The sequence below is a fragment of the Camarhynchus parvulus genome, chromosome 3, assembly GCF_901933205.1.
Source record: "Camarhynchus parvulus chromosome 3, STF_HiC, whole genome shotgun sequence".
Taxonomy (NCBI): domain Eukaryota; kingdom Metazoa; phylum Chordata; class Aves; order Passeriformes; family Thraupidae; genus Camarhynchus; species Camarhynchus parvulus.
Window position 1 is genome coordinate 7,179,423 of NC_044573.1, and position 60,948 is coordinate 7,240,370.

At 42.3% G+C, this 60,948-nt stretch overlaps 2 protein-coding genes across 2 annotated transcripts; one reads left to right on the forward strand and one right to left on the reverse strand.

The window, feature by feature from the left end:
• Positions 1 to 5,256: 5,256 nt before the first annotated feature.
• Positions 5,257 to 8,908, reverse strand: LEFTY1 (left-right determination factor 1). The gene is made up of 4 exons (XM_030946173.1): positions 8,653 to 8,908; positions 7,538 to 7,775; positions 6,540 to 6,779; positions 5,257 to 5,575 (listed from the first exon to the last, which is right to left on the reverse strand). The coding sequence occupies exons 1-4, from the start codon at positions 8,906 to 8,908 to the stop codon at positions 5,257 to 5,259; spliced, it is 1,053 nt and encodes a 350-aa protein (XP_030802033.1).
• Positions 8,909 to 22,820: 13,912 nt separating this feature from the next.
• TMEM63A (transmembrane protein 63A) lies at positions 22,821 to 53,634 on the forward strand. The gene is made up of 24 exons (XM_030945199.1): positions 22,821 to 22,873; positions 23,783 to 24,107; positions 24,797 to 24,993; positions 26,807 to 26,886; positions 28,360 to 28,423; positions 29,602 to 29,639; positions 30,761 to 30,903; positions 33,277 to 33,328; positions 34,471 to 34,579; positions 34,982 to 35,052; positions 35,762 to 35,842; positions 36,496 to 36,619; positions 36,968 to 37,101; positions 39,333 to 39,470; positions 40,581 to 40,734; positions 41,493 to 41,599; positions 43,180 to 43,266; positions 43,705 to 43,767; positions 44,612 to 44,774; positions 45,650 to 45,755; positions 46,716 to 46,883; positions 50,693 to 50,808; positions 51,701 to 51,763; positions 52,522 to 53,634. The coding sequence occupies exons 3-24, from the start codon at positions 24,808 to 24,810 to the stop codon at positions 52,690 to 52,692; spliced, it is 2,418 nt and encodes an 805-aa protein (XP_030801059.1). The 5' UTR covers positions 22,821 to 22,873; positions 23,783 to 24,107; positions 24,797 to 24,807; the 3' UTR covers positions 52,693 to 53,634.
• Positions 53,635 to 60,948: the final 7,314 nt, after the last annotated feature.

Below are 60,948 nucleotides of genomic sequence, written 5' to 3' on the forward strand. Positions count from 1 at the left end.
CTCTGCGCTTTCGGCAGTGCAGCAGTGTGAAAAATGCCTATTTTGTGATTGGTGTTTTGCAAATATTCGAACGAATATTATCTGTGTTGTGTTAGAAAGTTATGCTGTGTTAATTTTCTTAAGTAGGGTGTTAAATATAGTTTTAGGCTATAACATAATGTTAAAATAGAAACTGCTATATAAGATACTTTTTTAAAAGAGAAGAATGAGGTACTCCCATTGAGATAGCAGCCACAGGACACCTAAATCTTTCAGAGAAAAAGAATTTATTGCTTCTTTATCAGAAGAAACGAACTGCTTCCTGCCTTGCTCAGATATAAAGATGCCGTCAGGATTCAGAGGAAGAAGCTGACACTGACCAGACAGAATCCTGTGTTTGAATGGAATTTATGCATCATGGATGAGGTGTATGAATATGCAACGGGCTGTTGCTTTTAAGGGTTAATCCTCTGTTAACGTGTGTCCTTTTATTGTTTATTTTGCCCAGGAAGAGGTACCCAGACTGTCCTTGACTCTTTGTTTTTATTGTCTCATATTGTCCTAATCCAAATTGTCCAAATATTTATTAGTCTAATTACATTACTATTTTTATAACCATTTTACTACTATTAAACTGTTAAAATTTTAAAACAAGTAATTGGCATTTTCACAAGGAGGATGCCTGATGGTTTAACACTGGCTTTGCCTTAAACAACCTTTCAATTTTTTAAAATTATTTCTGACTATATGGGGCTTATTACTCCCCTGCACTGCTCTTCATTTTTATTGTATTACGGCACAGCGTCAATGGCAGTGCTGAGACATGCTGCTGCCAGGGATGTGTGAGATGTTCTGCCTTTCCTCAGAGACTGTGCTGCTGCTCAGACGGAAAGGAGAACATGACAGCTTGGCATCCTCCGTGTGCATTACAAGTTGTACCCATGCAAGTAGCACACAGAAGGTGTCGCCGCAAATGCAGCCTGCATTGAGGCTGACAGGCTGGGAGACAATTACCTGTAGCACGGGCTGATGTCTGAAAAAGTCCCAGGTGTGGCAGTATTTCATCCACAGCCTTCTGCTCAGGAGTTTGCTGCGTAGAAGTCTCTGGAGCCTTCTCCACATCAGCCCAGCCTCCAAGTCTGCAACATTTTCATGGCAAAGCCATCTGTGTTGCTAAAAATAGGTAAGAAACTGTTGTAAAATAGTTGATAGATAGTTAAGCATGTACTGTTAGTTTGTGTATTATATTGTCAAAGTGGTTAAAAGGGTAGTTGTAAGAAATAGGGTATTCAATGTACCATAACACCTCAGTAAAGTGTGCCACCCCCCAAGGGAAACGAGCCAGCCTGGACAGAGCTGTAATGGCCAGTCAAGTGCCTTAAACCTTCATGCAAATGAAGGATCCGAAAAGAAACCAATTCAAAGAGACAAAAAACACGTTAAAAAGGGGCTTCTGACCCACTGAATTGTGCTGCTCCATCAGGGACATCGGGGTGCTGGCGCTGCAGCATCCCTGATGGGAGCGCTCCTGCTCGGCCCTTGGCCCCCTTGCTTTAGGCCTTTCTTTTTCTTACAATAAATGCTGAAATCATTTTAGTACCGTGAGCCTGCTCTCATTTTCCTCAGTGTCCTGTCTCCCCAAAAGTGGGGAGCTTCAATCCCAGTGTAAGTTCTAAACCAGCCCCAGCAGAGGTGCTGTGACATCCGTGCAGCTGCCCTAGAGGTAAATCCAAGTGTCCGTGCAGGCAGCAGGGCAGGCAGGGCTTTATCTCTCACAGATATGCACCCTGCAATACCCACAGCTCTCCCTGTTAAAAACGAGAGCAGGCTCCCGGTACTAAAGTGATTTCAGCATTTATTATAAGGAAAGAAAGGCCTAAAGCGAGGGGCGAGCAGGAACGCTCCCATCGAGGATGCTGCAGCACCGGCCCTGGGGCTTCTGCTGAGCAGCGGTGGCCCCGATGTCCCAGATGGAGAGGCACAATTCAGTGGGTCAGAAGCCCCTTTTTATCCTGTTTTTGTCCCTTTCAACCCTTTGGATTGGTTTCTGTTTGGATCCTTCATTTGCATGAAGGTTTAAGGCGCTTGATTGGCCCATTACAGCTCTGTCCAGGCTGGCTCGTTTCGCTGGGGGGTGGTGCACTTTACTGAGGTGGTTATGGTACGTTGAATACTCTATTTCTTATAACTACACTTTTATCTGCTTTTACAGTATAATAATTGTGAAAAACGCCAATCACTTGTTTTTAAAATTTTAAAAGTTTAATAGTAATAAAATGGTTATAAAAATAGTAATATAATTAGAGGAATAAAAATTTGGACAATTAGGATTAGGACAATATGAGACAATAAAAACAAAGAGTTACAGACAGTCCGGGTACCTCTTTCTGGGCAAAATAAGCCCGAAAAAGGACCCACGTTAACAGAGGATTAACCCTTAAAAGCAACAGCCTGTTGCATATTCATACATCTCACACATGATGCATAAATTCCATTCAAACACAGGATTCTGTCTGGTCAGTGTCAGCTTCTTCCTCTGAATCCTGACGGCGCCTTCAAGACTGAGCGAGGCGGGAAGAAGTTCGTTTCTCCTGATAATGGAGCAATAAATTCTTTTTCTCTGAAAGATTTAGGTGTCCTGTGGCTGCTATCTTGGTGCCCGTCCTTTCTTAAAAAAAAAAATTATCTTACATAGCATAGTTTCTATTTTAACATTATGTTATAACCTAAAACTATATTTAACACACTACTTACGAGAATTAACACAGCATAACTTTCTAACATAGCATATATAATATTCATTTGAATATTTGCAAAAAGCCAATCATACAATACGCATTTTTCACAATAACCAAATTAACAGTACACGCCTAACGATCTAGCAACTATTTTACAACAGTTTCTAACCTATTTTTTAACACTCCCCACAGTAACACCGGGTCTCCTTGGCCACCACCTCCCCCTCCCCGCCCTCCGGGTGTCACAGACATGCTCACAGACCCACCGCTCGCTTCTGTGTCCTCCTGTCCGCAGGACACCCAGCAAAGGCAGCCAGACTCAGAGCAAGGAGCGCCGGACACAGCTCAGGATCCTGGCGGAGCGAGGAGCCTCGTCCACGCCGCTGCTCCTGGGATACTCTGCTCCCCATTTCCCTCAACAGCCTGCCCCAAATTGCACTGCACGGAATTTCCCCTGGGATGGAGGATGAATGATGGCTGAAGTCCAGGCGCTGGAGGTTGGAGGAAAGCCGGAGTTGGTGCTCTTCATTCTCAGGCAGCAGCCAGCTCAAACACTTTGTTCCCCAGCTCGAACACTTTGTTCCCCAGGCTCAGTGTGTGGCTGGATCATCGGCTTTGTTCCTTCTGGCGATGGCTGAGCTCCTGGCCTTCAGGCTACGCCCTGCCCCATGTGGGTGAAGAGGACTGGGGCTGAATGCCGATGCCATTAGGTAGATACATAGTCATGAGAAGGGAATGCCAGAGATCGTTCTGGCTCTTCCAATTCTCACTGTATGCCCAGTGCTGGTGAATGGTGAGTCTGTGCTTTTGCCTTTTTTCCTCCCCTTAAAGCTCTTTTGCCACAGATGTTTGCACAAGGGAGAGGTGCCAGCCTACCCATGAGGCGATGGCAGAGATGCCTGGGTGACCTCAGAGCTGGAGTCCTGCAGGGCAGCAGGGACACTCACATTTCCTGATGGATAGCACATAGCCACTGCAGAGTCAAACAGGTCCCTCTTTCCCCTCATCCATGGTCACCCTGTCTAGCCAGACAAACACTTTTCAGAGTCCTTGCACCAGCAGCATGTTCAACCAGAGCCTCAGGGACCACATCCCACCATCCAACAGAGATGGTCAGCAGCAAATGCTTCATCCCCAGAGCCATCTCAGTGGGTTATGAACCCAGGAGAGGAGTCTGACACAAAGGTGGAAATAATTAGCACGGGTGACACCGTGGCCAGCAGCTCAGAGCAGTCCATAAAGGGATTAAACCACATGGTCACAGCGTTTCTCCAGGGTATGTCCAGCAGGAAGGGTCAGGGTTAAAATGCTTTTCACGGGCAGGAAGGGAATGGGAGGCAGCTCGTCCTTCCTGCACTGCAGCTCCAGCTGAGCCCTGCAGGCTCTGTCACCCTGCGGCTCCCGAGGAGAGCATCACCTCCTGCTGGCAGAAAAGATTCTGGGTTTTCTCTTTAGGGAAGTGTTGGCTTAAACTGCCCAGCAGCTCAGGATGAAGCGCTGACAGTGCAGGCTCTGGTCTGCTTGCCGATTCAACCCAGCCCCTGGGGGAGCAGATAAAATCACACAGGCAGCTGAGAAGAGCTATCACTGTGTGCATGTTTATAGGAGCTGGGCACTGGATACTCACAGAAACGTGACAGACCTTTTCCCCTCCCTTTTAGATCTAAGAATAAATACAAGCACACACATGGTGACTTTAATACTTGTATTTTATTGTTTCCTTGATTTTGAAATTACACACAACTTGAAAAATATCCCTAAATTGAAATAACTGTAATACAGAATCAGAAAAACAAACTGTTACTCACACAAGCAAGTCCTAATGTTCCTGTTGATTCCAGGGCTCTAAATTCTGCCTTAAACTGTGTGAAGCCCGTGGTGCAGGGACCAAAAATATAAGCCTTTGAGTTTCAGATAATATTTTATGTACATGTAGATATGTGCATGCAATACATATGCACATAAATATGCTCCTTTGAGCTCTAGGCAATATTTTATGTACATATATATATATATATATGTAAGTAATCAGTATGTAGACAATACACACATTTATTCATACACTCTGTACACGTGTACATGTGTGTGTGTACAGTTTATATACATGTAAGTGCTTCTGCTCCCCAGCTCGCCGAAAACACAGCTTGGGCAGACAAGGCCCAAACCCAGCAGCCTAAGAATGAAAAGCTGAGCCCACGAATTTGTTCTTCACCTGTTGATGATGAAGGAATGGAATTTTGTTCTTTTGCCTGGAGCTGTTTGCATTACTTCAGGGTGGGGGCTGAAATAAATTCAGTGAAGTTTAGCTGGCACCAAGGAGGCCCCGAGAAGCACTGGGCAGGCTCCTGAGGTACCCCTCACTTTTGTGAAATGCACATTCCTCTGAGCCTATCTACACGGACAAGTGCACTCTCTCTGCAGGGCAGCAGGGCCCCAGGGCAGGCAGAACCCCCAGGACCTTCATCTCTGGCTCGGGACTGGGGTGGCTCTTGGCGTGGCTGCAGGGAATGGGTGACACCCCAAGCCACCCCCTCACTCCTCACACCAGCGCCACACCGTCCGTGACACAGCTGCACCTCTCCACGATCATGTTGGGGAACTCGGCCGCCTCGATCTCGGTGTGGTTGCCCCTCTTGACGAGGTAGATGATGGGCAGCGCCGAGCTGGCGGCCACGGCGCAGGAGCGCTGCCCGGAGCCGGGGCGGCGGGGCGGCTGCAGGCAGCCCCCGGAGCAGCGGAACGCCTGGAACCCCGCCGGCTCCAGGACCCAGGGCAGGTCCCGCAGGCTGATGTAGTGCTTCTGCCGGCAGCAGGTGGATTTCCCCAGCGCCGCCTCCTCCCTGCAGTCCCCGGAGCTCCTGGATACCAAAAAAAAAAGAAACAGGAATGGGTGCTGCGACTGGAAAGTGGGGAGTGGGAGAAATCATCCCTGCTGCTGATAGCACAGGTGGGCTCTGGGACATGGAACCTGCTCAGAGTTTGTTTGGGTATTCAGACAGCGGATACGGGAAGAGGAGAGCTGAGATTCAGCAGTAGCTTTCTAACTACTCCATTCACAGCTGGTGGACACTGGTGATGGTAAGAGCTGCCTACCCTCTCCCCCACACCCTAATAATTTGGGGTTTGCCCTCTCCTCCCCCCCCCAGTAATTCAAGGACAAAATTACACCAGAGGCAGTGTGAAAAATGTGTATTTTATGACAGGCTTTTCACAAATATTCAAATGAATATTATATGTGCTGTGTTAGAAAGTAATGCTGTATTAATTCTCTTAAGAAGTGTGTTAAATATAGTTTTAGGGTATAAAAAATGTTAAAATAGAGACAATGCTATGTAGGATATCTTTTTTTAAAGAAAGGACTCGCAATGAGATAGCAGCCCCAGGACACCTGAATCTTTCAGAGAAAAAGAATTTATTGCTCTCTTATCAGAAGAAACCAACTTCTTCCCGCTTCGAAGGCGCTGTTAGGATTCAGAGGAAGAAGTTGATGATGACCAGACAGAATCCTGTATTTGAATGGAATTTATGCATCATGTATGAGATGTATGAATATGCAACAGGTTATTTTGTTTTTAAGGGTTAATCCTTTGTTAACGTGGGTCCTTTTTCAGGCTTATTTTGCCCAGAAAGAGGTACCCGGACTGTCCTTAACTCTTTGTATTTATTGTCTCATATTGTCCTAATTCAATTTGTCCAAATTATTATTAGTCTAATTGCATTACTATTTTTTATAACCATTTTACTACTATTAAACTTTTAAAATTTTAAAACCAAGCCATTGGCGTTTTTCACAGGCAGTACAGATTTAGGTTTCCTACGTACCCGTAGTCGTCCAAGTTGAGGGTGTAAAGCACCAGCTCAGGCTTGCCCAGGGCTTTGTCCCTGGGCTCCTGCGAGGTGAAGCGCACGGCTTTGGCCATTTCCGAGGCGTGGCTGCCCAGCCTCTCCCCTTCGATCCGCACCTCCAGGAGCATCGGCTCCCGCCCCTTGCTTCGCAGCCAGTAATGCACGGCCTGGGTCACATCAAAGCTCTTCCAGCCCGACTCACGGATAGGAACCAGCCTGCAAGAGAAGGGCTTGGCATTAGAAAAGCCCATCAGATAAATCCCGGGCTCGCAGCGCTGTTATTGCAGCAGGATAATTTACTTCCCGTAGATTGTCACATGCCTTGATTACATGATCATTTTTGCTCTGGGCAAGCACCCACAGCAGTTAATTGCCACCTCAAAAAGACAAATGCAGATCTAACAGACACTGAAGGTCCAGAAAAAACCCTCTCTACATGCTCATGCAAAAAATTAGGTGGTGCAGGGTTATGTGCAGGCTCGATATTGGTGCCAACAGCCTGGTAAACACCAGGCTCCCACCTGCTCCTGTCTGAGCTGCACTAGGGCCATAAGTTTCCACTCCAGTCTAGTTCTGCCTTCAAGGGTTGCAAAACTTCCACAGGGCTCACCACTATAGAATCAGATGATTTTTGCATCATTAACTTGTTTAAACCAGCTAATAAAATGGCCAGTGGAAAGATTACCAGCAGCCAGTAACCCACTTGAATTAGTGGCACAGAATTGAACCAGGTGGGGGATTTTAGAGAGGAAGATGTAGCAGTACACGACATAATTTCATAGATTATTTCAAAGAATCATCATATATTGCCATCTCAGCATAATATCTGCTCTTAAAAGCTCATTGTGGGTTTAGAGACCATATAACATGGTTGTACAAACCCCATCAGACTGAGCTGAGGCACAACCACATGATGCCCAAATGCACCCCAGAGGACCCAAACTCTGTAACTCCAGCAGAAGCCCCTTTCTTACCTGGAATCTACCAGGGAGGTGCTGTTGGTGCCGTCGTGCTGCTGCTGCACCCAGTACACGCTGACTCTGGCGTTGGAGACGGGCCTGTGGGACTGCCTGGCAGGAAGGTTTGCCCTGTCCACAGGCTTTTTGAATAGTTTCAGTTCAGCCATCGTGACTTCGCTGTTTTTGGGTATTCTGCCTTCCATGTCGAACACCAGCTTCTGGCGCGTGGTTGTGTCGGAGTAGAGGACTTCCCCTGTCATACCTGTGCAGTTGGGGACAGAAAGGATGGCCTGTCACTGCCACCCTGCTGGGAAAAGCTACCACATTTCGTGCACAATTATCATCACAACACACTCCTCCCATGCTCCCAGTCGCAGAGACAGCCACTAAACACACCTTTTCTCATGCGTACTTGAGTCAATGTCTTGCAAATGCCCTAATTATTCTCCTGTGTCTGAGCCTCTGCAGCCTGGAAGAACTAAATCTCTGGCATAATATGACCCCAAATTGAGCAGACCTCAAAAAGTGTGCACCTCTGTGCCAGTGCTGGGCATGAAAGCAGGAAACTGCACCACTTGGAATGAAAAAGTATTTTCATTTGCTGCCCAGGGGGCTGTGTGTGTCCTTTCAAAGCACAATAAGCTCTAAGTGCCCTTGTACAGCCACTATTGTGTCTGTATTTTCTTCCTTGGTAATTTTTCCTGTAAAAAAAAACCCTAAACAAAAAAAGAGATGAGCAGGAGTGAAACATTCTCCAAGAAGTGTGATTCCTATTAGAGGACTTGCTGTAGATTTCACCCAAAACCTGCATGGCTCGCACTTTTTTATTCCCCTCACCTGCCCAGACTGTTCCCAGGGTACCAAGGTTTCCATCAAGCTCCAGCAGCATCCTGTCCTTTGCAAGGACTGCGGGACTCCCTCGCCAGGTGCAAAGGGTGCTTTGTTAATCTTTTCGATGCTGTTGCACGCTCCTCCTCTGCCCAGCTGAGCTCTTGAGCCAAACCCGACCCTCATTCCCCTTTCCCCTCGGGGCTTTGCCTCTGCCCATCCTGCCAGAGCCCTGGCAGATTCCTCTGGCGGCAGCAGGATGCTTGGGATGTTTGGGATGCTGCCAGCAGCAGAAACCTTACCTGTGTATCCCGGGATGCCCCTGAGGATGCTCGGCAGGGCTCGGCGCTTCACCCTCTGCCGCTTCAGCATGGACATGTACTTGCTCTTGACGTGCTCTGGGATAACCACATCCACCAAGTCTCTCGAATGAAGTTTAGGGACCTCGGACAGCCCCAGCTGCTTCAGCACCGCCTCCTTGAAGCGTTCCTGGGTAAAGGCTCGGACGGTGAGGACGAGGCAGAGCACGCAGAGCATCCAGGCACACCTCAGGTCCATCCTCCTCCGTCAGAGAAGCAGCTCCCGGCCCGGCAGAGATGAAGGGGGGGATCTCCCCGGGGCTGCTCTCGGCAGAGATGTGCTGGCAGCCTGCCCGAGCTGGGTGGAGGTCCCCGGGGCTGGGGTTTTATAGCCAGCCTCGTCCCACTGGCACAACAAATTTCACAAGTGGGGACGAAGCAAAGGACTTAAAAGGATCACTCCCCTGTTGGTAGACACATGCCAGTTTAACACCTTCATCCACTGCAAAGTTAATACAAGAGGGTTTAGGGGGCTCCTGGGTTCCATCACGGGGAAGAAATTTCCTTTTTTCTGTTTTAATTCCCTGTAAATATTTGGCCAGAAGCCCCCTGAGCAATGTCCCCTGCTCAGCCCTGCTAGGGAGGAAGCACCACTGCAGAATACATTGCTTTATGTACTACACCATATGATTCCTAAAGGCAACATCAATCTTTGCTGCAGAGAACTTGCCAATAACAATCAGGAGAAGCTTTAGCTTTAGCTGGAAGTCCATTTTTATGGCAAGCACTGAAAAATCATTTTAATCTTTGGGGTGGGGGGGGCTAAGGTTCCACTTTGAATATTTGTATCAAGTGTATGAATCAGGGCAGTGAGTCACAGCAGTTGAATGATTTATGGGATTTTGTGCTGCTTCTGAATCACAGAAGGTGGAAGATGTACGGGTGTGACATTTTAGAAAAACGCCCCATCACTCTTTATGGATTCCTGGGGGTTTCATAATACCCATGCCTAGAAGAAGAGGGCTTTATATAAAAGCAAATCACTTCTCAGTGAACATGAGGAACCACTGCACTATTCCCCAGCATGGATGAAGAATATCAGTATTTTGAATGCTGCTTACAGCTACAACAGAGCACTGGCTCTGGAGAGTGAAGCTGATCTGAAGGTTGGTGTGAGGAGGTTGGATGTTTACCTTGTAACATTTAAACTGGAAACTTACACTCTTTTCTTTCCCAGCCTTTGCTGGCATAAGGTGTGGAAATCTAATTTTGGCACCAATCCCAGGAGACTTGAATTGAAGAAATATAATGTGATTGACAAAAGCATGAAGGAGCGTGGCACCTGGGGCAGACTCTCATGCTCTCCAGCAGCCACATACCTGAGCCTACAGACAAATGTCTTCAGCATCAAAGGCCCTTTGGATTTTAGATGCCTCTGTAAATGATTTTAGATTGGTCCAGTTTCACCCAGTGCCCAGGCTGAATGGTGTGCCCTGAGGACAGTCTGGCTGGAGGATGGATGTAATGAACTTGTACAAAATCACCCCTTTGTGGCTCATCCCTCATTAAAACCAGTGTCAGCTGAGGGAGGCAGCCTGGTTTGTACTCAGGGGAAGGCAATAAAGCCGTCTGAAAGAGCCCCACTCAACACTTCTGTTACTGCTCACTTTGTCTTTACAACCTTTTAAGAAACTTGTCTTCTTAAGCATGATAAAGCCTCTGTTAGATGTTAAAAGGGCACCTCATTTAGCTAAATTGAGTTTTAAGAGGAAAATGGGACAGACTACAAAGTAACAGCCTGTGCATGGCCCAAGGCAGTGCATTCTTTAATCCTGCACTTTGCGTAGCATCTTTCTCCGGAGATGAATTTTAGACATGCATTTGTATATTACTTCAAAATACATCCATTCCCAAGACACAAACAGCAGTGAAAAATATCCACTTCATTTGTCAGCTTCAAGTTCAGCTCATGTCAAACACTCCTGTGAATAAAAGGGAAGGTTTTTTTGCTGAAATCTTTGTGACTTCCCTCATCCCTCTAGGAAAGCTCCATACACCCAGCTCTTCCCTCAGGACTGTCTCTCCAGCCAAATGACGATTCCTAGAGGCTGGGGCAGAAGAGCTGGTCACACAATGGGCTGTGTCAGAGGCTTGGAAACCACCTGAGCAATGTTCAGATGGCTGACAAAGCCTTCTGCACACGGGCTCTCAAAATGTTGGCCAGCTCAGTTCCAGCAGGGAATTTGTTAGGTTTCTATGGTCACCTGGATAAAACTGCAGTCCATGGATTTGCAATGGTCTCTCTCTTATGTCAGAAGACACAATCTCATAATTATTTATCCATCCAATTAGTCTTTGCCCCAGAGTGGTCCTACTCTGCAGTGAGTGTTCTTCAAAAGACCATGACAACATGAAATGAAAATGTCTGATTGCTCCAGCAGCACCCAGCTTTCCTGTATCCGGATGTGATTTCTCCTGTGGCTGATGCCAAATCCATCAGGACTCTCCACTGTCCAATGTGTATTGGAAGGTGATTTATGGGCTTCACACCCAAAATAAAATTATTGACCAAACACTCTTGAAGCTCAGCTAAGAAGAAAACAGAGGATGTATATTGGAGGCTTTTCACAGGAGAGTGATTATCTGGTCCAATTGGAGGATTTGCCATTCCCCCTTTGTCATGCAAACAAGAAAAAGTCAGGAATTTTATAATAGCTCTTTCTGTGTAATGTGTATTAGAACCTGTGTGGCACTTTTGAAATGTCAAACAGAGGATTCAAAGAGGCTGCAAGGGGTGAAGTATGAGCAACTCCCAGTTCTAATAAAACCCAGTACTTAGTGGAGAGACAATCTCTATATTTAAGCTTTTAATTTTGTTACAAGCACTTCTGCAAGACATTTGCTGGGCACATCTGTGCAATGACTTTTGGTAAATAAATCCAGTGGGATCAAAGAGAAAGTGTGAAAGGCTTGCCTTAATTATGCAGTTATTATCCTGGGAAACAAGAATGTTTGAAATGTATTTGCAGTATTGAGGGTCCGAATATTAAACTTTAGAAGACTTCAATTGCCATGGACATAACCCTTTTGTATTACAGCTGGCCCCACATTAAAACAGCCCTTGCTTGAGTGATGTGAAAGGCAACTTCTGTGGGCCAGGACAGTTTCCTGGAGTTTCTCCCTATGGCCTCAGCTTGCTCTGCAAGTATCTGGCATGGAAAAGTTTCCAGAAGGTAAGGCCTGATAACACAAGACATCTGGGTGTCTCCCAGGGCTAGACTGAAAACAGCAGAACCACTCAATGCAGTTGTGTTGATCTTTCTGATGGCTGGGATTTGTTGCAAAAATTTGTCCTTGTTATTTTTGTGCCAAAAGGCTTGGTGCTCAATCAGGTATCACCTGACTTACCTGCCTCATGCATTCCCTTTCTCCTTCCAGTGGGTGCAAAGTCATAGAAGGGACTTTGGATCAGTGTTGTGAGCTCTGGCTAACTTGACTCTGGGAAACAGAACTTCCTGCCCCATGTCTGAGACGAATTGTGGTTGCACTGCATGCACAGATCTCATTGCAAAGATGCTGCAACCTCAGCCTCAGTCCTTAGTGCTTAATCTCTTGCCAAGGAGCCAGTTGCAGTAACAACTTTTGTGCTCCAAACTATCACCTGCTTGAGTTACACAGAAATTGTCCAGCTCATTTAATTTAGGCAAGGACATGAGACTGTTTTTCCTCATCACCAGTACAGGCCAGACTGAACTGGCCATCTCCAGTGGAAATATCTGAAAGATCACATCCTGTTGGGTCCTTCCCTCCTGGTGCTGTGTATCCCTGATTGCACTGACATAAGCAATCTTCCATAGGCAGCTTCTGCTTTTACTCATGAGCTTGTTTTGGTCAGATGGCCAGGACAAAAGGCAGTCTGTCTGAGGAGGAGGAATGGATAAAATGTCCAAAGTCCCCCCATGTCCTGGGTCAGCTGATGTCAGCTGGCTCGCTCGCAGGGGTTTGTGTTGGCAGCGTTTGCAAAGTGCCTGCGTTCTGGCAGAAAGGAGATCTTCACGATGTTTTTTTTTAAACAGAAAAGCAAACACAACTGTTTAAATACAGCATTTTCTATGCCTTCAGCAGTGTCCTCCCCACTGCCCCAGCCTGTTCCTTGTTTGTTAGCTGGGGAAGCAGGACTCGTCACGGCTCTGATGGCTGCAGCATAGGCTGCTGGCAAAAACACTGACATTTAGCTAATGCACTTGAATCAGATAAATAAGCACACAGCCCCGAATTGCTTGCTTTACACCACAGTCCACTTCATTAAGGAATGTCCTAATTACTGAGAAGTAGCTGAATTCCATAGAAGCACCACTTAATTTCTAATCAGAGCCCATTTATCAGCCTAGTTAAAATGCTGCTTTTCCCTTGCAACTGTATTTATAGTGTAGAAGTTTATCTTTTTTTCCTTTTTTAAGTTTCTTCTGCCTTATTGTGCAGATTCAATGTCCCATAGCCTTTACTGATTCTGGGCCAAGTTTGTGTGGCAATTGGCATTCCAAAACCTGTGATGTCCCCATTTTCCTGTCATGCTAATACAGTTGGAATACTCCTCATACTGCATCTGTGGCACTAAGTAACCTGGCTTAATTATGGATTGTATTTCCTCCAGTTAATTTTAGCTCTAATAAGTTTTGCTTCACTGAACAGAGTGTCCTCTTTTGCTAAGAAAGAGAGAAAATGAATCACTTTTCCCCAACTCAGATAGAGAAAGAATAACACTATATTCTAGCAGCTGTAATTTATTTCTATTGCCAGGAGAAGCTGTAAAGACAGAAAGATTATGAAGTATGTGTTAATGCAAGTTGAATATTTTGCATTACTAACTTTGCTGGAAAATATTTTTCTTCTGCAGGCCAAAAATAAAGATGAAAGGCCAAGATGAGTGAGACCTAAAAAGCAACTTCTGAGCTGCTGTGCAAAACAGCAATTTGTTAGTGGAGTGCAAGAAAACTCTAAGAAGGCCTGTTACTTGCACAGAAAATTACAAAACCCAATGAAAGGTTGTAGAAGGCAAAATTAAGTGATAACATACACACAGATGACAAGACAGAATTGACAGTTTAGACTTCTCTGATCTGGTACATCAGATAAGAGTGAGGAGCAGCTGCCCAAAGGCTTCTGCTAGTCCTCACTGAGCTATTCAAAATTAGCTTGGGCAGTGCCTTAACAAATCTACTGATTGGCAAAAAGATACCTGCAACAATAGGAAAATGAGCTAAACTACTCACATGGTTGTTTTCCATCTGTAACATCTGCTGCTGAAGTGACTCTGGGGCTATTGCATGTCAGTGGGTTTTACACCATGGAACCTAGATTGTACTGATTGATGTATTCAGTTTCAAAAATAATTACCTGCACATGGCTTTTGTCCCTGATGTTCACAGCACACTGGGGCTGTGATCAAAAGTATGGTGAGGTGGAATTCTGAATGGGCCCAGCAACAGCTCCAGGCCTCTTATCTGGGTTTTGGGTGAGCTGGGCTCATACAGGAAGAACATGTCTGGAAGCTGGAAGTTTCAAGAGGTACAAAACCATCTTGGAAATGATGATCTGGATCAGAATATACTCCCTTATCCTGATGCTTGATGTTCATTCTCTTGAAACAGAAAGAGGCTGTAAGCATGGCACTGAACTTTTGCAGGAAACTTTTCTTTGTCTTCAGAGTGTTGATGCCTGTTCAGAGAATGGTCTTAAAGGCCTGTAGATTATTTGAAATGCACTTTAAAAAAGATTTTAGATCTTTTAATGAAATTTCAAATCATTAACTCATTTTTAAAATCTATTGAGCTGGTTACTGTTAGTGGTGATTTATTATTTATCCTTTTCATTCCATTCCCCTTCTGTCTAGATTGAGTAGTTTGTTACACCTTTGAGAATGGCACAGTAACAAATACTAAAATAGCCCCCTAATTTTTTTTGTTTTCAAATAATGCTACAATGTTCAGAAAGGAGGGTGTGTGGATAGACTGCTCCTACTCAAGAAGTTACTACAAAGCTGTTTTCACTTAAATATTTATATTGTCATGGCACTGATTTCTAACATTTTTGAATGATATTACTATTTAATTTAAAAGAATTCAGAAAAAAAGAACTGAAAAAAATGACTGTGTTTTTTGTGTATTTGACTCCAAAACAGAAGAGTAAAGGGTATTTTACTTCATGGCACAGGAAATTATGTAATTTCCTGCCATGCACTCATATCTATGTAAAGAAGGAATATAAGGCCTCGGATATAACATGGCCCTTAAAAGAGCAAAAAATAAAGCTCTGTGACCTGACCAGTTTTAATCCTTTTAGCATTCATACTGCAGCACCATGGGAGATGCATCATGGCCATTTGATTTTAAAAGGGAATTTAGCCACACTTGGTCAGGTCACTTGAAGCGTGAAACACAAGCTTCAGTTGTTTGGGGTTTTTCTTTTTTTTTCCTTTTCTTACCTTACCATTTGCTTATTCAAAACCATTAATCCAGGAATGGCCAACATTTCCACAGAGCAACCAAATGCATTTCTGAACCTTAATTTTGGCTTTGACATGTGATTCTGGAGGAAATGCCATGCATTTGAAGCTGGCATCTGTCAGATTTCCAGGCTGAATAACTAAAGATATGGTGACTAACATTTATTTTATCTATAGAGCATGGCTCTTAGCTTTAGCAGTTGCCAGCGCAGAATTCAGCATCTTTTGACAAATCATACCTGTGGAGAAGATTTTTCAAAGGTACAAGAAGGAATTTAGAGTCTATTTCTCATTGAGCAAAACTTGGGTGCTTAGTCCCTTTTCTCTGCTTTGATTATAAAATAGAGCAAGGAATGTTTTACCTTGTGGCAGCAAAACTAGAAATAATTACTGCAATTTAAGCAGAGACATAGATGACCTGAGAATTAATTTGAAATGCTTGATCATTTTGACCAGATCTGTTGGAAAACTTCTAAGGCAGACTACAGGAAAACAATGTTCTCAAGAAAGTTCAATTTCTGCAAATCCAATGGGAAGAATCTGAAAATCATTTTGTGAAGCAGACTTGGAAAATCGGCTCTTTAAACTCTTTGAAAGCTTAACTGTTTGATTTGTTTTCAGCCCCTTGTGGTAGCAGAGCTTACCTCTGGCCTTCACTGTGTTCCCAGGCTGGTAAACTGTTGAACACTTGCTGTCCTAAATGAGAAAATACTGTGATTCATAATAGGACATGAAAATATACTGTTGCTTGGGTTGCCTTGAAACTGATCTAGAAACCACAGCAATAACAGAACACAGTGGTCTTGTTTCCTGAGTGAATGGGAACTGGTCCCTTAACACAATTTCATGTCCACTGAGAAATGCTCTCACTATGATCATTTGAATAATAAGTTCAAGTTCTTACACTGATGTATGAAACTCTTCTCATTTTCACAGGAACTGTGGTTCCAAAGGAATCCCAATCACCCTGGCTCACTGTTGCCCAGGGCAGTTGGCAATTTGGGGCCCTAAACCTTAGGTCTGCTCATGCCAGGGCTCTGCATGCAGCACCTGCTCTCTGAGCTGTGCCTGTACAGCCCCAGGAACTGACCCAGACAGGGTGTAAAAGAAAAGGTGCACCATGTTGTGAAGGCAGGAATAGTTTGCCTAGGTGTTCCCATGTAACACTGATCCTTTCTTCCATCCTGGAGTTCATCTCATTCCAGAAAGCATGCCACTTTACAGGACCTGCTCTTAACTTCTCCCAGATTAATTCTGACCACTCACTCTATCATTAACTGATATGTAACCTGGATATATAAACATCTACTTCAGTGAATCTAAATATAAACATCTGCTTTACTGAAACTGTACATAACATCAGTAGGAAAGGAGAGCTGAAAACATCTGGGCTCTTTTCCCAGTTCTGTCCCTGAGTCAGGATTATGACCTTGAGCAAATTGCTTTGGCCACAATTTTCAAGTCCATATTTAGACACCAAAATAAATAATCTGATTTTCAAAGGCACCACAGCTTCTACCAACAAAACTCTAATCAGCTATAAACTCTAATGATTACTGTACTTAAAGTATCTTAGTAAAACTAGCCATCTGTTACAGGGAAGAAAGTTCTCCATTGATCCATAGATCACCTGTGTGTCTAAGGTGCTCAGCTTGCAGGGACTACATTACTTTCCCTTTTCAAACAGCTTAGGCCACACTCCCACTCATGAGGCAATGTCAAACATGCCAAGTCCAGCTGGAAGAGATGTGAGGAAATACCTTTATACCCCTTGCATACATTTGAAAGGAGAAAGATGAAGCAGAAAGAAAGTGATTTAGAGAAAGTAAAAGAATCACAGGAAAGGAAATATAAGAAAGGATGAATGGAGGTAAGAAATAAAATACCACATAAAGAGAAAGGAAAGAGTGGACAGGCAGGGACAAGAACGGGAAAATCAGAAAGTAGGGTGATAATACGTCCAATAGGAAATCACACACTGAGGAATGGACAGATTTAGGCAAGTCTGCTTCCCTAAAGTGGAGGTGCAGAAAGCACACAGCGAGGATCCACGTGCCTGTGATGTGCCTCAGGCAGCAGCCATGCACTCGGAACTGGCTGGATGCTGCTGCTCCCCACCACTTCCAGTCACACTCTACTAAAGCCATGCTCCCCTGGATTCAGGAGCTTCCTTGCTGGAAAAGCCTCACTGCCCTCGGTCGTGGCTGTTTGCCATGGCCACAGCTCTTCACATCTTCCTGCTTAAGCCACTTTGCATCCTGACACCAAGTCACCCCAGCCACTTGCCCCTTGCATCCCTGGCACCTGACCCCCTGCTTGGGCTCACCAGGATCATCCTGCTGTCATTAGTGGCCCCCTGTCTGCAAAGGAGCCAAGCTGCTGCTGCTGCTGCGGTGGAAATTGTAACTCAGACCTTGCCAGCTCTTTGAAATCCTCACAGTTTGGACACTGAATTCTTTTCATCTGTAAATCCAGAAGCGGGAAGGGGGAATTCTTGCCTAACAGAAAAAAAAAAAAAAGACTGCTCATTATAGAAGTCCTTTAAAAAACTATTTAATCTATAAATTTATAAAGATTATTTTAATCTATAAATTTATCAAGCAGCATGTTTGATGCTGACATTTTAAGGGAAATCAAGCCAGTAAACCAGGAAGTGCTGTGCCAAGGCCTTGGAACAGGGTTCTTATGTCTAAAAGCTGGAAATCTCACTGATCTCTCTGCAGATAGAGAGTGTGGATACAGCAGATCAACCATGAGTAGTTTCTTCAAAGCTGTCAAACTGAGTGGTGTTTGGAAAGAAAAAAATAAAAAGGGAAAAACTAGTGTTCCTCTTCTGACCTATTTGGATTAAAACCAGGATTTCAGAGCTTGCTTCACAAAAGTTTACTTTCAATCCAAGGCTGCAGCAAACCCAGCTGAATTGACTCACCAATGGTTTAGACTGCAAGATCTCCTAGAGCATTTTGTGGCTCCTGCACAAACAACCCGTGCAGGATCATCTCTGTGCTCCAGGGAAAGCAGAACCTGAGGCAAGGATGCTGAAATCTGTCCAGGGCTGGTCTCAGTACTGCTGTAACAGGAGTCACTGTGTACAATGAAGACACCTGTGGAGCACAAAGCCTCTTAAGGACGCTGGAGTTGTTCAGGAAAACTAATGTGTGCTGTACCTGGGAATGGGAAAACTTAACAAGCTCAGAGGGGTTTGATATTTCATACTGGTAACAAGCACACCTGGTGCCTGACAAATCCAATGGCTCACATGGCCAGGTGATCTCCTTTTCAATGGGACAGACCAGATTGTGCCAGATGGTTTCTCCATCTCCCCCTCTCTCTCAGGGAGCTGCCTAATTACAGTTAGTGCTGTGCCACCTATGCATTAAGTCCCTTCAGGCTCCATCCACATGGAGTTAATACCTGGATAAGCATTAAGATAATGTGTACATTCAGGAAACAATGAAGTCACCCACGTTGCAGGCCACCCTGCCCTAGTTTTGTACCAAGGTGTGTCACACCAGCAGTGGTTGCATTGTGACAGGCTAACAATAAAGCTAACAATATCAGCAAGGGATTCTCCACACCTGCAACTACTCCAAAGAAACCAAGGTTTAAAACCTCACCCTGCCCAGAGGCGTGATGAGGAAGCTCATGGATTCACCACTTCATAAATCAAGTTTATGCAAAGTGTGTGGCAATAATCCTACTTTTTCCTCCTGTACTTTTCAGCATTGCTATTTTAGATTGTGGTTTCCTGTGTGTTTTAAGAAAATTCCAGTTTTCATCCAAGTATAACTTGATGAAGATGACAAGAAAAATGAATCATGCTCAAGCATCAATACCAATGCTACATTCACCATTTCCTATCTGACATAAAATGTAAAAGAAAAGAAAAGCAAATTTCTATCATATATTGCTACATATATTTGGTTAAATACATTGTATAATAATCTGTTGTATTGATTAATAAAAATACATTCTAACTTTAATGCAAGACAATTTCTACCTTGAAATTCAACATATTGCCTATGAATGAGAAGCAGCATGCCAAAAACAATTAAAAAGAATAAAGAGAAAAGAAGGGGAAATTGTCAATTAAAATCATGACTTGCTGCTTGCAGATTTGTATTAGGACATTTAAATCTGTGTATCTGTCTAGATTTTTCTACTTTCAAAGGAAAATCCCATAATGCCCACACCGTGACCTGTGGTGCATTGAGGCTCAAAAACAGGTTTCCAGATGAAGACAAAGATTAAAAGCTAGCAAAGGGCTGCCAGGCTGGAAGCCTGAATTAAATCCATTAAGGTATATTTGAATAGGCAGATAAGTAGGGAACAGCAAGCTGGGCTGATGAGTTTCTTCAGAGAGAAGAAACCACAGTGAGAGTTGCCATGCATGGCAAAGCTCAGGCCACCTGCTACTCACCTCCAGAGACTATTGAAGTCCTCTTGGGAATTCACCCATCAAGGGACATCCTGCTGTGATAAATCAAACTAAAGTGACAAGGGAGCTCTCCAGCCATAAGGTCATTTAATAAAGTAAGGGCAGAGTCACACGTGGAAGTGTAAATACCCTGCACACTTGTTCGACCTGGTGCTAAAGAGCTGTTGAAGTGGATATGGAGGATGCAAAATAAAAGAAAGATGGAAGTATTTCAGAGTCTCTTGACCTGCTCCCTAGGTCCTGAGGGTGGTTTTCCATCTGCTCTAGCAACATAATTAAACGTTTGTGAACTAATGACAGTATGTGGCTTTTGTCACCAAAAGAACAGACAGTGGTAAACAAAACCCTGTTTACAAGAGGTAGGGAGGAGGGAAATGTGACTCTGCTGTTGAAATTAGAGATAAACAAAATCACACCACTTAGCTAAAGAGCCTGTCTAGACAGAGGAAGAACAAAAACAAATGACAAAAGCTTGATGTTATTCTTGTGAGAGAGAGAGAGAGAGGGAAAAATTATTTTGCAGCTAGGCAAAAAGTCATCACACTGAAGAATGTCAAGACTACAATGTTGAGATCACTGAAAATTACCTATTTTACACTACAGAGTAAGATAATCTAACCAGAGCAAGGCCTTCCTAATTTTGAAAAAGCTGGCAAGAATCAAGAGTATGAACAGCTTAGGAAATCAGTGAGAAAACCACCCAAGCAGATTTTGGTCCTAGAAGTGGAAGAGCTGCAAGCATACACTGAGGCTTCACCTACATGGTAGATCTACTTAATTTAAAGGAAAGTAATTACAATTATTCCACTGTGAAATCCTGGTTTGAAATAAGTTGTCCACAGGAAGACTTGTTCCAGAAAAGACAGGATGGGACAATAACTCTACAACAGTCATGCCAAACAACTTTCCCACCAACACAGCCCTAGAGAGGAGAGAGAGTGTTTAAAGGTAAAACTAACATCCTTCAACACCAGTGGGATTTCTTTATTCCAGCAGTGAATCTGAACCACTCTGAGCTGAGAACTTTAATGTCATTTTCTTACTGACATAATTATTACAGCCAATTTAAAATCACAGCTTATCTACAATGCATCTGCTAGGTAAGAGATGAAATTCTGTCTTGAAATGTCTCTCAGTGACTGCAGATAACCAGGACTTCGTCCTTTTTGTGGGATGAAGTGGGAGAAGGCAGATAGCACATGTACAGCCAGATGCTGCTCTCCACTGAGCAGGCACTCCTGAAAAGGGAAACGAGGATTTGGCAGAGTAAAACAATTGTGGGTGAATAAAGTGGCAGGGAGCAGGACAGCAGCCATGCATGCAGGGTCCTAAGTCATCCATGGAGTCTGAACACATGGGAATACAAGGAGTTAAAGATGGAGAGGCAGGATCAGGACTGTCAGATGGAGCAGATAGTGACTTGGCAGCTGGGACATTAATCCCTTTTAAACATAAAAGTCAGCAGATAACCAAGGTTTTGATGAATATAACATCAGACTAAACTTAGCAATGCCCTGATTATTTTTGGTTGGTTTTAGAGTGGGTTGCTGTTCTAAGACATCACTGCTGCTTCATCCATGAGACTGCAAACCTTTGAAGGCAAGTGGTCCCTGGTTCCCTCTGAAGAGTCACGTTTTCATCATTACCATAATCTTCTTCTTCCTCATATGCCTGCTGCTCACTGAGGTCAGTCCTGCCAGTCAGGAGCAAAGGATGAAGGAGGATGAGGATGGTTGGCAATGCTGGGGATCAAATGGCTGTGGAGGGAACACTGCAATAAATTGTAGAGAAGAGGTGGAAGGCAGGGAGCTGCTGTCCAGTGTTTCTGGCCTGTTGTCTGGAAGCCATGAACCCCTTAAAGGATAGGATGTCCTTGTGGATATCTGGGAATTGGTCTTACCCCAGCTCTGTCACAGACTCATTAAACTAAACTCCCAAGGTCTTGGGGTTTTTTCCAATTCACAGCATATGAGTTGTGTATGGAGACAAGGGGCTATGCATATTTCATGGAATGTTCATGCTACTACCATTAATTTATTCATTTATTTCAGAGCTACCTGTCAAAAGAGGTTTGGCCAGCAGGTCACTGAGGGTGATTCTTCCCCCTGCTCTGCCCTTGAGAGACCCCACCCTGAATGCTGAGTCTGGTTCTGGGGCCCCCAGCATAAAAAAGATGTGGGCCTGTCAGAGTGAGTCCAGAGGAGACCATGAAGATGCTCAAAGGGCTGAGGCACCTCTCCTACAAAGACAGGCTGGGAGAGCCGGGGTTGTTCAGCCTGGAGAAAAGCTCCTGGGAGACCTTAGAGCACCTTCCAGGACCTGAAGGGGGCTACAGGAGAGGGACTCTCTATATGGGCATAGAGGGACATTTACAAGGGCATGTAGTGACAGGACAAGGGGGAATGGATTCAAATGAAAGATGGTAGGTTTAGATCAGGTATCAGGAAAAAATTCTTCACTCTGAGGGTGAAGAGGTTGCCCAGAGAAGCTGTGGATGTCCCAGCCCTGGAAGCATTCAAGACCAGGCTGGATGGAGCTCTGAGCAACCCGGTCTGGTGGAAGGCGTCCCTGCTCATGGTGAGGGGTTGGAAATGGATGATAATGGTTGGAAACTGATGATATTTCAGGTCCCTCCCAAACCACTCTATTCCATGATTCTATGATCTCAGTGTATGGCCTGCTCCACTTCCACCTGCTTGCTTGCCCACTTCGCCAGACCTGAAATGGTGAAGTCTCCCTGGAAATCCTATCTCACATTTCTTGGGGACTGTTTTATTTCCCGCGCTATAAAACGCTCTGTTCGCTTCTGCTTTTAGACACCGGTAGGCGCTAGAAGGCCTCCCGGGAGCCTTCTCTCCAGGCTGGACAAGAGCAGCAGCTTTCCCTCGGTTACCTGAGGGGCCGGTCCCTCAGGGAGGCGCGGGGGTGGCACTGTCCCGGCTGGGGTGGCGCTGTCCCGGCCGGAGCAGCACTGTCCCGGCAAGGGTGGCCCTGTCCCGGTCGGAGCAGCACTGTCCCGGCTGGGGTGGCGCTGTCCCGGCCGGAGCAGCGCTGTCCCGGCAAGGGTGGCCCTGTCCCAGCAGGGGTGACACTGTCCCGGCAAGGGTGGCCCTGTCCCGGCAAGGGTGGCACTGTCCCGGCAAGGGTGGCCCTGTCCCGGCCGGAGCGGCCTGTGGGTGGAGCGCTGACAGCGGGCCGCGCGCGCATGCGCAGACTCCGGGACTTGTTGCCGGCGCTCGTAACTCCGGGGCCGGGCCGGGGATCTCGGGACCGCCCGTGAGGTGACGGAGCGGGAGGGCAGGGAAGGGAAGAGAAGGGAAGGGCGGGGGTAGGAGAGGCCGCCCCGGCGCAGGTAAGGGAGGGCGGGAGCGGCGCCGTGCGGGGAGGGGAGTGGGCGAGGTGAGCGCGGCCCCTCCTCAGCGGGACCCCCCCTCAGCGGGGTCGGGGCGGGCAGCACCGGGAGCGGCGAACCCTCCCCGAGGGGCGCTGAGCCCCCTCCCCGCGGGGGGCTGAGCCTACTCTGGCTCAGAGTGCCCTATTCTGGAGCGGAGGGACCCGCTCCCTCCTCCCGGGGCGAGCCTGGCGCTTCCCAATGTGCTCCTGAGGAAGCCGGTGCCGCCCGCCGCGTCTCCCGTCCCTGCCGGAGCCGGGGGCGCCGGGGGCTCCCAGCGCCACACGGGACCCGGTTCCCGTTCCCGGAGCCCGCCCGGTGCTCCCCGGGCTCCTGCGGCGCAGCCCCACCCGTGGGAGCTCTTCCCCTGCCCTTTATCTGCCTGGCGGCTGGCTTGTTTAAAAAGAGCAGCTTTCGAGAGTTGGAAGCAGTGTCTGATAAACTCCAGCGTGTTGCTTGGAGTTTAGCGTGCGGGCTTATGCTGAAGATTCCCCAAGGTTCCTCACAAACGCTTTCTTTTCCGGCAGCGCTAAATTTCAGTCCGTAGAAAGTAAGGATAGAGTCACGGCACAACTTTTATGGGCGTTGTTGGGTTTTTTCTCCTTCTCTCTCTCGTTTTTTTTTTTTTTTTCCCGTGATGAAACACATCAGCTGAGACAAAATTTCTTCCTCACCGCGTGGCGCTGCCCAACACTTAGCAAATGCTGTTTTGGGAGGAGTATTCTCCATGCCGTTTTCCTGCTGTTTAAAAGGAGAATATTTAGTTATTTGTATTTTTTGTTGTTTGTTTCGTTTTCAGCATCTCGTCAGAGACACGTGCATTCCTGTTAGAGGCAAAACATCCCGAAAGCAGTGGCCCTGCACCTGTGTGATGAGGACCTAGAATATTTGCTTTTGAAGGATTGAGTTTTTTGGGGAGTGGTTTCTCTGTGAATTTATCAGTCAGAAGTGTGTTCTGCATGAAGCAATACTTGGGAATCAGCAAGTAAATAACATCCAAGAAAGGAAATGTTTGAAGTGGAAAGCCCTAAAATAAACGAGCAATTGCCTGCACTGATAAAAAGAACTTTGTATCAATAGCCAAATCTCGTGCATTCTTGTATGGTACTACGTTATCTGACCAGGTCAGTTGACTAAAATGAGGCAGATGTCTGTTCTCTGAGAAATACTCTTTGTTCTTTCTTGTTTGTGACATGAAATAACTGGCCAGCTGTGCAGGCCTTTCAGTTGAGTTATTTTGAAAAAGGAAAATCACCCAATATTCCAAGAACAGAAAGAAACGTGTATTTGTGTAGTGGTTCTTTTCTGTGGAATTAGTGGTGAATTTGTCAATGATCTCAAGGCTTTGACATTTAAATACAAAGTTCACAAGCTGCTGCATTCACATGTGCTCATCAACTAGGAACAAAATTTTCAAACTGCTGTTATTGGAATATGTAATACCCTGTGTGATTCCTAGAATCACAGCCCAGGCTGGAATATGCAGTTAGATGTTATGGATTAAATGACAGGGAAGGTTTTTTTTGGGAGGGATCTTCTGCAGTTTTCCTCAGATCTCTGTAAGAGAATATGGTTCACTAGATGTCTGGAATTCTTGTCTAGGCACTGCTGGTAGCTGAACCTGCCAGTTATTGCAAAACATTTCACAAATGAAAGGAAGAGATTGCCAAAGGCACCTTCTTTCCCAAAGTAGTTTTCTGGTTGCATCTTCCTGCACTTTTCATACTTGTAATATATCTCACAAATACCAACCAGGCTTTTCACAAGTTTGTTTCACTTTTTCCCTTTCTTTTTTTTTTTTTTTCTTTTAAAGGGATAGAAAAAATGAACCCTTCCTATTTTCTGGGTTTTGGACATTCTCATCTAGGCATCTTTGGGAACAGGAGTGATCCTTTCAACAGAACAAATGAGACTTACTGCTACAGCACTGCCCAGGGCAGCACAGTGCTCCAAGGAGTAACCTTTGGTGGAATCCCAACTGTCCTGCTGCTTGATGTAACCTTCTTTTTTGTAAGCCCAGGTTTCTATTTCTTTTATTGAAAGTACTTCTGACCTTCTCAAAAGTGACATTGTTCTCTGAATTCCCTTATTTATTGGGTTGGAATTTGGTTTCTGAGAATGTTCAGAATAAGAAATGAGTTGAGACCATCCTGGGAGCATCAAAGTGCTTTTCAAGTGTTGATAAATGTTTGCATACAGATGGGATGGTGGTGCCACTGTATGTTGGATGTGTAGATGTAGGGAGGGTGGAGTTTTACAGGATCTGTTTGTGGGGGCAGTGAATTTTGTGGTTGCAGCTCAATTTTTCATGTTTTATCTTAACTGCAAGAACATTTGGGTTTAAGTAGTGGGTACATTTTCAGGAAGGGGACACCATTACTAACTCAGTTGTGACATTTTTCCACACTGTATTGTCTTTTGAAAAAACAGCTTTTTAAGATTAGATTTTCTGAAGCTGTAGATGAAGTACTGACCAGCTCAGTCCTGAGAAAAGATGGAATATGATTAGTTGCTTCAGGACAGGCCTGAAACTGCACTAAAACTTGTGGTTATTTTTGTAAGCTTGGTCTAGGTGGCCTTCAGCCACCAGAAAAAGGGCTGCAGACCTGCAAATTGGCCTGAGGAAAGGGTCTATGGTAGTAAAATAGACAAAAAGGATAACAGTTACTGAGTTCTAGAAATCTGCTGTAAAGAAACTTAAAGTAGCTGTGCTCTGAGCTGGTCCTTCTGTAGGAATGTAAAGGATATTCCTCAAAGTTATTTAGTGGCATTCTTTGCTGTTGATTTGGTGTATGCTACCATAAATCCATTTTCTGAGGGTGTACAGTATTTACAGCACTGTGTCACCAGTGGCACAGCATTTAATAAGATTCACTTGAAGTGCTTGCCTTCTTTTAAAAGCTGTGGCTCAGTTTTAAGACACTGAGTCTGGTGCAGAAGGCTCCTCTTTTCTTCAAGTATCAAATCCTGAAAATTATCTATCAGGTCCTGTATTCTTATTTTCATGACATTTTTCCTGCATATCCTTTTAGTAACTGTCAGTTGATGGGTTTCTGATATGTTATTTCTAGGTTGGTTTCCAAAGGAAGTGAAGTTTATATATTTCATTCTCTTCCCATTTTTATCTGGCAGTTCTGCCTAATAACTGTAGAATACTACAGCCAATTTCAACCAGAGTTGTGAAGAATCTAGAGAGTTTTCCTGCTTGCATGAAGTTTAATGACCAGGTGAAGAAGGAAGGCTCTCATAAGAAGGTTATATTAATTGTGAAATGTGGAAATGGAGCTGTGTAATCTTGACACAGAGATAATCTGGTCGTGTATCCTGGCTGGCCAGTCAGTATTTGATCCCAGTAAATTATATCACTCGCACCACTTTCCAGCCAAACAGGTTGTTCAGAATAAGAAATTCCATGGGATGGAGGAGGAACCAGAAAGTGAGGGTGTATGCTACATATGCAAAGAAAACAGGCCCTGTCACTTCATTGCTTTTTGTAGAGGAACTTGTTTAAAAAAAAAAAAAAAGAAAAGAAAAGATATTAAGCTATGAAATACTCAGTGATGGAGCTTTTTTCTTGTTTTCTCTGTCCCTTTCAAAAAGTGAAAATACAGGGGGCAGATAAAAATACATTGCAGAGATCAGGGATGGGTAGTTTTGGTCCCAGACAGGTTGGTCTGTAGCATGGCCGCCACTGAGTTGGCTGGCATATGATAATTGATTTAGGAGCTAGGACAGCATTTTTGGTCAGTTCTTACACACCTAAGAATGATTATTTTGAAATGGGAGAAATAAATATTTTAATATCTCCTTTTTTATTTTCTAGATTTTAATATTACTGTTTTCCATTATAAGAAAGAGATTCTGGGACTATGGTCGTGTTGCTCTGGTGTCAGAAGTTGAAAGGTAAAAAAAATATGTAATCAGACTGACTTGTTGAATCATTTGGGGAGGAAAGTACAGTAAGTGTGGCTTATATTAGGTGCATTTGTATCAATTAAATATGCTTGTAATCACTTGCACATGTTTGTTAAAAATGTCCTCACACTGCTTTGGGTGAATACATCCTCCTCAGAGAGTTATTGTCCATGGTTTCAGCCATAAGTCCTGGGTTTCCATTGCCATGAATTTCATCCTACAGCTGTGAGTTAAGGAAGTGGAGGGAAGGAAAGAGGCTGCTTGTCTGCTGACATGCTGCACATTGATGTTTGCACTGTGCTTCTGTACAGAAGGATATTAACCATTCTGTTTATCTTGGCTGAAGCCCAGTGTATTCCCAGGGCTCCCTGCACAGCCTGTGCCACAAAATCTCCCAAGAGTTCAAAAAGAAAAACTGACTTTTTCAGGTTTCTGAAATTCTTCACTGATTTGTAGTAATATTTCAAATGAGCATTTTTTTTTTTTTTTTTTTTAATGTGGGATGATATGTTGGGATGTTTAAAATCCAAACTGTCTGTGTGTGAAGTGGGGAAGCTTTTAACAGCAAGCCTCTTCCTGGTGCAATCAAATTGTGGTAAATTCACAACTGAGCAACTGGAAAGAGCTCAAACCCTGGTTTTAGGTGTAATCTATGAACAGTTGTGAAAGATAGATGATGCAAAATGGAATGGGCAATAACTGAGAAGGCTTTAATCCAGCTGGCTGAGGCAGCAGTCATGAAGGTGCTGTGGAGGCATGGGACCAACAGGCTGGAGCAGTCAGACACCCAGGAGCCTCTGTTTTTGTCCTGCTGGACTGTGAGCTGAGCCTGCTGGCCACAATTACAGAGACACCCAGGAACACACTCCATTCTGACAGGTGGCCTCCCGTAATTACCATTGCAACATTTCTTTTTAGCAACAAACTGAAAACAGGCACTCTGCTACTTTTGAGGGCTACAGAGTTTCTAAATGTTTCTAGCCTTGCTACAGGACTGTTTGTGCGAGGAGTTGGCTTCGCAGGGATTTAGTTGTGAAGAGAAATTGTGAATAATGGCTGTACCATAAAGGAAGAAAAGTGGAGGGAAAAAAGTGATGTCTTGTAGTGAGGAAAATCCAACAGGAAGCCAGCTTGCAAATCTGATCCTGGCTAGGTTCTCAAACCTGTGTTGCATTCTGTTACATCACTGTGGCTTTAACATCCTGATAAAATGTTATTTTCTTTTAAGCTCAATTGTGCTCTCATGTCAGGAGCTCACAGGCGTCCTCTCTGTTCAACAGGAGACATACACAAGTTACTATAATCAGCCATGTGCTACAGGGTGAAAAGCACAGCTTTCATAAGTGAAAAAGTGTGTTTGTACTACATCCCTTAGTCAGAATTGTTAAAGTTGAAATAATTCTGTAAAACTCCATCATCTGTTGTTAAAGACACTTAAATGCATCATTTCATGTGTTTTAGTGAATCAAGATATAACCGGTTGTCAACGTCATCATCAGTACCTGAAGATCTTGAATATGATAAGGTAAATATTCTAGAGTTCTGATAATACTTTCTGAATGGAATCTGCTGGAATTTGCCATTCCATCTAGTTCAATGAACCATCATTAAACTGGAAGTTCACCTCTATGCAAAAATTAATAGTGCATTGTTAACTGTGTTTTTATAGAACCATGCATAATCTCTGTTTCCTGATCAACTATTGCCATATCATAAAACCTGTATCTTGTGTCATTGTTTCTAAGTCTGATTTGTTGTTTTATTGTTTTTTTGGTTTTTTTTTTTTTTTTTTTTTTTTTTAATTTAGAGAGGGACTATATGTTAGTGTTTCAAAGGGGGAAGGGAGAGTAAAAAAAAGACTAGCAGATAATTTGTACTGGGATGACAGTTCAAAAAGTTACATTGAGTTCGCATTGCAAATAATACTTAGTTGTTCTTTACAGTACATTGTTTTCCTCACAGTGTTGAGAAAACTGGATGCAAGTGTGAGGCTAATAATAATGTTATGCACTCTCAATAATCAAAATGGTTTGAAGTGGAGGGTAATATTTTGGCCAATAACTGGCTTCCCTCCATGGTCTTTCTGAAGTTGTTGAATTGGTACACTCCTATAATTTTGTGTTGCAACTTCAGAATGAGCCATGCAAGAGTTGTCCAGCGGTGGCATCCTAAGTTTTCAACATTTTATATATACATGCATCAACTTAATATCTAGCCTTGCAATTAATTATTTGTATGAGCATCAAAAGCATACTAGTGGTTGATGAGGATTGCTCTGCTATTTGTGTACTTTACTCCATCTTTTTAAAACCATAAAGCAACTTTAGCTGTGGAGTAACACGTGTCTATTTAGTTGGATAATGTTCATTTGAAAGAGGAGCCCTTTTGAGAGAGAAGGGGTTTTTTTGAACCATTGTGGGATGCTCAGTGAGATGTGAATTCTGCTATCCAGTTTCACTGGGGGATTTGTAAGCCTATATAAGAAGCCTTTCTTTTAGTGTAATCACAGCAGTGTTTTTAACAAGCATTTCACTGATTAACTTGTATTAGTCCCTTGTATTTCAGAGCAGCAAACTACCAGCTTTTTAGCTAAGATATTGTCTCAATAGAAAGACTTATCTTAATTGGATGGATTAGACACTATTTTTTTATGTCAGCTTCTAAAAACTTCTTTTTTAAAATTTTATTTTATTTTATTTATAGGGGTTTTGTTCTTGGATTACATCTGCTTTTCGGATGCAGTAAGTATATGAAGCAGAAATAGTGAGTTGTGGTTTGCTTTGATCTTTTTTAATTTAGAAAGGTGGTTTTCATTCCAAAATTTTGGGGGTTATTTTCCCATTTGAGTAGATAGAGTTTTAATACAAGCATTGATACAGATGCCTCTGGCTGGTTGAAAAAAGGAAGTGAAAACAAGGTCAACTTATGGGAATACTGTTTCAGGGTACAGTTGTCCTGCTAGAAGCCCAGGGACTTGCCAATCTTGGGACAGTGTGTGAATCTATAGTATTTATATGGATTCAGAGCTAATAATTACACTCTAGGATTTTACTCTTCAAAGAGTGCCTCGTGGGTGTTCCCCTGTTTGAAGCCAGCAGGGCCCCAGGCAGGCAGTGGGATTTCCCTGCAAGGGTTTCTGTGGAGAACTGGTGGCTGGGGCTGGAATTGACTAACTAGGGAAAGTCCATCCCAGTGCTTCCCAGAAACTGAATGTTAGACATGTGATGTGTGTTCTTTATGTCTCTTGGGGCTTAGTAGACCATGACTTTAAAAATCAATTTCTAGTTTGGATACACTGAAATATGAAAGGGGTGGGGGTTAAGCCTGTCCTTCTCCATTTTTGCTAGTTCAGTTCCTTCCTTTTCTAAGTTCTCCTATTCTGATGATCTAATCTGCTGGCAGTGGAGAGATGGTGAGAGTTCATTCCAAAGCCTTTTCTATCTCCTGTTAGCTGGGTGTCATAAGAGTGAGGTGGTTCTGTTGTAATTTGCCTCCTAGGGGGCCTTTATGGGGATGAGTGGATACTGTCACTGATCTTAAATTTGGAGAGCTAGGCTTGTGACTGGCATAAAGCAGGAGGTCACAGCAAAAGACTTTATCCTCTTCTAGTCCAAAAGAATTTGGATTCGTGTTTGCTTTTCAGATTACTGTTTCAATTTTAAATTCCCTAGTGTTAAGTTTTGTGTAGTGGCATTGCACAAGAAAAACGCACTTTTGGAACCTGAATTTACATGTGAAAGAACACAGTAGGGATTGATGGGAATGGGGATGTCACTGAATAGACTGAGGATCTAATGTGTGTTCATAAGCCACTCCCAAGAAGATTACTTAATCTGACCATGTGTTTTTCTGGCTGATGCAGTGATGATGAGATTCACGAGCGGTGTGGGGAAGATGCCATCCATTACCTCGCCTTCCAGCGCCACATCATCTGCCTGCTGATTGCCATCAGCATTTTGTCTGTGTGTGTGATATTGCCTGTCAATCTCTCAGGTGATCTGCTTGGTAAGAATTTATTCTTTTGTGTTCTTAGAACAGTTCTTTATACAATAACAAAAACTCTTTAGGATTTTTTTTTGGTTAAGTTTATAAGAAGGTGTTTTAACCACTCTAGTGGGTTGACTCTGGCTGGATGCCATCTTCACAAACTGCTGCACCATAAGTCACTCTTCTACAGGGTGCAGTCCTTCATGCACAGCATGAACACCCCACAGGGTCACAAGTCCCACCAGGAAAGCTGCTCCAGCATGTGCTCCTCTCTCCATGGGTCCCCTGGTCTCTGCAGCGTAGCGTCTTCTCCATGGGCTGCAGGTGGATCTCTGCATCCCCATGGTTCTGCACCATGGGCTGCAGGGAAACCTCAGCTCTGGTGCCTGGAGCACCTCCTGCCCTTCCTTCTGTACTGACCTTGGCGTCTGCAGAGTTGTTCCTCTCACATATTCTCACTCTGCTCTTCTCTGCCTGCAGTTAGATCTGCACAAGAACATTTTTCATGTTATCATGGAGGTGTTACTATCATTCCTAATTGGCTTAGCCTCATCCAGCAGTGGGTCTGTCCTGGAGCTGGCTGGAATTGGCTCTTTTGGACATGGGGAAGCTTCTGGCAGCTTCTCACAGAATCCACCCCTGTAGCCCCTCTGTTACCTAAACCTGGCCACACAAGCCCAACACACCCCCTCAGTCTGATGTGAAATTTGTGTGATTGTATGGGGCTCTTTAAACAGTTGTCAGAAACAAGATAAGACTTAGATGACAAGACTTAAAAAGGCTCAAGTCAGGATTAACTTTACCCATGCCCTCTTAACTGGTGTTGATCATTATGGTTTTTATTGGTGGTGATTGTCAATGGAATACATCTTCACAGCTGAGAAATCTTTTTCTAGTATCCAGCCTGAACCTCTTTTGCTTCAATTAATTTAAAATCAACTTTTTTATCTGTCACTGGAGAGAATAGACTATTCTTTTCCTCTTTACAAAATCCTTGTAGCTGCTTGAGAATGATAAACATTTTTTATCTGCTTTTTCCTCTTTCTCATAAGCAAACCAGTTAATTTGGTCTCTAATGAGAAATGTTTTCCATTTGGCTGATCATAAAATCGTCAGCCATGCCTTGAATTTTTGTTTTAATCTAGCTACACTGTCTGCCATTGCTCCTTTATGCCTTGGTTTATGTCTCAAAATTGGACAAATCTTGCAGAGACTTTGTCAATGCTGACTAGATAAAGTTCATTTCATGTTTCTTGAAGTCTAGTCCTCATTATGTCTTCCAGTGAGGCACTTGCAATGTCCTCTAGTTTGCCATTCAGTTTGCTGATGGGAAATCTGAGTTCTTTGAGTGAGATCTCTCTTAAACTCTGTTTATACATTCTTCTATTTCTGATTATGAGCCCTTACCATCCCATTTCCTACCTAGCTTTGTATCAATCTCCTCAAGATCGTGTTGAAAGTGTTGTTCATGGTTTTTAAGAGCCTTGTGACATAGCTCTTGTCTGTAATAGGACACATTGTACCTTTTCCTTTTTGTATTGTTTACCTTTGGCACTTCTGTCTCTGACCTCCCTTTTTTATGAGCTCTTTCTTGGCAATTCTCTTGTTATATTAAAATGAGCTTATTATTAAAGCAGGACAATATAGCTTCTGTTTTTCCGCTTTAACCTTTGTGAGTCTAGGAAATACAGCAGAAACCAAATTTTAGTATCTCTCCCCTTCTTCCTCCTCTTCCACTGTAAGCTGATTTTGTGCATTTGCAGTTCTTTCAGTTGTGATGACTTGCAATCACAACTTGTGGTTTAACAGTCTGGGCTGGAAGGATTGTTTGGCTTTCTAAAGACACTAAACTCCTTTTCCTTTGTCATCATTTGCTCAATTTTCCCTCACTTGCATTATAATTTTTTTAATACTTGGCAGTCTATTGAAATAATGTCATGTAAACCCATTTTTGACCTTACCAATGTTGTCAGCACTGTTTTGTCAACACTGAATTAATGCAATTTAAAAGCCTGAGATAAGAAATCAGTTAAGATGAAAGAAAAGCGTGAAGGAAAAATGTTCAATCCCTCAGCAACATTGTTAATGGACATGAAGGGAGATTGGAGGGAGAAAGAGAACTGCTTCAAAGATCTAATGTATAGATTTTCAAAACACTCTACTGTTTTTCTTGATGACTTGAATGTGGTATAATCTAGGGGTGCCTTTTCTAACTTTAAAACACAGGCAGAGTAAACCAGCATTGACTATGATTCTAAGTCATTTTATCAATGAACTTGCTCAGCATTAAAAAGAAATATATCAACTTCTTTAAAAATTAGAATAAAAGATGACTTTGTGGCAGTAAGTGTTGCACCAGTTAATTTTCCTACTTGTTCTTGTTCTTCTTAGATAAAGATCCCTATAGTTTTGGAAGAACAACTATAGTAAATTTACAAACCAGGTGAGTCTTGCAGAGTCCCTCTATGCTGATGTCTGTTTCCTTCATGGTCTCTAAACACAAGAATTGATATTGCAGCATGGTTCATGGGCTTGGAATAACTTGATCCCTGTCTGTCAACTGAAACTGGGATATGCTCTGCTTCAGGCTGTGAACTTGCAGTGCTGTTAAGAAATCCTGAGATTGGGCTTCTGGTCTCTCAGCTCTCACTTCTTACACCACGTGTTTCTCTTGGCTAATGACTGCACACCCAGTGATATTCTTTTCAGAAATTTCCCCATTAAAGGAAACCATGCTTCAGAAGGAATGTAAAGCTGATAGCTTTACTGGAATCTGCAGCTGGGATGATTTAAATTCCCTTACATTAGATTTATGTGTGTGCATATCTCTCCCTATCTGAGATTACAATTAAAATTACTTCAATGGTTTTTAAAAGTCTGTAAAATAGTTGAAGTACTAAGCTGCACAAATCTTCTGATTTATTCTTGATCAATCCACATCCATTCCTGGCACTATGTCCAGTAGAATTTCTGTTTTGTTTAACCATGTTATGAAACCAAACAACTAATAGGGATTTTTTTACTTTGTTGGATTTTTTTAATCTGTAAAATAGGTTCCTGTATTTTAGTTTAATTGCAATTATTAATGCTCTTTACAAAACAGAAGAACTGTTCACAGAACAGAACTTCTGTAAGCTTTGAAGAAGGAGATATCAGAAGAGCAGAATTTCCTCCCTCTATGAGGCTGTTTTCAATTTGAGTAAGGATTGTGTTCAAGAAGAGTTTAATTATGCACTCAGCACAGTAAATAATAAAGTAAATAGCAAACATTTTGGCAAATAGCATCATATGTCATATATGCCATCTGAATGAGAAAGTAAAAGCCAAACACTGCCTAAATATGCCCATGTCGTAGAGCATCTGTTTTCTTTTTCAGCTCCATGGCACATAGAATTTTATGAGAAGCAAATAATCCTGTTGGCTGTCCAAGGCATCTGCATAGGGGTGACTGACTACCAGTAGCTGCCTTTTTTCCTTGTTTTATGTTCAGTGAGAGGTTTTGATCTGATTATCATTCTGATGGCTGCTTGTATCAACTGGACAATTGGTTCTTCCTGTTTCTCATATTTCTGTTTTGTCTGACAGCAATAATCTTCTTTGGCTGCACACAGTTTTTGCTGTTGTTTACCTGATTCTGACTGTTGTCTTCATGAGACATCACATGAAGTATGTCACATATAAAGAAGAAAACATAGTAAGTGTCTGTATTGGAGTGAAAAGAAGTGTATTTGCCAATGGATAATGCTAAAAAGCAAATTGCTAAGGTGCCTCCTGCATGCGAGAATGTGACATAAAAGTGAAGGAATTGACTGAAAGCAATGCTCTACTGAATGAATTGTGAAAACAAATGGAGAGAAGGGGGTTGGGGAGGGATTTGTGAAATTTTGCTGTAACCTGTTACCAATGTAGAAGGTGCTGTCTTAAATAGATGAGTTCCCACCAAAATCAGAATTACCTACCTTTTTCCTGCTCTACTACACAGCTAATTGTGCTGTGTCTTGGCCTTCTTTACATTCTTGTTTTCTCTTTTGCAATGTATTTTATCAAAATATAATTTTGATTGTATGCAAAAATGTAATTACGTTTTCTCTCCCAGGTTAAGTGCACATTGTTCATAACTGGTCTTCCAAAAAATGCGAGTGAAGAGATCGTGCAAAACCATTTCACGTAAGTTCCACACTTGAGTGATAACATTGGAGTCATGGAGTGGTTTGGCTTGGAAGGGACCTTAAAAATCATCAAGTTCCAATTCCCTGCCATGGATAGGGACACCTTCCACTAGACCAGATTGCTCAGAGCCCCATCCAACATGATGCTGAACACTTCCAGGTATGGGGCATCCACAACTTCTCTGAGCAACCTGTTCCAGGGCCTCACTGCCCTCACAGTGAAGAAGTTCCTCTAATATCTAATCTAAACCTATTTTCTTTTTGTTTGAAGTAATTCTCCCTTATGCTGTCACTACATGGCCTTGTAAAATGTTTCTTTCCATCTTTGTTTAGGAATGGGATATGTAGAATTGGCCTGGTAGTTTTCCCTGCCCAAGCAGATAAATTTTTTTAAATTTTGCACTGCTATTCAGAAAATATTATATTTCAATCAGGTTAGTTAACTGATCTTTAAATCAGAATTTAAGCAAGTGTCTCTGTATCCACACTTTCCAGTCATGCCCCCACGCAACTTCTACTTGGAATAAAGCTGTGCATCTCATATTGAGTAACCTCCAATGGCTGTCTGTGGAAGTCTCTGCTCTCTGTTACCTCATTCAGAAATTAAATTAGTGATGAGATGTCAGTTAGATACCAGTGCTGCTCTTGAAACAGTTTCTTCACTGTACTCTCTGTTCTTATTGTTCTCATGTGCTGCTTCCTTTCAGGGATGCCTACCCAACCTGCACTGTGCTGGAGGTGCAGCTGTGTTATGATGTAGCCAGGCTTATTAACCTTTTCAAAAAAAGGTACTTGTTTTTGTAACCTACACAAATTTAGCATAATTCTTTGAATGTTTTGCTAGTCCTTAATCAACATGCACCAGCAGTACTAACCTGGTGTATCCTAAAGGTGGATTCTGCTCTTCAAGTTCTGGTCTGGACTTCAGTTAGATTCAGCTGTGTTTTGAAGGGGTTTATGGGGCTCAGCCCATCTCTTGTTGGTGTGATGTGTTGTTTGTTGCCTAAATTAAGTTTTGATTTGCTGATTATTTATGTATGTATGTACTTAATTATTTATAGACAGGCAAAGTGAAAAACTGAACTATTGAATTAATAACTGTTAACCCTGCTTCTTTGGCCAGAGGTACTGATCACAGGAGAGACAAGTGTTGTCTTCTGGGCTCTCAAGAATAACATTGGGTTGTTGTTTTTCCTGGACCCTCACTACAAGTAGTGAGTAGTCCTAGAACTTCACTACATGTAGGCTGTATAATGTTATACAAATTTGCAAATAATTGTATAAGTAACCAAAATAAACTGCATGAAAATATCTTTGGTGACTGATTAATTTGCTATCAGTGCTTGGCGTAATTTTTTCCTCTCAGGGATTATAATCTTTTTAAGCTTGATGTTGATACTGTTTTCTTGCAAAATGTTATGGATGTATTTTTTTTGTGCAGAAAACAGGCAGAAAAAAGCCTGATTTACTATGAACACCTGCATCAGAAGTATGGCAAGAGAGTCCAAATCAACCCTAAGCCATGTGGTCAATTCTGCTGCTGTGAAATGAGAGGATGTGAAAGGGTAAGAGATTCTGTTCTTCTCTAGTTATAGCTAAGTAGGTTATTGGAGGAGTAGAAAATAGTGTTTGTGTCATGTTTCATTGACCTTCAGAAAATTCTTTATTCATTCATAGCTTATCTGCCATGTTCTTGTACTGCATAGGAAAGGAATTCCCTGAAACTTTTGAAATGTAATCTTTGTGCACAAACTGAAGTAGAAGAAAATCTTCCTTGTCTTTGCCTCGTGACATGATTTGTTATTTGTGGGAGTGGCCTGAGGGAGGGTGACCATGGTTTGTGTAAACTGTGTGTCAATGAGGATATTGGCCATCTGGTACATTGCATCTAACAGCCATCAATTTCCCCACAGGAGGATGCTGTAGATTATTATACCAAAGTTAGAAATGAACTTGAGGAAGAATATTCAAAAGAGGAACAAGCTGTTCATAATAACCCACTGGGAATGGCCTTTGTAACGTTTCAAGAGAAATCCATGGCAACCTAGTAAGTTTTGCCCATTGTCTTGTTTGCTCTCTTTTTACTAAAATAGTACAAATGATCTCTTGTTTATGTCCCTTGTTTGCTTATGTTGGTTCTTCCTTTCTTCTTTTTCACCATTCTGTGGATTTGCTCTGCTTTGCTTTCTGGTAAGTTTTTCCATAAATGTATTTTAGCCTCTATGCTTTGAATGAAGATATTACCTAAGGGACTAAAAGGCTTGGGACATTTAATGGGATAAAGAACCTTTCTCTCCTGTGTGGGATCCAGTCCATCAGGGTAGGTTTTTAGAAGGCCGTACTAATTGGCTCTTGCATATGAGTTACTGACAACTCCATTTTCTGCTGTGCAAATGGTCCAATTACCAGGCTATCAGAGTGGGTACAAATTGCACTGCCAGTTAAGTCATCTCAGCAGGGTAGGCTCAGTGAGGGACCTGGCCACAGGGGAGAGAAACACATATTCTCTATATCTCTTACCTGTTGTTATAGATATATGTTTAGACCTAATAACAGAAGTTGTTTTGTGCTTTTATTCAGTCATTTGCAGGGAAAAATATGTGTAGCCTCTCATGTTCTGTTGGCATTCTGTAAATATCTTTTGCTAACACAAAATGGGTAAAGGGAAGCAGAATAAGATTTGTATTGCAGCATAACACATCATGCTTTTTTCTGTTCTTAGCCTCTGTAGTTTAAATTGTCTGCATTCTTTTGGCCTTCAAGTCATGTCAGAGAGACAGTTTTTGAGGCTGTTTTTCAAGGAAGTCCAGGATGTAGAATTTCTTGCAAGATTTGGTATATCAGAGAAAGTTTTGCTTGCTACTCTTTCATTGAGTAGTGATTGTGTGATGAAATCTGCCTCCTCTCTTAATTTTGTGATAAATAACATTTTGAGGTGTGAAAATGAAAGAAGAAATAAGCACTCAAGTTCCTTCTCTAGCTACTGATGTGTTATGAGCAATTTTGAAGGGCTAGTCCCTCCTTGAACAAGTGTTCTGAGCTGCACTGCAGGCATCTCTGAGTTCAATCATCAAGACCTGAAAATATTTTAGTTTGTTTAGCTTAGAATTAATGTGGTGGACTCCATTCCCTGGGAAATTAGATTAAATTATGTGTGAAGCTGAGGCTCCCATCAAATTAGAAAATTACTAGGTGTCCTTAGGATGCTTTGCTCTGCAGAGCCCTGAAATAGGATGAGAGAAACAGGACACCAGAAGTGAGGTTCTGGAGGCTCAGGTGGTTGTAGAAGCTTTTTAATGATGGCTAAAACTTGCTCTGTATGTATTTTTAAAAATAACCTATCAAAGAATAATCAACTGTCTTAAATACTTGCTGCTGCAAGATGCTGGCAATCTGACATCACTGCTTGAATTCTGGTAAGGAAAAGGTCTGGGGGGTTGAGGGTTGTGTTTGTTAGTTTGATGTTCTTGTGTGTGGTTCTCTGTCTTCTTTATGTTAAGACCACAACTGAGAAAAAAGCATATTCACAGATTCTGGAATCACCCCATCTAAATATAATATATATTGTTTCTATGCTACTGTAATAAAATAGTTTCTGAATGTGTTCCTCACCCTTCTACTGCTGTCCTTTGAGAGATGTTTGATAGCATTTATTCTGGGCATGTTTAAATTTTCTTTAAATATTTTGAGTGCCAGTCGACTCATAATATTGGAAGATAGAATTAAGCACTGTGATTATTTTAGAAGTGGGTGAAAGAGGCTAATATTTTAAATTGTGAGGATACCAGCATGCTAAAAATTCTTCTGAGAATTGGTACTCAAGGCAAAATTGGCTGGTTTTGATACTAGTGTAGAAGATTACTCTGCAGTCTCATTTCATTAGTCTACTTTGATTTGAAGACAGCTGTATTATGTAAAGATGTGTTTAGGAAACTGTCTGTCTTTTATTTTTTTCCAATGCTCTCAGGCTTTGATTTTTATTTTTTTTAATATGACTCATTGCTGTTGTTCATGTTGGTAGAAGCAGTAAACAGTTTAAACCAAGACTGTTTTTTATTTCTAACAAAACAGATCTCAGGCCTGTGGTAGCAACTGTTTAAATAATGGTCATTAATGCATAATATATTACAGTGTTGTTTGAGCTCTATCTTGATCACAGGTTATTAAAATAAATAAAAAACTCAAAATCCTTTATCACTATTCCCAGACATTCTCATTACATATTTAGCATTTTCAGGTGTTAAAAAATGGAAAAATCTTCCTTTTCTTTCTTAACAGCATCCTTAAGGACTTCAATGCCTGCAAATGTCAGAGCATTAAGTGTAAAGGAGAACCCCAGCCATCACCCTACAGCAGGGAGCTGTGTGTATCCAGCTGGGAGGTTACATATGCTCCTTACCCTGAGAATATTTGTTGGTAAGATTCTTCTCTTACATCCATTTGTTAGTGATAATGTAGAATAAGAATGGGCACAGGACAAACAGGGATGAGCGTGGGTTTTTTTAACCCTAAAATAAAACTTTATGTAGGAATGTGGCTGATCTGCCTCTTTATTTTCATTACTCATGTTCTTCATTGACCTTGGGGTCTGTGGGCATTACAGGGGTAATGGACTAGAGTTTCTCCACCCCAAAATTTAAAAATAATCCAATCCTGTTTATATCTGCCCCTCAGTATTTCCTTTTCTTTGAGGCTAGTGCATATCTACTGTTCAGATCTGAGGGAAGCAACTTGGTTTTAGTGCTGAGTATCATCAAAATATGTATATATCTTTCGGAGTTGCCATGTGATGAGCATTACTTGGTCCACTCTGTAAGCTCTGGTCTGTCTTCTTCCTGTTCTTTTCCTTTTCTTCCCTTCACCTTGAAGAAGAGGGACCCAGGGATATGCCAAGTTCACAAGAAGACTCATCATAATCAGGGATGTGACTGAACCTCAGTATCCCTGTTTTGTTTGTTCTGAATATTTGGCTTTGCCTGGTGCTCAAATCATTCCAGTCCTTTTGCCAACCATCTCAAATAACATTTAAGAACTGAAGTTGTTTAAAATCTACAGTTGCTGTTTTAATATGGCAGGAAGAGATGCAGCGTTTGCAAATTTGAAATTTTATTTCAAATCACAATTTTTTGGTAGATTCTGCCTCTGATAGGCATTCTTGAAGAAATTCTGTGTCCTCTGTCTCTATCTCTTCTTGTTCCATTTATTTTTAGTACTTCTGTATTATTGAACAATGGAAGTGTTTCATCCCAAACCTTAACTAGATGAGATATTGTGTTTTTGTAATGAAAGATTAGATATGTTCTTCTGCAAGCACAATTTATGGTATCATTCAAGAGAATTTGCACAGTTCTCTTTATTTCTAATAGCAACTGGAACTTGTGTGGTGCTTTGTTATGTAACTTTGAAAGCTCAGTTTAGAAAAAGCAGTGCCACCTGTTATTTGACAGATAGTGTATGTATCTTTTTTTAACAGCAAATGCTTGCTGCTTGTTTTAATGGCCTTTTTATTTTTATTTCTTTCTCCAGGAAAAATCTTTCAGTGCGTGGATTTAAATGGTGGTTTAGATGGGCTTGCATTAATTTGCTACTTTTTATTGTGCTGTTTTTTCTTACTACTCCTTCCATAATCATCTCAACCATGGACAAGTTCAATGTCACTAAACCTATTCACTACCTTAATGTGAGTATTGCCATATGTTTGGATATAGCTGTGGATCAGACCAAGATTTTGGTAAATTGATAGGGTTTCATTGTTTTACCTTCAGTTGAAATTCCTACCTTAGAGCTTCAGTTGAAATTCTCAGGACTGTTTTATGTAGCTGCTGATGAAAGTCCAGAGTCCATAAGTCCAGAGTCAAGTCTTTAGCCCTCTTTTGTTCCTGGATAATAGTCTGAAGTTATTTTTATCTGAGGTTTTATATTATTATAACATGTTTATGTATTTGTGGTAAAAATTTGCAGTCCAAACAAATAATTTTAAATGTTGTAATCAAAAAATCTTTGCAAAAAATGGGATTTCAAATCCAACTTGTGTTTTGATTTTTGTGATAAGGGGGAAATTCAGATTTTTAACTCTGAAGTAAATTTTTTTTTGCTCATAGGATTCAAAGCAAGATGACATATATATCTGATCCTAGTTTGACTGCAGCTAAAGCAACTTGCAAGCTGTTCTTTTTAAATATTTCCCCATGCTAGTGTAAACTACATAAAAACTACTTGTGAGACTGCACTCTCATGGAATTTAATTCCAAATCTCACTTTGATTTTTTGTCTTGCATGCCAGTGCTAAGCACTCATTACTCAATTTAAGATTATCTGAATATAATTTTTTCACTTGATCCTGTTATAATTTACAAAAAGCAAAATATTAGCATCTCTGTTCTACCATGACTGCATGAAAGTGTTTTTAATACTAAATCTTATTTCCTCCCCCACTAGAATCCTGTCATCAGTCAGTTTTTCCCAACTCTCTTGCTCTGGTCCTTCTCAGCTTTGTTACCAACAATTGTCTATTACTCAACTTTGCTGGAGTCTCACTGGACAAAGTAAGCAACTTTTTCCTCTGTTTTTACCTTATCAGCTGAACTACTGAGATAAATGAAGTGCTGATCTTTCACAGAGCTCTCAAACCTGCAGACCTCTCCTAGCAAGAACTTTCCTGTTCTTGTCTCTTTCTAGTGTTATAACCACACTTCAGGGTTTGAGTAATTTGTGACCCACACAGCAAATCTAATATGACCACATGATTTGTTTATGCTTTCCCCTGCTCCCCAGCTCTCTCCTCTTTGTGTTTAATCAGAAAAAAAAATTGTATGAGCAGGCTCAGGAGGTGTAGCTTCAACAGGAGCATGGGAAGTGCCCCTAATCCCATAATTAACTTGCTCTCTGGGAAGATTGGCCATGTGGTTTGGATCCCCTCCAGGCTGACAACTTATAAAAAGGACATGCATCTTTTTGTTTGGCATGACAAAATGGTCTGGATGTAAGTCCTGGTTCGCAGCTCGGATCTGTTGGACATCAGTGGTGATCTGACAAGATTTATAGGGCCAAAGGCCCAGCAGATGTGTTGATGCAAGGTTTTCACACTGAGCTGGGGCACCCCAGAGATGTCAAGCCCACTAATGACTTGCTGGCTTGGAGAACTCAGCACAGTTTGGTTTGGAGTACCAGATTTGATGCCCTGTTTACCTACACACAGATAAAAGCATGGCACTTCAATCTCAACTCCACTCAGTCTTTATCCCTAAAGCTTGTCATCATTGTTTGTTTTTATTGTCTAAGGTAAATTTTATGGTTTTGCTTTTAAATTTTTACACAATGCTTTTCTAAGACACCATTTCTAGAGTCTATTATTTATTTGTCACAGTTGTATGCTTTTCATCATCTTAGTTTTGGTAGCTGTGCTGCACACATGAACTTTGAGCCCTTCTCCATCAGTTAAAATAATTTTCTGAAGTCACTAGAGATCACGGGTCTGATTTCAGTTACACTGATGGGTCTCACAGTGCCCAAGTGTTCCTATAATAAAACCCCTGTGGTTTTAAAGCCCTATCAGATACCACCTCTAGGAGTCTGAAGTATTCACAGTGCTGCACTTTTCTGGCAACAGGCTGTCACTGGATCCATGTTCCTGCTGCTGTAGTGGGGGTATAGCATTTGTAGTGTCATGTTGTTCCCCAAGACTTGACACTTGACAGGGAGGTTGTCTAGGTGTCTGGTTTCTTGGCAGTGGTGCCTTTTTCTGAACTGCTTAAACCCTGCTGGCATGGCACTTGAAGAGCTGTTGCAAGATTGAGTGTCTTTGGGTGAGAGATGAGCTGTGCTTGTTGGACATTGTAGTCATTGTTTGTTTTTATACAAAAAAAACCACTTGCAACACTTTTTATACAAAAAAAATCTTGCTGGATTAACATTCCGCAATGTTTTTGTTGCCCAAGAAGGTACTGAAATTCTGCTTGGTCCATATTGGTGAATATCTCAAAGATGTTTGGGTTTATCTGGTAGCAATGTGATACGGTAGGGGAAGCTGGGAGTCTGACAAGTCCTGGCATTGTCCAGGAAAGATCCTTCATAGGTGGCAGCTTTTTGTATGAGTTTCTCACTCAGTGCCTTTTTATGTTGATAGATCTGCAGAGAACAGAATAATGATGCATAAAGTCTACATTTTTTTGATCTTCATGGTATTGATTCTGCCTTCCCTTGGTCTGACCAGGTAAAGAATCATAGTTTAATGAGATAATGGCTGAGTACTTTTATAATGAGACATCTTACTTGTGTTTTCTAGTTGTGAGTTTTAATATGTATTAAAGTTTAACTTTAGTGTGTTATTAAAGTTTTATTATAATTTTAGCAATTAATAATATTAATTTATTAACACAAATTAATATTATTTCTACTAATAGATATAAATATTTTTGTATTGTTTAATTTTGTTAAATTTTTGTTCTGTTTAATTTTTGCTCTGCTTAATTTTGTACCTTTTTTCTTATTTCTAGCTATCATTAACTGTGATAAAGCTGAAGTGGTGTTTAGATTACTTGATTAAATTCTTTCTATGCACTATCTTGACTTAAGCTGCCTAAAAAGAGAAGCATTTTTTAAAAGAACTAAGGTGTGGGAGACTGAATTACATTCACCATCTTTCTTTCAGTCTGGATTTTTTTTTCCGCTGGCTGTTTGACAGAGAATCATCTGATTCTGCAGTAAGGCTGGAGTAAGTATCAGCTAAATAATATTCTCTCTTTGCTACTCCTTTGTAAAGAAATACTTAGGACTTAAGTTTTTTGTTTTTTGTTTTTTATTGCTGTTTACTGTCTTTGGTTAGTATTTATTAAAATTTGCTCAGGATTGCTACTTTGGGATGACGTTGAGCTTCTGAATAAGGGGAGGAGACAATAAGGTTGGACATTAGAAAGAATTTCTTCACAGAAAGGATGATAAGATATTGGAATTGGATGAGGATTGTTGTATATCATTGACAGGGGATCTTCTCAAGGATTACAGTGAGACCAAAGAGCTGCAACAGTTCTCTTTCTGAAAAATATGTTTTTACACACATCACATTGCAAATTTGCAGATATTGGTTATTTTAAGTTCCTGTGCCTGGAGGGAAAGAATAGAATGCAATTATTAGGGCATAGATTTCCAAATGCAATTTCAAAATTGGTAACAGGAAGACAATTAGGAGTTACTAAATTGGGAGAGATGATTATTCTATTGCAGTCTTATCTCATCTTGTGTCAGGTTGCTGTTGCAGACATCAGATGATGCTCTTGTCTGCTCTCAGCCTCCCATCAGGCTGCTGCATCTTTTTGTGAGCAGTTTATTCCTCATCTGAACTGCACCTCAGCCAGGCTCTTACATCCTCCCCTGGCTGCATTTGTAGCTATGCAGTGTTCTTTTACAACAAGGTTATCAGAAGCTCTGCTGCCCACTTCCTAACCTACATAGCGCTTATTCTTACCAGAAGAGATTTCCAAAGGCAATAGGGATACATTGTACACCTCCAGTGTTTGCTTGCCTTCCTCCCAGCCAGTGTCTGGTGTCTTTCCTGGCAGATGTGTTTTCCTGCCTGACCAGGGAGCCTTTTTTGTGAACTATGTGATTGCCTCAGCCTTCGTGGGCAATGGGATGGAGCTGCTGCGCCTGCCGGGGCTCATCCTCTACACCATACGCATGATCATGGCCAAGTCCACAGCAGAGAGGAAAAACATCAAACAGGTACTGGAGCCCCTCCTGAGCAGGAGGCATTTCAATGGCTGATCCTTGTCAGAAACTGGCAGCACACCCATCCTTCATACCATTAGCTATCATCTCCTGACTTCTTGTTTTTGTTTTTTTTTAGCCTTTGTTTCACTTGTCCACGGCAGGTTCCTATTCCCTTCATTCACAGCACAGATAGCAGGGAGGGATTTATTCCAGTCAGAGATGGTCAAAAATCAAAACCCAAGCTTTGAGTTTCAGGTATCAATCTCTTCATAGCTCTAAGTCAGAGTTTTATGATTTGTATTTTATAGAATAGTTCTGATTTTATCTTATAGTCTGAACTTCAGGGTTGGTTTTTTTTTTTTTTTTTTTTTGTTTAAAACTGCCTAGAGTTAGTTTCTTCTGTCAGCCATCAGGTGTGTACAACTTGCTTTAAGCTGAACATACACCTAACAAAATAAATCTTTTTGCCTATATTCCATTTTAAGAGGTGGACTTTCACTTCCAGGTGAAGTGTCATCCTTTGGCTTGAAATCCCAGGTGTTACAATGGGAACTTAAGCCTGTATGTAGCTACCACAGTGAGGTGAAGGTTCTGAGTCTGGCACAATTATTTTCTGCCTTGTGATTTTAAGGAGCTGCTTCTTGTAGATGCAAATTCTCTGAGAAATTACTTTAAGGCTAAGAAAGAAACAGCATCTTTTCTGTATTTCCAGGTAATAATAACACAAAAGACTTCCTCTAATTATATCATTTCTGCCTCTTAGGGAAAGAACTGATCTCTCAGAACGAATAAGATAAGGTGAATTGTTGCTTTAGGGAATCTATTCTTAACTCCTGACACATTGATGGATGACTTGAGAGTTTTGGATGTTTTGTTTTTGTTCCTAGCAACAGGCATTTGAATATGAATTTGGAGCAATGTATGCCTGGATGCTGTGTGTGTTCACTGTCATCATGGCCTACAGCATCACATGTCCCATCATTGTCCCTTTTGGTAAGTTTTCCAGTGAGCACTGTGGGAGTGAGATGGGGCATGTGGGAAGTTTGGAAGGCTCAGCTCTGCATTCTTATTCCCATTCAAATGCTGATAATCCTTAGGACTTGGACCCAAGTTTCCTTCCTTTCTTGTGGAAGAACAGTGAAAAAGATGATGAATTACTTAGCTCTTGTACTGCCTTTAGAAGTTGAAAATACCTTTAATATCTATTAGATGTTTATTTTACTTCTCAAATTTGAGTGTATTGGCTTTGGTAGTTAGGGGTTTAGATCAGACATAAGTAGTACTAAATAATTTTATATAGTTGGTATTTTCATTTTCTAATCTGAAACTTTACAGAGCTAGATACAAGGTAATTATCTAAATTAGATATTGTTCAGAACTGGTTTAATCAACAACCTTATTATTGGGAGAATGTGGCCAATTTTTCTGTAACAATGTAATTGATATTTACTTACATTCCTTTTTGTATGCAGTTGTAAATGTTTGAATGTGCCACTGCATCCCAGAGCTGTTGCAATTCATAGCTGCCACAGCAGTTGCTGGCTGTTTGTTTGGATAAGGAATAGCTGACTTGAAATCCAGTCATCAATCTGGTGAAGGCTGAGAGGGAGATGTTGAGCCACTGTCATGCCTTCCTTACCAGCAACAGTGCAAGGGGAGCTGCGAAGTCTTCCCTACTGGCTTGGCCTCATGTGCCAGCACCTGGTAGGAGCTCTGGGCTCTCCCTGGGAGCACAAGAGGCACCACAGAGACAGAGAAGTGTGTGGAGAGGGGAGGGATGGAGATGCAACAAGCTCAGCTCCTAAGCTTTAGGAGCAGGTGATGTCTTGCAGCTGTACCCTCCTCGTGTCTGGGCTGCACCCACTCACTTGTTTAGTGCAGATCCCTTCAGAGTTGCTGCTTTTTATCAAACCTCCAACAACCTCTGCTTGGCTCTGCTGTTTCTCCTGCCAGGTTTGATCTACATCCTCCTGAAGCACATGGTGGACCGTCACAACCTCTACTATGCCTATCTCCCTGCCAAGCTGGAGAAGAAGATGCACTTTGCAGCTGTCAATCAGGCCCTGGCAGCTCCCATCCTCTGCCTTTTCTGGCTCTATTTTTACTCATTTGTGAGGCTGGGTAAGTGTGGTGGTGTTTGAGGGTCCCCAGGATGAGGGAAGAGATGAGAATCTTGACTCTGTGTTTCAGAAGGCTTATTTATTATTTTAGGATATATATTATATTAAAAGAAAATTATATACTAAAACTATACTAAAGAAAGAGAAAGGAGACCTCAGAAGGCTAGAAAAGAAAGGAATGAGTAATAAAATCTTGTGACTGCTCACAGCCTCAACACAGCTGGCTGTCATTGGTCATCAAGTAAAAACAATTCACATGGTGGGTAAACAATTCTCCAAATCACATTCTAAAGCAGCAAAACCAGGAGAAGCTGAAGCTTCCCAGCTTCTCAGGAGAAAAGATTCTGACAAAAGGATTTTTCAGAAAATATGTCTGTGACAGGTGAGTATGACCTCTTTCCACATGGAAGGTGCTCCCAGCTCTCTTGCCAGCATCCCTGAATTAGATGTGAGCTCTCATAAAGCTTTCATAAGCTTTGTGGATTTTTCTATTTCCTTCCCTAATGGGGGAGTCATGGTGGTTTTCTGTGAACTACACAAGATTTGCACAAGAGCCTTTGATGGAGATGGCTGATATATTAAACTGTTAGCATGGTGCTCTGTGTTCCTTCATTTCAAAAGAGATCATGTATTCCTTAAATCAGTACACCTGGAATTGGCCAGCTGGGCTGTGAAGTGACAGTAAAAATCATTACATAGAACAAAAATCTACTCAGAATTAGCTCTTTATAGTGAGATGATCAGTGGCTTCACTACCTGCATTTGTGCAGCCTGGGCATAAGTTTAATTTGCCTGGCTGAATTGGCTGCTGCCTTGGTTGTACAGCCATGTCCTAGGAAAAAATGCTAAAATATTGGTTAATGCTAGTCCTTGTGTGTTCTACGTCACCCATCAAATTTTACATGGAAGACTGCAGTGAGATGGTGATTCTCTTCCCCAGATGGGAGTTTAAAACCTCATGTTTTGTAGTAATTTATCTTTAAAATATGGACATTCTGTGTTTTGCAAGTACTTGACAATGATTTTATTGGCTGTGCTGTGCCAACAGCTTTGATGTCAGAAAAAGGTGGGTAACATCTTATGGGGTTTTATCCATGATACAGGAGAAAGCATTTGGCATGGAATGGGGATGTCAGTGATGCTGGAAGGGTTGGGTTCCCCTTCTTTAGAAGGAAGCTCCTGATAGCTGACTGCATTGTGCCCTCATGACAGATGATTACATCTGCATTGTGTTTTTTAGCATTTCTGACCAGCAGTCAGAAAGGTGTTTTTGGCACGCTGCCATCCAGCTTTAGGGAGATGTAAAGCTACAGGGAAAGCTCCCTGTGGATGCAAGAGGCACTTGGAACTATTGCTTCAGGCTGTCCTTGGATTTGAATAGATGTTCCTGCATTACTTGTATGTTTGAGAGCTTGTTTTTTCCCTTGTTTTGAGAGCTGCTTTTGCAACCAGGAAGACCAATAAATCTGGTCCTCTAAATTACCAGGAGAATTTCTAGAGCATGCTTTAGAAAAATCAACTCCAAGCAGTCAGCATCTGATGCACCTCTTTAATTGTTAGGAAGAAAATCCTGATGAAGTAAAAATTAAATCTTTATAATAATGTTTTCTAGTTCTGCATGGTAAAACCATCATTTGTCAAGAGACCTTAATAATGGAAAACACAGGCTGGATTACCATGTTTGGCTTGGTCAGTGTAGAGGATCCTGTTTACAGGATGTTGTTCAGTGGTTTGTCAGTGCACAATGCAGTCTGAGAGGTAGGAATTTGATACTTTGATTTCATTGCCATTAATTTCATTGCGGCTTCTTGTGCCAAAAGAAGGAAGGAAGGAAGGATGAGAGAGCTCTGCTTCCTTATCTGCAAAATAGATCTGTTTATGGTGTAAAGCTTGTTTGCTTGGTCATTGACTTGTGTGGTTGGCTTGATATGGGTGTTTCAGTCTGGTTGCAGAGTCCAGTGACAATACTCTGGTTTCTCATTCCTCATATATTTATGCAAGGCTGAAAAAACCTCTCCCCCAGTTCTCAGTCGGGATCAAAAAACACCTGACTGCACACAGAAGGTGAGAGGCTGTGCTCAGTTTTTCCTTCTCAGTGCCTGTATTCTTTCTCAGCTTTTATTCCATCCATCCATCCATCCATCCATCCATCCATCCATCCATCCATCCATCCATCCATCCATCCATCCATCCATCCATCCATCCATCCACCCACCCATCCATCCATCCACCCATCCACCCATCCACCCATCCACCCATCCATCCATCCATCCACCCATCCTACACCACTGTGCCTCTCACCTCAGAGGAGGTGAGGTCCTCTCTGCAGTTCAAGCCCCATCTCTTGGCACAGTCACTTGAATCCCATGTTCTCCAGAGCTGTTGGCAGGCAGTTCTGAGGACACAGTGCAAGGAAAACTGATGTGGGAGACTTTTCCTTCCCTAATCTCTGCTGTTTGCCTTGTGGTTTGCACCATGTGTTGACTTTGGTGCAGACACACCTCACCACCGGAGAAATACTCATATAACCTGTGCTTATAAAAACAACCTCCTCTGAAGGACATTCCAGAATACCCCTAGGGAGGTTTCTTCACTTCCTTTTTTTGGTTTGAACAATGATGTGTTTGTAGGGCTTTTTGGGTTCTGTTTTTTGCATGTGTGTGGTGGCTTTCCCCTTGTGAACAGACCTGTGCAGGGCTTCTATTATCTGCTAATTACCAGTGTAAAACTTGTCTGTTCTATGCCACTGCATATGCTGGGGTTACCACAAGAATGTCTGAGAGTTGGTGTTGCCTCTTTTGTCTGAAAAAACTTGGAAAGAGTTAAGGCTTGCAGTGATGGTTACTTTTTCCTAATATTCCATTCAAGTCATCTTTACTGTAAAATGAGATTAATTTCTTTAGAATATTTCCCTAGTGGATCTGGAAAATAAGAAGTCACACTAATCTTTAATACTTTTTCCATGCTAGGCAATCATGTCCTTTCTTATAGTTTATTGCACTTTCCCTGAATTAAAACTCACCTATCAGTCTAGTTCATATTTGCTGTTCCTTCTCTTGATCTTTTTCCTTGGATTCTTCCCAGTTCTGCCCACATTTTATTGTAGACAAGGCTATCCAGCACTGAATTATTTTGTACAGGTGCCAGAGACTTGTCTTTTTTTAAAATTTTCCTCTCTTCCTGTGTTCTTTGATACTATCCCACCCCTGACTGCTTTCCAGCAGTTGTCTGCTGCAGTGCTATTGTTATCCCTCATATCTACATTTATTTTTCCTTCCAAATTGTACTTATTTCCTGTTTTCTACATACAGTTTATCTTGCTTTTGGGTTTTTTTTTTTTGTTGTTGTTGTTGTTGTTTTGATCCTTTAAAGCAAGTGGGGTGGTTTTATCTACCAAGACCATCTTGATTCTCCTCTCCCCCCACCTCCATCCCTTTGAGCTGATGGCAAACCATCCAATTTGGTGCCATCATCATAATTAATCTATGCAATTAATATTCTATTTCACAGATCATTAATTAAAATACTTAAGAAGTGGGTCCAGAGTGGATGAATGAGGGAGGAGAAGAATCACTCTGAGTCTTGTCTATCATTTAGGTATTACAGCAGCATTTCTTGGCCCCTAGGAAAAGTGGGAGAATTTAGAGTACAATGACATTCTCTTGTTTGTGGCTGGAAGTGGGCTGCCCATTCCTCCAAGAAAAAAAATCCATGAAGCTTCTGAAAACGAGGAAGATAAATAATTCTTTTGGTTTTGTTGGATTTTTCTGCTATGTGGTTTTTTATTGTATTCTTTGGATATTTTTCTAGGTTTTAAAGCACCTACAACAATGTTTACCTTGCTGGTTGTCAACATCACCATTGTTATTTGCTTGGCTTACACTTGTTTTGGCTGTTTCAAGTACCTGAGCCCACTGAATTATAGGGTAAGTGATGGATACCTGTCCTTTCAGCACCTACCTGTGTGCTTGATGGAGCACCAGCTATTCCTGGTGGGTTGTCCCTTCCTTCCTGCTAAGAGCCTGTAGTACAGGTGGGCTGCTTGGCAGAATGAAAAATCTCTGTGTCTGCAGGAACTGAATTTGAGAGAAAAGAGCAGTATGGAAAAAGTATCCTGGGCTGCATCCGCAACAGGGTGGCCAGCAGGTTGAGGGAGGGGATTCTGCCCCTCTTCAGAGCTGCATCCAGCTCTGGGGTTCCAGCACAAGGAAGGACAGGGACCTCTTGGAGCAAATCTAGAGAATACAACCAAGATGATCAGAGGGATTGAGCACCTCTGCTATGAGGCCAGGTTGAGAGAATTGGAGGTGTTCAGCCCAGGCTGACCTAATTGCAACCTTCCAAAAAAAGGCTTCCCTTCCAGGCAGCCTACAAAAAGAGGTGGAGAGATACTTTTTACAAGAGCATGTAGTGAGAGGAAAAGAGGAAATGGCTTTAAACTGACAGTAAGTTTAGATTAGGTAATAGTAAGAAATTCTTTGCTGTGAGGTTGATGAGGCACTAGCACAGGTTGCTCAGTGATGGTGTGGGTGCCCATCCCTGAAAGTGTTCAAGGCCAGGGTGGATGGAACTTGGAGCAACATGGTCTAGTGGAAGGTGTCCCTGCCCATGGCAGGGGCTTGGGGCTCAATGGTCTCTAAGGTCCCTTCTAAGCCAAACTTTTCTATGATTCTGTGTACAAGGACTGGTGGAGAGAGTGCCAGAACTGCACTGAGATCTGTCTGTGCAGGTTTTGGGTGCTCATGATCTGTGTGTACTGTTTTCACTCAGCAGTTTGATGTTGTCTCTCTCTCTTTCCCCACCTATTGCTGGTTACAGATTGAAGACACACAAGGTGAAAGAGGAAAAGACACAGATGTACCAACAGTCCCAACATCTTCTGTAAGAAGCTAAGAGTTATTAATATTCCCTTACTTTTCCTAGAAAAACCTAATTTCTCACCCTGCTTACCAAAGAGCTTGTGTAGCACATATTATTCTGCATGAATTGTGGGATTTCCCACGTGCATGTGGGACCAGAGAGTTCTGCAGCTGGGCTCCCTGATGCTCCCAGGTGATGTTCCAGAAGTACCTTTGGTTTTAGGAGCAGCTGAGACACACTGCTTCCAGCAGCTCTGTGTGCTGTGTTCTGTGCCCTGCTCCAGACAGAGCCTCACATCTGGACAGCTGCCAAATGCAGTCAGTTGCCACTGCTGTGATTCTGAATGTTGTGACATGTAGCAGGTCTTGCTTGCCATGTCACTGAGAAGGACGTAGGACTGAGGTAGGAGGAAAGGCCTTGGTGCCAAAGACAAGAGGTGCAGGGGAGTGTTGCACCAGGAAGCCTCCAGCAGGGTGCAAAAGGCCTGAGGTTTTGAGGTGAAGAATGGGAAAAGGATGAAGAGAAGAGTGACAAGGGGAAAATTCTCCTGGGTAGGAGAAGATTTTGGCCCTCTGTTTCCCTGCTTGTTGTTAAACTGTCATTTCCTGACTTGGACCTTTTCTAGCGTATCTGTAAAGCAGCAACACCTTGAGATTGCAGGAGATTTTGTGCCATAAATGTGTGCAGATGTTCAGTGTCTTGCAGGACTGCCTCCAGTTACCCCATCTCAAAGCACTGTGCTTTGGGAGACCACTGAAAACCCTCACTTGTGATTTCAGATGTACGTCCCCCAGGTTCTGCGTCCCCACCCCACCGAAAGGACCGTGCTGGCCCCCACGGAGCAGCAGTCCTACGGCACCATGGACAACACCTCCTCCCAGGCGGAGGGAATCAGAAACTACACCACAGGACCTGCAGGGGTGGAGCAGGCGCCGGGAGCTTCGCTCTGAGCTGTGTTGTGAGCACGAACACAAGGTGGAGCACTTGGCCCAGGTTTAGCAGAACTAATCCCCTGCCTCCTCCTCCTCCTAAGTATTCGGCGTTATTTATGTATTCCTGCCTGCAGAAAAGGTACAGAAATAATTCATTGTGTGGTCTGCAGCTGTGCTGGGAGATTAAAAAGCAGATGCCTTGGGACTGATTGTTTTCCAGGCTGTCTACACACGTTGTGAAACAAATAAGTTGAACGTGGAGATGCTGATCCTCAGGGACTTCACTTCTGCTAGCTCACCACTTGCCTTATGAAGATAACTTATGCTGCATATAGATAACTGGTCACCAAAGCCAGTGCAGCTATTAGAGCTGTCACTTATTTATTCAAATAATTCTTCCCTTTTTAAAAACCCCCCAAATTTATTATTTATAAACCTCTTGGGATGTGTTAAATCCTGAGACAATGCCACTTTTGATGAAAATACTGTTTGTGTGGGTGCTGAGAATGGTGTGTGGGAGTCTCTCCTCTTTTCACCCAAAGTAGTCAGCATAGTTTTGATCATGTTGCCTTTTTTTTTTTCCTTGAAAGAGATGAGGGAATAACTGTGCACTTGGGTACTAAAAGTACCAAAGCAAAAAGACTGGTGTAAAGAAGGGAGTGATTTATCTGATACTGTTTTTATATATTTTTGGAGGGCATTTAGGTTCTTAGTTTCTATTCACTATTTTTAAGGGCCTTCCACAATGAAAGCTCACCTGCCAACAGTAAAGGATGTAAACATTTTATCTCTTTTAGTCTTGGGTTAAAATGACAGATCTCTGGGTTTTCTCTATAGTGCCAATTATACGAGTTGTAAGATACTAAGTTTTTAAATTATGTAGTAGGTGCTAATCTATTCTGAAGAGCAATGTGTCAAAGTGTAACTAATAATCACGGAGCAATAAAACACTGAGTTTAGAAAAATTTCAGGCTGCCTTGATTTATTTATTCTTTTCTCTGTGTGTTGAAACAGTCCTTTTGCTGGCTGCCTCACAGCATGGTCGTGAACTCTTCTTAGGAGCACTGCCACAAGCCTTAGGATGACAGAATGTCCCATGAGGAATTTGAATACTTTTGGATTTCTCTAGGGGATGAATCTTGGTGACCCATGGGTAGGAGAAGCTTTTGGCCCTCTGTTTCCTTGCTTGTTGTTAAACTGTTATTTCCTGACTTTGACCTTTTCTAGCATGTCTGTAAAACAGCAACATCTTGAGATTGAAGGAGACTTTGTGCCATAAATGTGTGCAGATGTTCAGTGTCTTGCAGGACTGCCTCCAGCTTCCCAAGAACAGCACTCAGACAAGTGCTGAGCATGAGACCTTCCTGCTGCAAGAAGGATCCTGTGGAGCCCTGAGCCCTCTGATTACAAACCCATCCTGTTAGCTGAAGATGCACCTCCTGGTTCTTAAAAGGCAGGTGAGAAGCTTTGGCTACTGAGGGGGGCATGAATTTGTCAGACTATTTTATACTCTCACTTCAGTGGTGCAGTTTAGTCAGGTGTGTGTGCATTTTGATTTTTAGCAATCATGGCATTATGAGGTGGTGTGTACCTCATGCACACACTGCCATTCCAGGTTGGTGTTCAAATCAAGAAGGAAAAAAACCCAACAGACTCCAATTTTTTACTCATCTGTGAGTGTCTCACACAGATGTGAGGTCACAGGGAGGAGGCAGCTTGTGTTAATTAGATCAGAAGCCTGTGATTGTTCTGACTTGTTTCTAGCTGCACTACCCCATCTCATCCAGGTGTCTGCAGCAGCAGTGGGTGCTTATGTGTGTGCTCATTGAAGAATCAAATAAATCATTCAGCTACCACACTTGACCTGTTTACTGTGCTGGTGCTGTGGGAGTTTTATGCTCTGTGATATAACTCACTTTTTTCAACAGATGACTTTTGATACTCACTGTGAGGTTCTACGTGTCATATTGAGGACAAAAACTCTTTAATGGTTTGGTTTCCTTTTTGTGCCTGGGAGGTTGCTGAACTTTGCTGGTGGCACTCCTTGTGGCTGGCACAAGTTCAGCACAGGTAGGGCCATCTCTCCTGTGAACTTGAATAAACCCACCTCCAGCCATGCTAAGGTGCTTCAGATATAGAATGTGGAAAACCTCTGAGGTAATGGAAAGTTACATCTTGCTAAAAAGTCGTTGGTGGCATTTGAGGAACCAGTTCATGTGTCAAGGGTTCTATCTTCTTATCACAGTGGTAAAACAGTGCTCCTCCTGAGACAGATCCATACCTGGAGCCCCACTTTATTGTACTCAAAAGAGATGTAAAAGACAAGGGCCCCAAACACTACAAAAACCTGTCCATGTAGAGGAGGTGTTGATCAGAGGTTTGTGCCTAGCTGAAGGACTACAGAGCCTGAGAAGAAGAGATGGAAAGAAACCAGCCCTACTCTAGGACTTCAGTTTCTTAGCTGTTTAGTTTTTCTGGGTACTCCTTCCCTTCTCTGCTGTCTGTCACTGACAGAACAGGGAAAAAGTGGTGCCTAAGAGATTCCTAGCTTCTTCTACAGGTTTTACAACACAGCATTTTTCATAGTGAAAACTGCAGTAGTATTTGAAAAATATTTGAAAACTGCAGTAGTATTTTCTGATGGGGAAATCACCTGCATATTTCACTTACTGTGTAGCAGCCATTCCTGTTTGCCACTGTGCTCTGTTGCAGTCAAACTCATAGAAATATCTATGGTATTAGGACAGGCACCAGTTGGAGAAAAGGCTGGGATCACCTATTATTAAATTATCACAAGAGCTGTGTACAGCAACACACAAATTATAGGCTGGTTTAGCATCTTTGCTGTGTTGTTCTTGCTTCACTATTATCTTTTGGGTCCCTCTCTGAGAGCTGGAAGTAATTAGGAAACTGCCCTGGCTCTGCTTCATTCCTTCATGCTGGTGGATATCTGCAAGGGAATAAAATTAGATCAGCAGGAGAAACTCCTTTCATTCCTGACTGAGCCTTAAAGAAAAGCTGAGGGATGGAAGCCTTAACAAATGTGGATATTGGCTGCACTGTATTTGAAATTCGTATTTAAAGCCATGGCACATTCTTTACTGTTCTTTTTATAAACCTTTTGGCAGGCAGCCTAAGCAAATGGCCCAGCTGGAGTTGCTGACTGTGGCTCCCAGAAGCTCCCATATTTGTTGGGATCCAGCTCCTGCTGCTCGCCTCGCATTGCTCAGTTGGAGCAGCGCCTCCCCCACGCCGAGGCTGAGTCCTTCCCGACATTCCAGCAGCGCTCCCGGGGGCAGGAATCCCGGGCAAGCTGACACTCTCCCTGCACAGGAGACGGACAGACACTCTCCCTGCACAGGAGGGAAGCCCCAAGCGTGGTCTGTGATGGGATTCTCTGTGACACAGCTGACAGGGCAGCCTGTGACACTTTGAAGGATGGAGCTCATTTGATACTGTACCACAGGGTACACTTCTGCAAAGACTTCAGGGCAGATTAATTTCTTCCAGAGTGAGGAAAATGCTCCATGGTTTGCTGAAGCTCAGAAGCCTTGGCTTGCTTGGATACGCAGAGCTCTGTGCCAGGATTCTGTGTGCCAGGCTCATCTGGCTCACCTCCAGCCCTCTTACAACACATCCTCAACACCCAAATCATTGCAATTTCTCATTTGCATGAGGTGCACACGTTTGTGCTTTGTTTTCCTCTGGGCTTTTCCCATATCCTGAGCCAAAAGCAGATCTTTGTGCTGGCTAAGTTTCCAAATGCTCCAGTGTAGCAGTAGGCCATGTTCTTTCTGTCTTTTTACAGAGGTCCAGTTCCCAGCTCTGCTTGCCCACACATGCTGGCAGCACAACTGAAGCTTTCTTGTGTCTGTTTTACAGATAATCTGCTTATGAGTGTTTTGGAAGCCTTCTCTTCAAGAGGAGAAGGCTTCAAGTCTGCTGCTTCTCCATCCCAGAAGCAGCAGACCATAGAGTTTTCACCTGGCTTTTAGCAAAACTGAGGTGAGAGGCAGAAGATTTGAGGAGAAGGGAGCTTTATCCCAAATCTATTGACTACAAAGAAAAGACACCCTTTGTTGTCTCAAAACTGCAACAATGTAAGGAAATGCACGCTTTTAATTCCAAATGATGGTCAGGGTCACGTGTCTTATCTGAAAGTGGTCTCACAAATTCCTTCTCTGTCACATCTAGACAAGACTTCTTGAAGGATTCTGCTTGTCACCTGTCTGTAACAGCTGCAAGTGCCTGTTCCAGATATTTCAGAAGTACAGAGGTTGTTTTTTTTTCGTTCTGAGGACAGCTGTCTGAAGGATAAAAACAGAAAGGAAACAACTAAAAGTGGAGAGACTGAAGATTGGGTCATTATAACGGAACATTCTTCCCTATAATTTTTTGGTTCTTGGGTGAAGTCCTGGCATTTGCTCTGTGTCCCACATCCTGTTGGTTAGAATGGAGCATCTCAGCTGCAGCCAATACAACTTCAAGTGGAAATAGGTGGGGCTGTAAATAGCCAAGAAGGAGAGAGGGAAATTTTTGTATCTGCTCCCAGACTCAGTGCTGGTTAATAATTAATGAAAGCACTCTTCTCAAAATTGATGTTTAAAATAGAATTCTAGAAGTCCAATGTATGATATGTCATAAGATGCTCCTAAATAAAACAGGAGCCAGATTTTGTTGCTGTCTCATCATTGATGCTGTGTGGTTGTGAGCCTCCCAAAAGGGTGAAAGTTTGTGAGAGAAGTTAGGGACTAGTTTTGAAAGGTACCTATGTGTTGTGCTTCTTAGATATTCATTGAAATTTAAAAAAAAATGCTGCAGTACAGGAGGAAGACTGAGAGCTGAGGAAATGTAAAAGATATGTATTTTTGTACACAGCTGGCCTTCCTTCTGTATGGAAAATCTTTCATTTGGTGCTGGTTTATGCTTGGATTTTGAGACTGATTGGCTTTTTTATAGCCTGCTCTCCTGAAATGTAAAGCACTAAGTTGCTTCTTTCAAGTGAAGATGTTCCATGTCAAAACTTATTTGGAATTCTGAATAGGTTTTTTTCCCTAAGGCAAATTATCAGTATTTTTCCCCTCCATCTACAGAGACAGAGAAATAAAACCAGCAGCTCTCCCCACAGATGAAACTGGAAAAAACAAGTGATTTAAAGAATTGCTAAGTACCATAATTTGGTTGCAGGCATTGAAATTCTTTATGATAGGATTCTAGATTTAGAGAATGAAGTAGGGTTTTCTTGTTCTTTTATATTTTAAATCTGTAACTTCAAAAATGTTCCTGAAATAGGAAAAATTAATTCCCTTTTGAGATGGGGAATCAGAATCTGCTGGGAAGAAAAGGGCAAAAATTGAAAAATAAATCAATTGAGCACCTTTAAGAGGAATCATTTAAGTTATTTAACTTTAGAAAGAAAAAGAGTGGAGAAATTAGGAGAATGACATCATCTGTGTTCTGCACTGAGTTCTTCTGCTCAGTTTGTGTGAGATATTGCTTAAACCCTCTTTGCCTCTGGTTTCTCTGAAGTATTAAGAATTGCCCTCTGATCAGTGCAAAAAGCCACAAAGCTTTATGAGCCACAAAAGACTTGGAGTGATAAAAAATTTCCACTGAGACAAAAATGCAGGGCTGGATTTTAGCTCCCTGAAGCCTGTACAAGAATTCCTAGAACTCATGGGGTACAAATGTGTTTGTACACAAAACCACCCAACAATGCAGGCTTGGCTGAAAAAGAGCTAAAGAACTCTTCATTCTTTGGGCGCTTGGGAGTTTATCCCTTGGTGTTTCTGCTCACCTCTTCCCTATGCTGCACTCCCTCTGATCAGTTTGTGGTTTGAACTACTGCTGCAAAGGATTATCTTTCATTTAAAAAGTGATGAAACTCATCATTTCCATCTCTTATTGTTCATCATATCCTCCAAACTGCAGACATTCAGTTATTAAACACAGGGAGGGCACCATCATCCTCAGCATCTTTCAACCCACTCAGGAAAGGATTTGGAAGCCTGAGCTTTGGAGCACACCTGGCCAGGGGAAGGAGCTGTCACCACTCAGCACAGACTTGTTTATAAATATCTGCTCTCCAGAAGACAGCTGACAATTGTAATGGGGCTAATTCTTCCAGCAGCACTGGCATAACACCATCAGGGCTGTCTGGCACTGCACAGGGTATTTCTTCCATGAAAGAAAACTAATCCTGAGCAAGACAGTTTTAGTGTGACTTATGTTCCTTGAAGTGCTATTACAGCAAGTAAAACAAGCAGCATCATTTCTCAGTGGTTTAAAATAAGCTACACTGAAATCAATATGGATTTATTCCTTGTCTCTTTCCACAGCACCAGGAGGAGCTTTCCACTGCTGTTGCAGACAAAAATGTATCTTCATTTAGTGCATATTATGTATTGCACTTGCTATAAAACAGAATTGTGCATTTGATTGACTGCCTTGAACCTCAGTCCTGCCCCTGAGCACTTGCAGCTGACTCAGTGGTGATGACTGGTACCCTTCAATGGATCTAGAGCTAACTCTGATGCTAGGCTTAACACATCCTATTTTCCATCAAATGGTGGTTTCACTTCCTTTTTCTTATGAAAGTGTGATTTCTATTCATATTTTTTCCATTCACAATCTGAGTAATGCCTGACACTTTTGTTTAATGTATATGAAGTCCTGTCTTGTTGTGTAAGCTGTCCAAAGGCTGCATATGGTGACTTGGATTTTTCAGGACATTATGGTTTGCAGTTTAAAAATCAGAAGTCAAATTTGGCTGTAGTGGGAGTTTGTTTATCTGGAGCTGTATGAGAAGATTATGACCTTACTTGTATTTTTCCATACCAGAAGCAGAAACTTTTCAAAGCACTTCAGCTGGGGAGGAAGAGTACAAGTTGTTTATTTTCAGTGGCATCTCCATGGTTCCAAACCCCTTATCAAGACTCTTAATGAGCTATGCCTGGATAATTAAAAAGTAGAGTTAAGGTCAGCTGCTTCTGGTTTCAGCGTGGGATAAATGCATGTTTTGGAGCAATTTAATGTGGCAGGGCTTTTAGGACAGCAGTTTCTTTGAGCAGAGACTTTGGGGCAACTTTGGACCAGAAATTGGAGCTTCATTAAGTGGCCCTGGAGCAAAACAAAATGTTTTGAGCATTAAAAAGTGTCACCATATTCTGTGTTATGCTGAAGGCTGTAGCTACTCTTTCAGAGCCTTATCCCCAAGAAACAGCTCAGCCAGCCCAAGAGCATCACACTTAGCCTTTTTAGAGAAAATTCCCTGCCTGAATGGCAGGTCCTCAGCTGGCTGACATAAACAAGAACAATTGTAACAGAGCAGGGACTCATTTTGTACTGCTTGTTATTATTATTGTGATAGTCTGATATGCAGCTACTTGCTAACAGAAATGTTAAGGCTATTAAATGTTAAAACTGTTAAACCAAACTGTTATTTTTGGTTATCTGTACCAAATAATTGCCTGTAGCCAGTACCAGAGAGTATCAGAAGTGAATCTGGAAGGTGCTTGTCAAATCCAGATTTCAGGTTCCTGGGGGAGTTGTTCTCTACAGGATGAGATGCAGATGCTACCATTGGCTCACAGACAGTTCTTTAGTGTTAAACCTTGCACTAGAGGTGGTGGGATTGGTTTGTTTTGCTAAAACCAGAGCTTATTTTGAAAAGGGAAGAGGAACTGAGGGCAGGTTTTACAGCTACTGTATAGCTAATTTCCTACTTTTTCACTTTCATAGCATTTCACTGCATTTTTATCTAACTGTAGGTAACCAGGTGATGAGTAACAGCTGCTGATTGCTGTGGGCTTAAGGTTTGAGAAGTGTGACATCAAAATTCAGAACAAACTCTGCTGTATATCAGGTATTTGATTATCATTTTTAAACTCCTAAAATCTAGACATTTTAAGTCCAGGTTTGTCTCTCTTTCAGACAGTAGCTTATCAAACCCTGAAGAAAATTACCTGGTGTGCAGAGCAGGTCAGGACAGACTTGTGCAGGAGGGTGTGCAGTGGTGCCTGTAGAGGCTGTTCTTGTCAGTGGTGAGCCAGTTCCTCCTGAATAAGGATTTCTCTTTCACCATACTGCTCCTGAAACAATTTTGGGAAGGGTCTTCTCCATAGAGAGTCCATTTCTGTGTTTTCTTCCAGAGTGCTCAAAACAGACTGGCCTGCAGCACACACCATTTTGCAAATGTGAAGACAAATTTTGACTGAATGAAAAGATTTCCAATTAAGCATGGAATTAGTGCTTACTACTGTTCTGGAAACAAGT

Excerpts from the sequence above, each read along its gene's own strand:
- LEFTY1 (XM_030946173.1), bottom strand. The coding sequence starts at position 8,908 with ATGGACCTGAGGTGTGCCTGGATGCTCTGCGTGCTCTGCCTCGTCCTC. Across the intron at positions 6,780-7,537 it reads ACCTCCCTGGTAGATTCCAG|GCTGGTTCCTATCCGTGAGT; the intron begins GTAAGAAAGGGG and ends CTTCTCTTGCAG. Across the intron at positions 5,576-6,539 it reads CTCAACTTGGACGACTACGG|GAGCTCCGGGGACTGCAGGG; the intron begins GTACGTAGGAAA and ends TTTGGTATCCAG.
- TMEM63A (XM_030945199.1), top strand. The coding sequence starts at position 24,808 with ATGAACCCTTCCTATTTTCTGGGTTTTGGACATTCTCATCTAGGCATC. Across the intron at positions 36,620-36,967 it reads AAATGAGAGGATGTGAAAGG|GAGGATGCTGTAGATTATTA; the intron begins GTAAGAGATTCT and ends ATTTCCCCACAG. Across the intron at positions 43,768-44,611 it reads GATTCTGCAGTAAGGCTGGA|ATGTGTTTTCCTGCCTGACC; the intron begins GTAAGTATCAGC and ends CTTTCCTGGCAG.